Below are 51,429 nucleotides of genomic sequence, written 5' to 3'. Positions count from 1 at the left end.
GCTCCTTCGCCGAAAAAGTATAACTTTAAATTCTAAGTTTATTTTTCAAAATAATCCCTTCATATAATTTGTCTCCTAGAAAGAATAACTTAAAACAGAAGACATTTCATTCACCGTTGTTTCTTCTGAAACCCTGTCACAGATGGCCCGTTGATATGACTCAATTAGATTTTTTAATTAAAAAACCACGCCAGACTATTTCCGCTAAGGTCTTGACCGGAATGCACGCTTTATGGTTGACCAAATGATCTAACATTTGAGACCTAGCGCCCAGTACAAGTATTTAATATTTGACCCTTTACAAATCATCTTCTACGAACGCTTTTATTGCCAACTTGCCACGAAAGATCGCAAGGATGATAGAATAGGCGACCCGGGAGGCAAGATGTTTGGAACTTGGAACTCAAAGAATGCACTCATGTGTCCTTAATGTAGTCCAAAATAAATAGCATTATTTTATTCTCTAAGATTAATCCAAAATAAATGGTGAGTGTGGCAAGTGGATTTTACTCCTTTGCTGGTTGAATCCATTAGAGCGGATGCAATGGGCTTTTTTGCCGCCAAATTCGGACGGAGGTCGGAGCGCAACTTGGATAACCCTGAGGTCAGCTAGAGATGAGCTGAGTAGGTTGACGGAGGTGCGGGAGGTGGATCTCCTCCGTGTGTGGCCTGCAAAAAGTTTTTTTGTCGGAGAATTTTTGTCGGAGAACCCTTTGATGCCTAAGTCAGAATAATGAGATAAAAGTGCAGAAGAGAAAGAATTTCAACAGAGTGTGGTCTCTATGAGTAATATTATATGCGTACATGATGTTTTCCGGACTGCTCCTTTATATAGGAAAGTTCACTTTGTCGTTACCTGACCTAATGTGGTGTACAATGATGGTCAGATAACGGCCGATCATACGACCGACGTGTGGGTGCCAGTTTGTATGGGCGGCGGGCAACACCAGTGAGGCATGGGCCACAGTACTGCTATAACTGCAGGCTGTCAGGACTGTCGGTTGTTCGGACTGTCGATCGTTGTCGACACATATGAATTGTTCTTCTCGGATGATGGCTCCTCAGCTGATCGGCTCTTCGGTTGGAGCCGAAGTCGCTTACCTCGGTTGATTGGCTGCTCGACTGGAGCTAAAGTTGTTGGCCTTCGTTCACGTCCAAGGTTGAGGAGGAAGATCTAGCTTAAGGTCGGAGTGTCCAATATTTCCATAACAGACTTATCCTTCATCCATCTGTAGTGAATGTTTTTAACTCCCCGGCACCAAAAAAAAAAAGGTGAAAACTGAAGAGAAACGCTACATTTTGGAATCACCTTATCCAAAATACTGAACGACATGAGAAATCAATCATGGAAGTGTAATCTGGATCTTTTCATTTGCTAGGCAATCTGAACCTAATCCTTAAAATATAAACCACATGGAGGGGCCTCTGTGGCAGTCCCTGCAGAGCCATATATCAGTCCAAAAAAAACATGTTAGCCTGTCTATAAGAAAGTAACATGTCATTCTTGGGTGAGATCCATTGTCCTTCTTGTGTCCATAGGCTGACAGCACTGGATTTTGAATATATAACACATTAGCTTTAGGTGTTGATGCCCAAATCCAGCCCGACCATGCTTTGATGATCCAGAGGTGAGGATGGCGCAGATTAACTAGCTCGATCCACGATGGTGGAAGACAAAACACCAACTATTGTGGAGTACCGTGGGTATGTACACAAAGAGAAGAGAAAGGCCCACCGGGGTGGCTCTAGCCGGGCCTCCTCCAATGCTTAAATTAGGCAATGCTTTGGAACAACAGCATGAAATAACAAGAGAATAGAAAGCATCGGAGTAAAATGATCTCCTTGGATCATTAGGCTTTGGGTGTCTAGCCTAGAGTACTTCGCCCTGAGTGCTCAGCATTGGAGCGCGACCTGGGAGCTCATAATAGGAGCTCGGCCTGGAATGCTCGGCTTGGAGCATGGCCTGGGTGCTCGGCTTAGGAGCTCTGCATGGCTCTGGTCGGAGGTTGTGGATCCCGGCCTCCTAGAACTCGTGTCTTGATCACTAAGGATATGCGTACTAGAAGCGCAGTTTGGGAGCTTAGCTTGGGAGCTCGACATCAAAGCTGAACTTGTGAGCTCGGCATGACACTGTTTGGAGGTCACGGGTCCTGGCCACCTAAGACTTGCATCTTGATCACCAAGAATGCACGTACTGGGAGCGCAGACTGGAGCTTAGCCTGGGAGCTCGTCATGGGAGCACAACTTGTGAGCTCGACATGGGAGCATGATATAGCTTTGGTTGGAGGTTGCGGGTCCTAGCCTTATGGGAGTCACATCCTAGTCATGAAGGATGCACGTATTGGGAGCGTAGACTAGTAGCTTAGCTTGTGAGTTCAACTTGTGAGCTCGGCAAGGCTCTAGTTGGAGGTCTCAGGTCCTAGCCTCCTAGGGCTTGCATCCTGATCACTAAGGATTCAAATCCCTTTTGGAGATGAGATAGTGTGCGGGAATGGCCCTAAAAGAGGAGTCGGGTGTAGAGGTAGCTATAAGAGCTTGTTGCCATAAAAGCTTGAGAGCCTCTCATTGGAAACTTTTTGTGTTTAGAAGCCTCTAGTTGCTCCTCCTCTCTCCCATTCTTCTTCCTCCTATCTTTGTTTTTAAAGAGAAGGGAGCCTGGATCTGTTACGATTTGGGGGCAAATATCAAGAGTTTGCCGTATCTTCTTGTCTAATTTCGGACCCCGCCAAGGATTCGAAAATAATTGAAATCTAGATCTTTTCAAAATGCTCACTATGTGTCGACCTGTGATGGGAGGATCAGATTTTGGCCAAATCAGTTGCCCCCCGACTTCTGAGCATGAGCCATTCTTTCCGACTTGGGTGAAAAAAGTAGTCAAGCTAGCCAACTGTGGACAGGCAACCTCCCTTGGGTCGCCTCGACTATGCTTGGGCTGTTTTCGACCTAGAGAGGTTGGTTGGCATACCAAGCCTTCGGCGTAGGGGCCGGCCTTTTGCTTAGGCCATTTTCAAACTAGAGAGGTGTCACGACCCCCGCCCCGTTCTCGGCGGGCCGCCGCGACGGTCCTAGGATGCGGGTAGGCATAAGGCCACCAGCCACCGCGTAGAACCCTACTACCTATCAATCATCAATAGATCTTGAAAAATTTGGCATGATACATGCACAAAATGATCACTTTTCCTATAGTGACCTGTCAGGATTATCTCAATACATACAACACACTACCTGTCAGAGCAGCAATCACATAATCTGTCACATAATAAACCTGGACAATATATAGCAATACATTATCACTGGCACACAAATGATCTGCACACATATATATATACACCTGCTTCCCAATCCATCCATGGTCAAACCCATATCTACAACAGGATCTATGACTGTAACTATGCACTATATACAATAGAAGGTTTATAATACACCAAAAGGTATAAACCTCTATCTACATTATACTATACTATACTATGGAGCGGCACAGCTAGCAGGCAATCTCTAACCCTGCTCTTCTCTATACAATACCTGCCCTGCAATCAAAAACACCAAACTGGGGAGTGAGTATATAAATACTCAGTGAGTGGAGTAGAGAGTACTATGCACATGAGACAAGATATAATCATGGCTCGAGGTGAAATCTCAAGATCAATAACAAGATGAACATGAACTCAACATAAAGAATATGGAGTAAATCATCAATATCACCACAATCACAATCAACTCATCTGAAGCATATATGGAATAATCGAGTAAACATATATACTACTCATGAATATGCTCAACAGATCATAATGCTGGAACATACAAATCAGGTGTCAATATGCTGAATCATCAACAAGACAGCTATTGGGAGGTGGGTTTTACGCCCCAGGCGAACCAGCAACAACTCCCTACTCACATGCATATGCAGGATAAGACACCATACCAATAATATAAATGCTAGATAGCTATCGGGAGGTGGGTTTTACGCCCCAGGCGAACCAGCAACAACTCCCCACTATCACATGCATATGCAGAATAAGACACCATACTGATAATATAAATGCAAGCCAGTATCCAGAACAGAAATCCATCTCACATCTATATACTAAACGGCACCTCGCGGGAATTCTACATCCGCGGAAAGCCATACTGCACCTCGCGGGGTCTTACTATGCCCGGCGGCAAGCAGAATATAAGTCGTAGGACTGGCCAATCCTACGCCTAGGGCCGTGTCCCCCCTAGGAAGGGACTGGGCTCCGCCCACCCAGAAGGCTACTATGTGCACAAAGGCCGATGTTCAACCCCCATCGACTATAGGTGTTCTGCAGATACTGCCAAGCCATGCATAAATGCCATAATGCACACTCCCAATACTCTACTAAAAAGGAGCATAATCAAGACTACCACTCACTCGACTCCGACCCAATCATAAACTAACATCAGGGTTGGGAGTGAGGAGTCAAGGGTGTGCAATGCAACTCAATATACCACTGAAATGGGCTCTACAAATCTTTGAAATAGCGGAAATGAAATCAATTTACAAAAGAAGTCATTTCACAATTCAGATCCAATTTAATTACTCATAAAGGAGTATAATCAAGGCTACCACTCACAAGTCTTTGAAATAGAGGAAATGAAATCAATTTATAAAAGAAATCATTTCACAATTCAGATCCAATTTAACTACTCATAAAAGAGTATAATCAAGGCTACCACTCACAAGTCTTTGAAATAGAGGAAATGAAATCAATTTACAAAAGAAATCATTTCACAATTCAGATCCAATTTAACTACTCATAAAAGAGTATAATCAAGGCTACCACTCACAAGTCTTTGAAATAGAGGAAATGAAATCAATTTACAAAAGAAATCATTTCATAATTCAGATCCAATTTAACTACTCGTAAAAGAGTATAATCAAGACTACCACTCACAAGTCTTTGAAATAGAGGAAATGAAATCAATTTACAAAAGAAATCATTTCACAATTCAAATCCAATTTGACTACTTTTCCACCCCTTGTAATTCCTCTCAATGTTTCCTCAAATGCGTGCACAAGATAATCAAGTATGGAGAAACAAGATCATAGAGGAATCTACTACAATATCAATCAATATGCACAAGTGGAATCAATTCACACTTGGCGGTATTCATGAAAATGAATTAAGGATGCTCATGGTGCAAAGTACATGACTCCCACTCACCTGTCAATCTGGCACAGCCCTGATACGCCTCCAAAAATCTACAGCTGGCAGTGGGGAACTTCTTCCTCTTGTTTCCTAGCTTCTTGCTCAACTGATACATACATTTACAATACATTTAGGTTTGTATCAAGAGCCATAATCTACGTGCCAATTATAATATAGGGAACTTTAATTGATTCAACTCCCCCGTTCCCTAAATCTTTTCCTTTTTCCCTTTATTCATATTAATTAATCCTCAATTTACATGAATCATGATGCAAGAGTATCCCACACACACCTTGGACCAATACTTTAGGATCAAGGTGTGCGAAAGGATCGAATCCCTTCTAATCCAAAATTTTACTAAATCTTGGGTTGAACCCAACTTTGAGAGTCGACCCTCCCCCGCTTGGATCGATCCCAGCTTACCCTGAGTCGACCCCAAGCACTGAGCCGAAAATCCCCATTCTCTGGGATTTTCTGAGAGAGTCGACCCTACCAGACTTGGGTCGACCCCACTCAGCCCTGAGTCGACTCCGGCTTACTTTGAGTCGACCCAACACCACTTTTTTCATCCTTTTTATCTCGGATGAACAGTAACCTGGACCGACAGTGGGTCCCTTCATCCCGATTTTGATCCACTTTCCGAACTCCAATTTTTGTGAAATTTATACCCAATGTTCTACACTCATAGGGGTTTCCAAAACGGTAACATGCATCACTATCGGAGGCCGTTTGACCCCCTAAATAATTCGCCAATGTTGGGACTTTGACACGATTTTTCCGTAGTGCCGGAAAAATTTGTCGAAATCCGATTCTTCCCCTTTTAACACCCTTTACAACTATCATCTACCCCTTTCTATAGCATAAATTCTTTAGAATACTAGGTAGGGACGGGTATTTACCTTTTTCTTCTTGTGAAACTTGGGTCCTTGCGTAGAGAAAAAGAAAACCGACACTTCCCTTTTTTGTTTCCGCCGGCACACAACCGGGATCCCCCCTTCCCTTCTCTTCTTTGTCTTCTTTTGGACTCTCCCTCTTCTTCTCTTCTTCTCTCTTTTCTTCTCTTTTTCTTCTTCTTCTTTTTCTTCTTTTCTTCTCTTTTTTCTCTCCTTTTCCTTCTCTTCTTCTCTCCTTTTCCTTCTCTGTGTTTCTACCGCCTGAGACCCCCTCCCCTCCTTCTCGGTTTCATTCCACCGACAGCACACTCAACCCACCAATTAAGTCACATCAAACAAAACCAAATTTTCATTTTGCCCCTAACACTTCAACGCATCTACTATTATGCCATTAACTTTTGATTCCTTCCAATTTTACCCCTTATATCAATTTTAAAGGACTATTCTATCTCCTTTTTATATTAAAAAAAAAAATTGGGGTTATTACAAGAGGTCAGTTGGCACGCCAAGCCTAATATGCTTGAGAGCATTTTCGATAGTAGTCATAGTGGGATGAATTTTTCGGAGGTTGTAGAAACTTGGTTAGGAGAACTCTGACTCACTTCCTCATCATCGGAGAACCGACCTCCAATGGATGGGTCCAAAGAAAAAGGAAGAAGAAAACAGAAAGAAGGAGACGACAAGGGGAGAACAAAGCAAAATAACCCACCAGAAAACAATAGCAAGATTCTGGTCGGAACAAGGAAGGAGAACCTTGCAATAGGAGCACACAGGTTAAACCCTGCAACTTCACGCCTTCTTTCTCTCCGAGTTCTGGAGAGTAAAGAAATGAGGTAAATGGGTTACGGCAACAACCTCCCCTATTTATCGAGGGTTTGAGCAACCTTTTCCGAAGCGACACTTCACCTAGCCTCGAACGCGTGTCTCTTGGGCGTTCGCCTCGAGACAACCTATTCAGATCACCGCAAGACCTGGATGCCAATTAAACTCACGGACGCCTCGCCCATGATTATAGTGCTCTGGAAATAATAGTGGGGCCATGTCCTCCATATATGTGGGATTTAAAAAATCTCTGTTTCCCCAAAAAGAAGGCACCATAAATACAGCTTGGCGATCTTTGTTAAAGCGGCCCTTCTAAAAAATCTACTTTCGCAGCCCGAGCATGATAGCTTAGCTCGGGTTGCGAAAGTGGAGGCAAATGATATGCCTCCAAATCAGCTACAGTTCACCAAAAGGACCAACCAAACAAAACATGCCATGACACCAACACATAGCAGATTGAGAGCAGCCACCGGATAGGCTCGATGCCATATCGTTGAGCTTACCTATCGGGAGCTCTCTATAGTTGGTCGCATCCTTACTAGGGGACCCAGTATCATCACAATATCACTGATGTGACAGGTGGAATATCGTCCGTGTACAAAAAATTCATGCCCGATATCTAGGTCGTACTCAAACCATCCACTTTTGGTCGACCCATATGCCCACATCGTCTAGTGGTAGGTAAACTCTTCCTTTCAATATACACAAAGAAGGAGAGGTCAGCAAAAGAAGAACACTTTTACAACCAAAGAGATTGCCTACTTCTATTTCTTGAGAACTACACTAACTTAGGTATCGGAGGGTCTCCCGTCAAATTCATTTCGATAAGAAGACTTTCTTCCTTTGTATTGTTTCAGGTCGAGATGCTGCTATTCGACGAGATCTCAACCGCAGCGACCGAGCATCGCTCGTTTTCCCCAATTCCGATCAACACGCCAACCAAAGTGTCGTCACATCTCTTGCCGCGGTGCCTAAGGCTAGTCGGTTTTCAGTGGCAACATTAGGTATTGGACAGGGAAAATTTAATTTAAGATGTGCACATATGGAATCCCTTTGCCTCAATATTTGGCCTATCATTTTAATTACGTCCTGCACATGGCCTTCAGTTTTAACATTCTCACATCAGTAAATGTTGATCATAAGATGGACAACAAAACTCCAATGAAGTGAAATATAACATAAACGGAGACTCCATTCATAAGGTCAATCATGTCTCAGATCTCGTTTGCTAGCATGACTGCCCAATTTATTTGGCAACGTAGTGGACTGCATTGTAAGTGGTCCATATAATTCATGTTAGAGAGAGAGAGAGAGAGAGAGAGAGAGAGAGAGAGAGAGAGAGAGAGAGAGAGAGAGAGAGAGAGAGAGAGAGAGAGAGAGAGGATATGTTCGAGTTTTGGTGGAGTAACAACTAACCTGCTAGTAAGAAGTAGCAACATTAGCTTCCATGGAGTAGCTCGGAGCCAAGGATGTAGGAATTGGTTCGTGGGAGCTTGTGAAGGTTGAGAGGTTGTGCTTGTTAGGTGGGGGGCTGATTTAAGAATGGTGTATAAATTCTTTCACATGATTGACACTTGGATATATATCACGAGATCAGGGTCCCATTCTACCCGCTTCTGCACCAAGAAATTAGTAAATAAATGCCATTTGAGTTGGAAGAGGACACTTAAAAAAGGCTAGCTCACCTGACACTGGAAAAGAACGCGAGTGATCCGGTGTGCGGCTTATACACTGAAAAATTCCATTTACTACATTCTTGGGCAATCCAAGGATAGTGTCATAGGGGTGGATGGCACATCTTCCATAACAGCCAAATGACACTGGGATCTACTGCGGTCTATCGTCTTTAGTATAACCGGAATTAAATAGGACTTCGAATAGGACCACTTGAATGTAATAAAAAATTGGTGGAAGCCCGTTTTGATGATTTAATTCATAAAGTTTGGCCAAATTTATGGGCGTGGAGTCAACTTGGTGCAGGCCAAGGTTCTACTATAGGAGATTTATTGCATTTGCTTGTTCAGCAGGAATTTTATCTTAGTTGTGGGGCTGAGTGCCATGTACACAAGTTACATACCTAACATTTCTTATTACTGCTGACCTATGTATTTAATTTAGAATATATATTGATAGTTTTATCAAATGTCATGTTAATTATGGCCGTTTCATAAGTTCAAATGACTATAAATTTTAATTTAGAAGAAAAAATTATAGGGACACTCTTTAAGTTTGGGCCAGTTACACTTACACCTCAAAAATAAAAGAAGTTTTTAATTCACCAACAAAACTTCCTTTTCATTGTAATGTGGTCTAACCATCCATCTGAAGTGAAAGAAAGATAGAAGAACCCCTGATTCAAAGAGACCAGATCATGGCAGATCTTGAAATGTTTCATCCTTTATCATCCATCCAACCGCATAGATCTCAAAGCGCTCGATCCTCTGTCATCCATTCGCCTGTATAGATCTCAAAGCCCTCCATTCTTTATCAGCTATTCACCTGCATAGATCTCAAAGCACTCAATCCTTTATCATCCATTTGCCTGTATAGATCTCAAAACACTCTATCCTTCATCGTCTATTCATCTGCACAGATTTCAAAACACTCCATCATTTGTCAGCCATCCACCTGCACAGATCTTAAAGCATCCCATCCTCTATCATTTATTTGCTGGGATAGATCTCAAAACACTTCGTCCTCTATCATTCATTTGCCTGCATAGATCTCTAAGCACTTCGTTCTCTATCATCCATCCATCTACTTAGATCTCAAAGCACTGTATCTTTTATTATGCATCCATCTGCACAAATCTCAAAGCTTTATCATTTATCCGCTTGCACAGATCTCAAGGCACTCTGTTTCTCTAACTCTCCCTCTTCTTCATCTAGTGCCGAAAGAAGATCTTGCTAACTTAGTGGGAAGGATAGTTCTAAAATTTTATCAAAGTTATCAGGTGATCCTCAAGTAATAATATTTTATAACAGAAATAGACAGTTGGGCCATATTGCAGCGAATTTAAGATTTTGATGCCTAATTAATAATTTTCAAATCTTTAGGATCTAAACATAAATAGCTTAAATATGGAAGATGCCACCGTAATTTTTTCTTTGATTATACGCCTTTTCTCGCTTTCAGTAGTGGATACACCAAAGATCCCAAACCCACAGTGGGGCCTCCCTCCGTCCCAATCTGGTTTGTCCGGCTTGCACCTCAATCCTCGTTTTAACTTCCCACCCCATTGTGTTCCATCAACAAACTTCACACCCAATTGTGGGCTCAACCAAACCTTGTGATTCACTCCATTTCATCACTCCCAACACTCTTCCCTCTTCTCTCTCAGATTCCGTCTTCTCTCTCCCCCCCCCATTCTCCTTCAAACCCTTGCCCCTCCCCAATCTCCTCCCCATAGCGGTAGCAAACTAAAAGCCTCATTCACCCCCTTCTCATTCATTCCCGTTTCTTTCTCGACCCCTACAACGTACACCCTCCAATAAAATTTTAAACACATCTCACTCCCAATTACTAAATCCACTCAACATCTCCCACTTCCAACCTTCACACGAGAAGTCCTCTTCCATTCCTTTTCCCAAATGCCTCCCATCATTTCGCTTCCCCCTTAATTTAACTCCTCTCTCCCTCTCTCTCTAGAGTAGAGCCAAGAAAGATGGCCACTACCATCTCAAAACCCTCCTCAAAGCTCTCAAAATCCCCTTCCCAATCCTCCAATTCCAAGTCCTCCTCTTCCTCGCTTTCTTCTCATTTGGCTATGGTGGAGCTCAAGTCTCGGATCCTTTCCGCCCTCTCCAAGCTCTCCGACCGCGATACCCACCAGATCGCCGTCGACGACCTCGAGAAGATCATCCGTACCCTCCCCTCCGACGGAGTCCCCATGCTCCTCAACTCCCTCCTCCACGACCCTTCCCCCCCTCCCGATCCCAATTCCCGGCAGACTCCGACCGTCGCCCGCCGCGAGTCACTCCGTCTCCTCGCCCTCCTCTGCTCCTTCCACCCCGACCCCGCCGCCGCCCACCTCCCCAAGATCATTGCTCACCTCGTCCGCCGCCTCAAGGACCCCGCCTCCGATTCCTCCGTCCGAGACGCCTGCCGCGACGCCGCCGGCTCCCTTGCCTCCATCTACCTCCGCCCCTCCGCCGCCGCCGCCGCCGCCGCCGACAACCGTGAGGACACCTCCGCCGCTGCCGGCGGCGGTGGGTCCTCTTCTCCCGTCGTTTCCCTCTTTGTGAAGCCCTTGTTCGAGGCAATGGGGGAGCAGAACAAGGCGGTGCAGGCCGGGGCGGCGATGTGCCTCGCTAAGGTGGTGGAGTGCGCCGGCGGTGGCGGGGATGGGGAAGGGGGACGGCCGGCGATGGCTGGGGCGGCGTTTCAGAGGCTGTGCCCCAGGATCTGCAAACTGCTTGGCGGGCAGAGCTTTCTGGCCAAGGGAGCGCTTCTGTTGGTCGTTTCCAGCTTGGCTCAGGTTTGTCCTGTGATTAGATTTCAGTTTACCGAACATAGAAAATGAATGTAGGTGTTTTTGATGGGCACTATTTCTTTATTTTTATGTTAAAGTTGTGATTTTAGGGGATTCTTGGGCTCCTATAGGTGGATTCTTACCACGGAATTCAGGAGAACCCACATCGCCCAATTGAAGGAGATGGGATCTGTAACTCTTTTTTTCTTTAAGGAAAAAGCTATCCTTTTTCTTATTAAAGCAAATGAGCTCTGTGTTATTCGAGTTGATTGTTGCTTGATCTAACCTGCTCCAGACAGGGCGTCTAGAAGTCAGCAGGGTTTTCTTGATCTTGTTTATTGCTCTCATTGTTTTCTTTTAGGTATCCATTCTGTTTCTTATATTTCTCTTCCAATTGTTTGTCTTTGGTGTCACGAGGTTTTGATTCTGATCTTTCTGATATTTTCCTGTATCTAACGATACATGATCTCATCATAGATGAGCCACTTAAACCGTCTCCGTTGTGAATGCAACTCCATCCTAAGCGAAAAATGTTGGACAAGTTTAGATGCGTGCTGATAGATGTATTTTGACCCTTTCAAAAGTTAAGTAATGTGCATTTTGCCGTCCAATAAAGTTTCCAAGTGCTGATGGATCAAACATATTGAAAAACAGAAATCTTGCCCATATAAAATTAATACGTAAATAAATCTTTGTGTGTTTTGAGTCGGTAGCTTCTGCATTAACACCATAGTTTGTTCAGTTTTAGTGTTGAAGCTGATGGCCCATCTCGAATCAATGATGGAGAAGAAGTTTAGTTCTAAAATTCTGAAGGAAAAGTAGCTATACAAATTTAATTGATCTGTAGCAAGAGTACTTACTATATAAATCCGTTTCAGGTAGGAGCTATTAGTCCTCAGAATATGCAACAAATGCTGCAAAGTGTTCGTGAATGCCTTGAGAATAGTGACTGGGCTACCCGTAAGGCAGCAGCTGATACATTGAGTGTGTTGACATCTTCTTCAAGCCATTTGATTGCCGATGGGGCTACTCCAACAATAGCTGCTCTTGAGGCTTGCCGTTTTGATAAGGTAGCTTTCTTATTTACAAATGCATCGTTTTGAAGTCCATATATTATAGTGAAAGTATTTTGTTCAATAAGCTTGATGTTGCTATTTTTTCATGTCAGGCTGCTAAATGAATTAGTCAAATGTTGTCTGCATTTCAGGTGAAACCTGTTAGAGATAGCATGATAGAGGCATTGTTGTCATGGAAGAAGATTACAGGAAAGGGGAAGAAGATTACAGGAAAGGGAGAAGATGAAAATTCAGAAGACTTAAAAAGTCTGTATTATACAATGATTATTTGTCTTGTTCTTCTTTCTCAGTTTGTTTTTTTTATTTTTCTCCATGATACAGTACTACTTGAATTTATTTTCGATTTACACACTTTGTTGCAGATGGTAAAAATTGTGAATCACCTGATACTGAAGAAAAGTCAGAGATTAAAAGGTCAAATTCCAGTTGTAGAAGATCAGAATCCATAAAAGATTCATCTGCTGGTTCTTCACCTACTAATCCTGTGTCCAAAGGAAAAGGTACTAGCATACCAGAGAAAGCAGCAGTTTTATTAAAGAAAAGACCTCCTACTTTAACCGACAAAGAGTTGAATCCAGAATTTTTCCAAAAACTTGAAACAAGAAGTTCAGATGACTTGCCTGTAGAAGTTGTGGTACCTCGTAGCTGTCATCAGTCTTCCCACTCACAAGGTGAAGAAAAACCAGAATTGTCTGATAGTGATTCTCGGGGCATACCAAATCATGATGGCTTGACATGTCGTGAGTCGAACGACACTCATGGACGCATCAATCCTAATTATCAGAATGCAGAGAAAAGATCAGGGAAATATGATAGGCCACAACACTCTGATGATTTTGCTCGGGATAAGTGGACAGAACAAAGAGGATTTAGGGCTAATGACTCAAAAGCAAGGGCTTTTGATATTGAGGATAGGATTGAAGTCAGTCAGAAGGATCCCTCTGCCCGTGTGAATATCACCAGAGTTGATGGCCAAACTGAAGGGTCCTTCATGAACAACAAAGGGAATTGGTTGGCCATTCAAAGGCAGTTATCACAATTGGAGAGGCAACAAACCAATCTCGTGAACATGTTGCAGGTTTGTTTATAAATGAAGTTGATAGCTGCAGTTCTATTATCCAAAATAACAGTCAGTGAACTTTTTGCACATGTTCCTTTTATTTATACATGATGGAATATATATGAGGAGATTAAGAAGAGGGGGGGGGGGGGGGGGGGGGAGGGGATAGATAAACAGATATGGTGCATTACATGCTCGATGGCCTTACCAGCGATTGTCTTAGTACCATCATATCAGTTGTTTGTCTAATTGCAATTTATTTTCCTTTTGTTTTCTTGTAGGCTTTTGTTCGATAGGCCATGAAAAATGAGTGTTCTTATTTACCAAATTGATTTGGCAACATACCATTCATGTTTTCTATGCTGTAATTTATTGTGAAGCTGGATTTTAACATGAGAAAATTTTGTGTTCAATCCTGACATTTTAGGGGATCAACCTAAGAGATGCCATGCTAGAGCTAGCAAAACCAGTATGAGGTTTTTTGATTATTGCTTGCATTAAAGGAACAATGTGGTTTAGTTGATTGGAAGCTGATTCATGAAAAACTTTGGGAACAGCAAAATTCTCAGTAACCTGTGGAAAACAAGCTTCATTGTCACGTCAGATTTACTAATTCTATAAAAGGAAAAATATAGCAATTCCTTCATTGTACTAATCCCTTGCTGGCTATAAAACTTGAAGGGGTCAGCTGAAAATTAAATATGGTGAATGGCTTAACCCTAAAGCATTGAATTGGAGACAAGTCCCAAATATTTTTAATTTAAGAAGGGTAAGTGGCGCCATATTTTTTTACAAGATAGCAGATGGGTGAAGGGACAAACATTAATGGGATTGAATGAACTAACTCTGGAAATAAGGTTAGGAGGTTTGTGGAGTTTCTATTGTTGGTTTGGGGTGGAAAATAGATGAAGACTGAAAACCACTCAATTGGTAATACTTCTATGCTTAGTATATCGAAGGTGGTGTCCAAATTGATGGGGGTGATGCACTGGTGTTAGATGGATCTAAATGATCGTTTTTTGAAATTCTAAAGATACATCATCAAAAAAAAAAAAGAAAGAAAGAAAAAGAGGGTTGATGAATGAACTTGTTGAATTTCAAATTCATCAGAACTAACATTTCTTAACTTTTTGGAGTTGCTTATTGTATTTTCTGAAGCGATGTTATGATTCTTGTCATCTATGTTTGAACAATGCTACTGATATAGAGAGATCATTTTTTCTCCTTTCTTCTCGAAAATGCTACAACATATTAGGATTTACACAGCACATATTGCTTATATGCCGACCTTACATATTGCTTGCCCTTTTGAGGACCTATTTGGATGATTTAGCTGAAAATCCTATAGGACTTATGGATTAGGCCGGTACAACTAGCAAGATCATAAGATTACAGGCTGGGTTAGGCCTATATTCATAAATACCTAGGAATAACATTGGAGTGGGCTGGTCCGAATCCCATAGGGAGAAAAAAAAAGACCAGTTCAGCCCAATCATCCAAACATGCCCTAAGTTTCCAATTTAAACCATCTTTGTCTTGACACTGGAAGCTAGTGGAACATTGAAATACACCTTGTATTTTGTGGATTCTTGAAAAGTATTTCTTCTACATCAAGCTGGATAGAGGTTCACCATCTAATATGCTGACAATTGATACAGTAAACAGAAGGGCTGGGTTTTGCAATAGAATATGTTCTTTTGGTCTTCTAGACTATATGCATGGGCAAGACCTCTTGGTAATCTCAGAAGTGCCATTTGAATCTTGTTGTAGCTTTCCAACTCTTCAGCATCTCTGCAGTGTATAATGTGAATACATGCACATTGTCGACTGCCATGAAACCCGCCATTTATAGATAAAGGAAACTTGAAACTAGCATCTTATGTGTGTTTTGCACATTCTTAAGACTCACCCTGAGAAAATTCTCTACAATTTTGGATGAAACATCCCTGTTCTCCTTTTCCCAGATGACATCCGGCAACTTAAATTTGTAGCCAGAGACTTCAATAACTGTTTTATCCCAGGTTTTAATTTGTCCCTCAGGTTAGCTCTGCATGGTGTGCTTGCAGATCTATTTCCATGCATGTTCCCTCGTATGAGAATGAAATTCAGACGAAGTTTTCCCTAGACAAAGAAATTCAGCTGAAGCATTAATAAAACAACTTCTCTCCTTTGAATTCATAATGTGCCTACTTGTTTTTGTCAAGTGAGGTCTTTATTACAGGCTATGTGCTGCTGATCCTAGCTGAAAATTTTTAATTGTCATTTGGACATTGAACATGAACATCTCTTAATTAGATAAGGTTAAAAAATCAACTAATGCTCAAGAAATAAAATCTTTATTTTATAAAGCATCAAATAAGAGTATGTAGATCTGGGGATGAAGAGACTATCTTATACTGCATTGTTTAATCAGCAACTATCTTTATCTAATTCGCATCTATGCCAGCAAATTGCTATTACATGTTCTATTTGTTTTGTTTTACAAATTTCAGGATTTTATGGGAGGCTCCCATGACAGCATGGTAACACTAGAAAACAGAGTTCGGGGTCTTGAGAGGGTTGTTGAGGAGATGGCACGAGATTTGGCAATATCATCAGGAAGGAGAGGCGTTAACATGATGCTGGGTTTTGAGGCATCTCCTGGTAGGTCCTCAACCAAATATAATGGCCTTCATGACTATTCAAGCTCAAAGTTTGGCAGGGGCGGTGATGGATGGATTCCTTTTGCAGAAAGGTATCTCTCATCAGATAGTATAATTTCTGGATATAGGGGAAGAGATCCCCCTTGGAGATCAGATGCTGAAGCACGGGATCCTTATGCATATACTGCTCCAAGAAATGGAGTCATGAACTCGAGGAGAGGTCCTGGTGCTGCTTCTGTTGATGGTAGGGTACCTAGAACTGAACAGGATGGTGATCAAGTTGGCGCCAGGCGAGCTTGGGATAAGGGGCAAGGACCATTTAGGCTTGGTGAGGGTCCTTCTGCAAGAAGTGTTTGGCAAGCGTCAAAGGATGAGGCTACGTTGGAAGCTATCCGAGTGGCTGGCGAAGATAATGGGACCTCTCGAATCACAACACGAATAGCTATGCCGGAGCTGGATGCTGAAGCTTTGACAGATGATAACCCAGGGCAGGAAAGGGGTCCACTTTGGGCTTCCTGGACCCGTGCTATGGATTCGCTTCATGTTGGTGACATGGATTCAGCATATGCTGAGGTTCTGTCTACAAGTGATGATATATTACTCATAAAGTTGATGGATAAATCTGGTCCAGTTGTCGATCAACTTTCCAATGAAATAGCAAGTGAAGTCTTGCATGTGGTTGGACAGTTTCTTATGGAACAAAGCTTGTTTGATATAGCTCTGACCTGGCTTCAACAGGTATGTCTCTAAATTTGTTGTTCTGTCTGGAAACTATTGGTTAATATGATTATAGTTTATGATAGTATGTCTAAGATATGTTACATGAGATATCTCAATGCATGTATGCATGGCTGCTTGTTGCATGATGCTTCTGGGAAGTTTGCTTCCACAGCTGTTTTATCTAAATTCTGTTTATCTAGACTGGAACAAAAAATATGTGAAATTTGTGAAGCTGCTTTTTAACGGAGTAGCTACGTAAAGGAACCAATTGTACATGCATGGGAACTTTCCTGTTTACAATTTATGTGCACATTTGCACGGTTTTGCATGGCTATATATATGTAAGCATGCAGGGAAGGAGGACAATGCATTGGAATATTATTTTAGTAGCAATCTCACTTTTTTTTTCCTACTCTACGTTTGAATCTGAGAAATAGAACTAATTCTTGCAAAGCAAATTGTACCATTAATTCATAGAGGTCCATGATACAGTGGAGGAGAGAGGAGGAAGCCTAGGTTTGTAAATGGGTTGGACGCATGCTAGAATGCGCCACACTTTCCAGGATTTTTACTGGTATTTAACCTTTACACTTGTTCAAGGTTCAAATCTGCAGATTTGGCAGAAAATCAGTTCTCAGAGTCATGATTTAATTTCAAAAGTTAAGATTTTTTTAGGAGGTATTTGGTTATTGAAAATGGAATCTTTATAAGGGGACAAATTGTAACATGGCAGCGGCACGGAGAGACATGAATTTTGAAAATTCTACTAAAAACATTCCCTCAGAAAATTCTACTTGAGTCTTATGATTTGAGGACATTAATGTAATTTTGTTGCACAATCAAGCACTAGATATTAGAAACTCGCAAACTTCAAATTTCAAAATATATGTAAAATCATAAAGAACCATGATCTTGAAATACATCCAAATGCTCACCGGTCTCAGGAGCTTCTGCTTCACTCCATTAGTTTATCAGAACATTATCAATCAGTCTCATCTGTCTAGAATCTTCTGCCCAGTCCATCCATGTCATCTTCATGTACAGGCCACTCTTGAATGCATAATATACAGTCTGCTGCACACCATTTCATCTTGCACATCATTTGCAGCACAAATTTGTATTGACCAGAGGTCTCTGTGTTCATGCCTTTTAATATAATAGTAGCATGTCTGTAACCGTGTATACTGAATGTTGTTTGCAGTTGACTGATCTGGTCATAGAAAATGGAGCAGACGTCCTCAGCATCCCTGTTGAAGGGAAGAGAGAGATCTTGTTGAGCCTTCGTGAAGCTTCTGCAGTGGAACCACCGGAGGATTGGGAAGGGGCTACCCCTGTCCAGATAATGATGCAGTTAGCTTCATGTTGGGGAATCAGTTTACAACAGCTTGTCAAGTAGTGTCTTGGATAATCTCTCATGGTTGTGTACTTTGTTTTCTTATAATTATTTGTTTGTCTTGGTTCTTTTGAAGCATTTAACATTATATGTAATGAAATATAGGAAGATGGAAGAGCATGCATTTAAGCCACAAAAATCACTTTGGTTTTTTTTTTTTTTTATTATTAAACGGTTTCTTTTTCTTACTATCAAAACAGTCATTGCATGTATGTATCGATTTGATGAATGTTTCATCCAGGTGAATACATTGAGGCTTGCCCAGTGTAGTTGATTGTGAGGGTTGCCCAGGCAAGCTATCGAGCAGGGCTGTGGGCTGTGGCCTCTCCTGTTCTTGTTTGATCTCCATTGTTTGTATAATTATTGAAGACCTCATGCAAAATTTTCTGAAGAAATAGAGCTCTAGTGGATGTACAAGCTTGCCAGCTAAATCAATAAGCCAAAAAGTTACCGTCCAATTATTTTGGTCTTCTGCATTGATTATGACTCCCACGGTTGCACGTTTACGGCACACATTTAAATCTGTTCTTCCTACAACTTTAGTGGATTTTGCAAAAACAAAAAGAAGTCCGCTAGTTAATAGATTTTGCAGCAAAAGCCTAATAGTTTTGCCCCATGTATATCTGTATCCTTCAGACTGGTGGGAATACCAGCCCTTATGTCGGAGGCATGGTTTCTACCGTATGATAATAATTACCAGAACTGTCAGAAGTGAAGGTGATGCAGGACGGAAGTACGGATTGAAATACAGAGAGAAAGAGGAGAGGAAGAGGGGAAGAAGAAGGGAAGGAGGAGAAGAGGAGGAGGAAGAAGAAGACCAATTTTCATTCATTAATTCATTCATTAAACCCTAAACATGAGAATGGACCCATATATATAGGGTCACAAAATAACAAATAACCCCTACAAATAAAATAATTCCAAAAAGCTCCTAAAATGACAATATGCAAATAAACCCAAATGACAATATGCAAATAAACCCAATCAACATAAAATAAATCAATCTAAAATAAAATCAGGCTGGCTGAATCGGCTGGAACCCGCTGAGCTGGCTGGATCCTGTGGCGACCGGCTGACCTGGCACTGGTGTCCGCACCAACTCTCCTCGGGTGGAAAGAAGTCGACCTCGACGAAAGCGGCTCGGTAAAGCCCCGGTAGTACTCCAACAAGTCCGGGTCAATCGGCGGTATCTCCTCGCGCTGGATCCAAGTGTAGCCGGACCTTGGTCGTCCTCGCCAACGAACCAGGAAATGTTGGATGCCTCCATCACTGGTAAAAACTATTTGCTCGGCTAAAATAGAATCAATATACTCTTTTTGTGCTCGATGGAGGGTAAAAAGAAACGAAGATGGCATGGAATCAATAATAGGATAAACATCAGGCGCAGGAGAGTGTGTAGCAAAAGAGTCATCAGGGATTGTAACCAAATCTTTAATATTAATAGTAAGGCTATGACCGAAATCAAATGGAAAGTCAATGGCATAGGCGTCAGTGCCATCCTTGTGCAACACCCTGAATGGTCCAATACTAAGAGACTGCAATTCCTTAAGATGGATCATTACGTAACCCCAAGTTTGAAATTCTTTAGTACGGAAATCAGCTTGCATCGTATACTGAGCAGTACATGCATGAATGCCCTTATGGATTTCCTGATACAACTTATGAGTGTGTTGTGTAAATGCATATGCAGGCTCAGAAATCCTAACATCAGTTTCGATGGGTTGTGCGGGGGCATAACCAACTACACTCATGGTAGACTGGTCAAACTCGTTATCTGACTGTGCAAGCGAGCTAGGTGGAGTGTGGGTGCATCCTAGGGTTTCAGGTTTGTCATCACACTCTTCCTCAATGTCCTGAATGTCATCGAGGTTTGGTTCATAGATTTGCTCCTCTAAGTCATCTATGTCACCTCCCTGCTCTTGCTGAGCAATAACGAAAAATTTGTTCGCACATTGGGAGGTAACGTGACCAAAACCTTGGCATTTGTAACATCGAATTTTGGAATGTGGTTTGGGAGGCTCACCAAGCATTCCCTTGCCATTAGTGTCTCGGCCTGTGACATGGGCAATAGGAGGGGGCCTATGAGTAGTGGACCCTACAGAAGGTTTGGACCCTAAGGAATTAAGGCCGGTGGGAGTGCTCCGTGTGTCAGGGCGCCTTACAAATGTGGACTTAGTGTTCCATCGGTTTAGGAGATCGTCTTGGTAGTTAAGGGGCAGGTATTTTTCTTTAAGTCTCTCTTTCATCTCTACCCAATCAGTTACTTCATGTTGATGTCTCCTAGCTAACAGATGTTCGGTACTTTGCCAGAAAAGTTTAGCTCGACCAATGAGCTTCATTCTGGCGAATCGAACTTTTTTGTTCTCAGACAGATTGTACCACTCAAAGAAGTGGTCCATTTCGTGTAACCAATCGGAGAAGACTTTCGGGTCAAGACGACCGTCAAAAGTGGGGGCTTCCACCCTAATGCCTCTCATTACGTCTTCATCAGGGTCACGAAGAGCTCTGGGTTCTACGTTATGTCGGTAACCTCTATTCATATTAGGAAAGGGACCTGGTCCTCTAGGGCGAGGGTAGGCATAATGGTGACCTGGAACATGCCTATTATCAAAGTTGTTTGCTTGGACTTGGGCATTGGTATTTTGGACTTGAGCATTAGTTTTTTGGACTTGGGCATTAGTGTTTTGGACTTGAGCATTAGTGTCTTGGATAGCTTTTAATAGGGCTTCGATTTTGGAATCCATGCCTAATTGGGACTCAGGATGAGATGCGTCACGACCACTACGTAGATGCATAAAATGAATGTCAAAATGTATGATCCGACCAACTATAAATGTTCCTAAGTAGACCTAATGCATGAAATGAATTCAAAATTGCAAAGTAGATACTCAATATAATCGGAAGCTAACTCAAGCAATTGAAATTGGCTTTGAATTACGTAACAAATTCAGATAAGTAGTTGCAGTCAAATAGTACTAGTTTTCAGTGTGTTGCAGGGTTGCACAGAGCCTCAAAGAACTCCCAAAGATTAGGTAGCCCTACAATTAATAACAAAGATAGGCTACTACTAGGATTTTGGTGTTGTTTGGAGTGGAAGTGTTGAATTTTCAGAAAGCAATATCAATAGAGCACTTAAGAGTTAATTAATTCTAAATTTAGACAAACAAATAAAATTTGCAGTAAGGAAGAAACCTGACCTGTCGTGAAGTAGTCGACCAGAATCGTGTGCTCGTGGACTGGGGCGACGATCGGTGTGCGGCGAGTCGGCTCGTCAGATGGCACGAATCTAGTCGAATCACAGCAACTTGGTGGACCTGATATCAGCAACTTGGGGGCCTAATCAAAGAACTTCGATGGGTCTGATGATGGGCCTCAGGGGCATGGCTTGGGCCTGATGAGTTAGCTGGGCCGCAGGTGGGTTGAGGTTTGATGGGGCTCGGGTGAGTGCAAATACGGGAGTGGGCGGGTGAAATGGGTTGGGGTCCTGGGCGTGTCGTGTGACAGAGGGGAGGGTTTTCGATGGTAGTGGCCTGTGGAGTGAAGGAAGGGTGTCTCGGGTGAGTTACGGCTGAGAGGAGGGGGAAAAATAATGGGGAGATTGGAACCGGCGGCCGACGGAGAAAGAGGAGGCGGTGCGGTAGAGCAGCAGCAGCGGCGGTGATGGAGGCCGCGAGAGCGGCGGCGATGGCTCGAACTCCGGCAGGGAGGTGCGGCAGCTTCGACGATGAGGAGACTGAGCGGCACGGAGGTGGCGACGGCGAAGTGGCGGCGGCGTAGGCGGTGGCGGAGAAGCGACGGTGGAGAAGAGGGGCGGATCGTGGCGGCGGAAAGGGAGAAGATGAACAGGTGCTTCTCTCTCTCTTCTTCTTCTTCTTTTTTTTTTTTTTTTTCTCTTTTTTTTTTCTCTCTGTTTTTTTTTTAACTCGGATCCGTTAGGATCCGGATTATCGGGTTTGACCCGACCCTATACCCGTTACGGGTTTGTCACGTGAAATCACGTGCATTTTTTTTTTTTTTTTTTTTCGGGCTACCGGATTCGGCTTAACGGGTTTAGGCCTTACCCGTTAAACCTTTCTTCAACCTCCCGATGGGTTCGGGAGGATACGCCGATCTCGGCGGCGGCGATCGCGAGGCGGGGCGGCAATCACGGGCGGCGGCCGGTCACGAGCTCCGGCTGGTGGCGGCTGCGGACTTTTGGCGACAGACGGCGGCCACGGGCGGCGTCAACAGGCACGGGAACCCGGGCGGCGACGTTTCCGTGGGGATATGGCTCCTCCGACGGCGGGCTCGGACCTTCACTGGGCAGCGGCGGCGGCGAGAACGTCCGAAGGTGGCTCGGCTCTGCTGGCGGCGACTGGTGGCGGCGGTGGGCGCGGGTGAGGTGGTGGAGGCGGTGGCGACGACTGCTGGCGGGAGGATCCGGCGCAGGGCTTCTGTGTGGGAACCGTGAAAGAAGAAAGGGAAAAACAGAAGGTTTTTTTTTTTTTTTTTTTTTTTGAATCTGACAGAGGGAAAGGAGAAAGATCAGCCGGGTGAACCAGGGGTTGTTCCCTTCTGTTCCTTTTTGTAAGAACTGAGAGATCGAAAGATCCCTTTTTTTTTTTTTTTTAGCAGACTGACAGAGGGAAAGGTCCTGTTCTCCTTGAAGCACCGTGAGAACCAATGGGAAAGGAAGGCTGTTGTTGGATCGGGGCTTTGGCAGCAGGGGCAAAACCAACCTGCTCTGATACCAAAGCTGAAGCAGGACGGAAGTACGGATTGAAATACAGAGAGAAAGAGGAGAGGAAGAGGGGAAGAAGAAGGGAAGGAGGAGAAGAGGAGGAGGAAGAAGAAGACCAATTTTCATTCATTAATTCATTCATTAAACCCTAAACATGAGAATGGACCCATATATATAGGGTCACAAAATAACAAATAACCCCTACAAATAAAATAATTCCAAAAAGCTCCTAAAATGACAATATGCAAATAAACCCAAATGACAATATGCAAATAAACCCAATCAACATAAAATAAATCAATCTAAAATAAAATCAGGCTGGCTGAATCGGCTGGAACCCGCTGAGCTGGCTGGATCCTGTGGCGACCGGCTGACCTGGCACTGGTGTCCGCACCAGAAGGTCATATTTGAACTTTTATCACCAAATGGGTAGTTATAATATTATTTATTTATGAGTATTAACAAATGAATTATAACATGGATGAAAAAATCTTTTGATATATTAATGAATTTAGTTTATTTTTAATTATTTTATTTTATCTTACTTTTTATTGTTTATAGTTTACTAAGTATGACTTTAGTTACCTTTAGGGTTCGTAATAATTTGATCATAGCCTTGGGCTACATCCTATCCCTTTATTTTCTTTTCCAATGATATAATAATAACGAAAGTTCTTAAAGGTTTTTAGATTCATGCTACTATTATTATCCTCTTTACACTATTCTCTTTTTCCGACTAATCCAATAGCATGCCAGTAGATTTAACATAGCCTTGTTGCTAGCTTGTGATCCCAATCTAGAAAAAACAAATGGATAATGTTTAATTGGATGGAATTGGCATGTATTTGACATCTTTAATGGCTGAATAAGCTCAGTCTAGGATTTTCCTTTGAGGACTAAGTGCAAGAGTGGAGTATAGATGGGGAACAATGGAGGTAAAATATATCTACTTGAAGATATAGGGCTTTTGAGGAATACATATATTCCTCCAAATCAAGATTATTGGTAGGAGAAAACTTTGGTGAGAAATGTAGCTATAGGAACGTAGAGGCCCATAAGGAGAGAGAGTGAGCGGTGACTGAGAAAAGGGGGGAGGGAGGGAGGGGGGGGGGGGGGGGGGGGGGGGGGGGGGGAGAGAGAGAGAGAGAGAGAGAGAGAGAGAGAGAGAGAGAGAGAGAGAAATTCAGATAGAGATTGAAGCTGATATTAAAACCACCAAATGTGTGATGGTTTCATCTCTTTATTTCTTGGGTTGCATGTGCCAAATCCTAATCTAGACTGCAGTTAATTTGCAGTCTTTATATGGGATATGTTAATATGTAATGTGTCAAATTTCACAGGGCCTTAAATTGACTTAAAAATTTCTACTGGACCTTTTTTTTTTTTTTGTGATATATGAAGTTGGCAGGTGGTGCCGATAAGCAGAATTATTTCATGAGTCTCGATAATCTTTAGCAACTTTCTCTCTAACACCGACTAGCATGGTTGTTACAATCTGATCCTGTCCAAGGTAATGAAGTTGCCCAAAAAAAAATTTAGCATGGATAATGTGAAGGTGGCACTAAACACAATTTGCGTAAAGAAATCAGCCAAATTCCACAATACTTGGCAAAACTTTGCGAAAGGGAAATGTTCTAGAATTCAAATTAGTGACCATGTATTCAACAATATCTCCATTCCCTCTTAATTAAAACATCATTTGTTTGACGTCATGATAGTGAAGAAGTTATGCTAGCAGTGCCCTTTTAAAAAATGTCTCCCTAATCTTTAAACCTTGCACTTTGTTTCTTATTGAGGGATTCACCACCTTGCTTGTCAAGCAAAGCAACTGCGTATGTCGGACTGGGTTGGGCGATCCACTAGCTTGAAGGAATTTGCTGGTTATCCAACAAGAGTAGCAACTTCCATTAGCAACAATTCTGAACTTTATTTGGTTGCATGCTTTTGCTTTCCTTCTCTTTGAGAAGACTTTTGCTGCCATTTCTCATTATAAAATTCCCGGTTGATTAGTGGTTTCCATCCCTCTCCTGCTGGAGTGAGGTCCTGGGTTTGAACCCTATCGAGCTGTTCCCTATGGGTGGCAATTGGGTGGGTCAGGTGGATCAATACTGATGGGGTCAAAAATTTGTAAATCCGAATTAGGCATATCTATCAAATAGGTCAAAAATTCAGGTCCAAACCTGATCATTTTATTAAACAGTTAACCTGAAATAACCCACATAACCCATTTACTGCACATGTCAAATTAGATTAAATGGTTTAAATGTGTTAGGTGGCATTTTAATGAGTTAAATGGGTTTAAATAGATGAAACAGGTTAAGCACATTGCGATGGACGGGTCTAAAAGGGTCAAACGTGCCTTATATGGGTTAAACAAATCTTAAATGGCCGGGTTATGATCCGACCCAAATTATTAAACTAATCAAACTGGGTTAAATAGACCAAAGGTCCAAATCTGAACCCGGCCCATTTAATAAATAGGTTTAGGCAGGTTGACCCATTTATAGCCTTAAACGTTTTTACGCTGTATCCAAACCTACTTAAAGTATATCAATTGTGGGTTGGATGGATTCTTTAGGTCATAAATTGCATCCCTTAGTGTTCCTATCTTATTTCTTACCCCAAAAAGTTTTTTAAAACAAAAAGAAAAAAACTTGAGGATTAGCTGGTAATCCTCAACATTTATTTTTAACATTAGGTTTTTCAACAAATTAGCCAGTGTTTTTGTCACAGTAGCTGGCAGTTGTTGCTGTTATTGATAAGGCTACATGCTATGCCACAGTTATATAATTAAGCCATGATATTGGCATTGTGCAGTTTGATCCACTTTTATATTTTTTTCTTCTGTTCCTTAATACTCTAATTGGGAGAATAAATTTGCCAGACGGAATGATTCTCCCATGGGGGGGGTGGTGCACCACTCAACCTGTTTCAGGACCATTATATTATTAGTAAGCATAAGTACTTACATTATAGATCCTGTTTTTCCCTTCTATCAAGCTTCAACCCTTCACCGCAAAAGTTGTTTCTCATGAAAGAAAGTATAAGTCCCTGATTTGTTTATGATAAACAAATTATTTTTGAATAAGCTTTATAAATGCATCTTTATGGAGAGTAAAACGAAATTTGTCATGCAAATTCTTAATGTTAGAACTTGCATCATTGACTTCATTGAATTTTTAACAAGAACTAAAGCTCTTTTCTTTTTTTGAAAAACTAAACTTGAATTAGTAGATTCCACAAGCCTAGCCAACAAAGTTTAATTGAAAAACAATGTATCTAAAGCACTTCATGTATACCTTGGATGTGTTAAATTTTGCATTATAAGATCAAAAAAGCAACTAGTTTGAAAGTTGCTTTTGAAGCTCCTAGATCCATACTCTAGTTTCAAGCATTGTAGCTCTAATGTGATGAAGTTATAAGACCATGTATTTTGAGCTCCTACACTCTGCTTGGAGAACAGCTTTTCTCATCCTTTTTAGATTTTCTTTGTTATATAAGTACATTGTCATTCCCAGCAATATTTCTTTCTATCCCTGAATCAGGAGGAGGTGATTTCTTAGGGATCGACTCTTCACAGTCTTCTGCAGTATTTGGATTAATCAGAAACTGGAGAGCAGTTACAACATCACCAATTAGTGGACGAGAACTTGCTTCCTTATGAAGACACAGAGCAGCAACTGCAAGAGCTTGGTATAGACCCTTTATGGGAAATTTCCCCTGAAGCAATGGGTCAGCCATTTGTACAAACTTCCTCTTATCTCTCAAGAGTGGCTCTGCCTGCACAATTGCACCAAAAGATGATATCATGCTTAGACTCGCGGTAGAGAAGTTAAACTGTTTAATTTAAGCCATTAGAAGAAATACAATCATTAACATACACACAAAAACATTCATGTATACATGCATACGTATATACTTGCACTTATACATACATACATACTTTTATGCTTACATATAAATATATATGTGGAGTGATTGATTAAAACCCCATTTGATTTTGATGAGCTCAAAGCATTTGAGTATATCTTGTGATTACTAATGAATTCAATTGAGTGTTTCAGTGAAAATCCTGTCCAAGTGTTTCTAGACTTGGTTCATAGTATTTTGGATAAGTTAAGAAATCTGCATGAACCAATGTCTGAGACTCGAGTCGACTCCCGAGTATCACGAGTCGACTCCAAGCGTATCAAGTTCACTGGCACGAGCTCGAGTCGACTCCAGATTAGTACGAGTCGACTCCGACTGAGAACAGAAAGAAGAACAGAAAGCTTCATCTCAGAACCTGTCAACGAGTCGACTCCTGAAGTGCGCGAGTCGACTCCAATGTTCACCGAGTCGACTCCAGGAAAGTAAGAGTCGACTCCAAGCAGTCAGGCAGAAAAGTCAGAGAGCAGTTTTTGGCTCTGAGATTCGAGTCGACTCCAGTGGAGCGCGAGTCGACTCCGATGGTTGGCAGGTCGACTCCAAAGAAGGTGAAAGTCGACTCTCAGCGGTACACAAAGAAAAAGTCAGAGAGCATTTTATGGACTCTGAGATTCGAGTCGACTCCCGCAATACGCGAGTCGACTCCGAGACTGAGCGACCATCGACAGACAGAAAACCATGTTACTGCCTCTGAGATTCGAGTCGACTCACAGACAGCTCGAGTCGACTCCAAGACAAGCTTCACGCCAAAAGGCAGAAGACCAACTTTCGGAAACTGAGAGCCGAGTCGACTCCAAGGAAGTTCGAGTCGACTCCAAGACTGGATGAGCCAAAAGACAGAGAATCGAGAGTTCGGGCTCTGAGATTCGAGTCGACTCCCAGGACAGTCGAGTCGACTCGAGTGGACAAAATTCAAATTTGGATCCACGGACTTCAGTGGATGAGCCGACTCCAAAATTGCCAGGTCAGCTCCAGAAGTTGGCGAGTCGACTCCAGGTCAAGACGAGTCGACTCCTAGTCGTGACGGCAACTTTAATTCAAAATTGGAACAGTTGCCGAGTCGACTCGGGAAAAGCATGAGTCGACTCCCGCTACAGCCGAGTCGACTCCTGATCGTGCGAGTCGACTCCAACCCACCAACGGTCATATTGTCAGGCTGCGCAGAGTGTGCAGAACGGCCAGAAAAAGCAGAGTAACGGCTAGTTTCCGTGGGGGTTGGCTTAAATAGCCACAGAAGACTGTAGCAAGGTAGAGAACAGATATTCCACTCCAAGCATTCAAGTTTTCAAGCTCTCCAAGTGCTCTTAAACGAAAAAGGGGAGATCTGCATTTACTGCTCCAACAACTTCTTCCCAACAATCAAAGCTTCCTCCTCCTGCATTCGAGTCGACCACTCTTTCAAGAGGAGACCGGAGTTCCAGAAGCCATACCTCTTCACCAGCTTAAAAGCGTTTGAGGGCTTCTAACTCCTTTACGATTATATTGTTTTAAATCTGCTTTTTGAGAAGCTATTTTCTGTTTTCTTCTATCTCTTGTATTTACTTGATTCAATCGGGGGATTGAATCAAGGGGTTTAAGGTTGGTTGGTGAGCCAAGTTAAAACCAACGTGTGTAAGGGTTTGATTGTGAGCCCGGGAAAACAATCGGGGTTGGTTCTAGTCGGTGAGCCTGGAAAAACCGACCGAGTTCGTTGTGAGCTCGTAAAACAACAAGTTTGGTTGTGAGCTTGCAAAACAACCGGCTGTAATCCAAGAGGGTTATAGTGAAATTCCCAAGTGAGACTTGGGGAGTGGACGTAGGAGCAAGGGTTAGCTCCGAACCACTATAAAACTTTGTGTTTGTAGTGCATTGTCTCTCATCTTCTTCCCCGCACATTACTCACAGCACTAGGCTTTAATTAAATAACTTGCTATAGTTTTTAATTAATCATCCACAAAGTTTTAAATATTCAAATTATTTTAAAAACCCAATTCACCCCCCCCTCTTGGGTTGTCTATCTGGGCAACAAGTGGTATCAGAGCCAAAAACTCTTCCACTCAAGAGTTAAAAGATCAAAATGACAACCCCATTTGGATCTTCTCACATTGAGGGTCAGTCCACCCAAAGACCCCCTTTCTTCAATGGATCTGACTACTCATACTGGAAGGCTAGGATGAGAATATTCATCCAAGCCCAAGACTATGAGATGTGGTCCATTGTAGTAAATGGGCCATACATCCCATCCATATACGTAGATGGTGTTAAGGTACCTAAACTAGAAATGGACTGGGATGAACATGACATGAGGAAGGCACAACTAAACTCTAAAGCTATGAATGTGTTTTACTGTGCCTTAGACCGTAATGAATTCAATAGGATTTCAACTTGTAATTCTGCAAAAGAAATTTGGGACAGACTTGAAGTGACCCATGAGGGCACGAATCAAGTCAAGGAATCCAAAATAAACATCTTGGTTCATAAATATGAACTATTTAAAATGGATTCAAATGAAACAATCACATGCTTGTTCACTAGGTTTACTGATATTGTCAATGGCCTAAAAAGCCTTGGCAAGAACTATACTAACAGTGAACTTGTCAGGAAAATCCTTCGGTGTCTACCAAGGTCGTGGGAAGCTAAAGTGACGGCAATTCAAGAAGCCAAGGACTTGAACAAGTTACCACTTGAGGAGCTCCTTGGATCCCTTATGACGCACGAGCTCACCATGAAACAACACAACGAGGAAGAGTCCTCCCATAAGAAAAAGGTAATAGCTTTAAAATCTACTTCATCTAACAAAGATTTATCTTGTAGTAGCAGCAGTGAAGAAGAAGAAGATGAGGAAGATGGTGGTGAGGCACTTCTTGTGCGAAAGTTCAAGAAATTCATCAACCACAAGAAGTCCTATCATCAAAGGAGAGGCACCTCAAATTCCTACCGCAAGGACAAAGGTAAGGAAAGAGAAAGTGAGGGGATCGGGTGCTATGAGTGCAAAAAGCCGGAACACATCCGAGCTGAGTGTCCCTTGCTAAAGAAGGGCAGCAAGTACAAGAAGAAGAAGAAAGCCCTTGTCACCACCCTATCGGACTCCGACGCATCATCTTCATCATCGGATGAAGAACAAGAAGAGAAGGCCAATTTCTGCTTCATGGCCAACGAAAACGAGGTAACTTCCGATACGCATTTTGATTTTACATTTGATGAACTTTATGATGCGTTTAATGAATTAATGATTGAGTATAAGAATATAAATGTTAAAAACAGAGAACTAAAAGTAACTAACCAAACTTATATTCATAAGCATGATTCATTAATTAAGGAAAAAGATAATCTCACCAAAGAAAATCTAGAACTTAAGACAAGCAACCAACTCTTAATTAAAAAGACTAACACCTTAACGAAAGATAATGAAAAACTAACTAAGGAACTTTCAGAACTTAGAAATCATAAACAAACCTTAAACAAGGATCTCACAAAAGAACTAAATGATTTAAAAGCAGAAAATCAAACATTAACTAAAGAACTTGGAAAATACAAACCTTTAGTTGAAAAGTTTACATATAGTTCTGAAAAGTTAAACATGATACTTAATAATCAACGAGCCGTATTTAATAAAGCGGGTTTAGGATATAAACCAAGAAATAAACAAAAACTTCTTAGTAATTTCTTTGTTAAAGCTGGAGAAACTAAAGTTAAGAAAATAACTTGCTTTTGTTGTGGAATAGTAGGACATAAAGCAAATGCATGTGACTATAGGAAAAGAAAAACTAAAAGAAAAATTAAAAGGGTATGGGTTCCAAAAGGAACCAACTTGACTAACCATGAAGGACCCAAGAAAACTTGGGTACCTAAGATGACATAATTTGCTTGTGTAGGAGTGTCTTGCAGCCAAGGTCAACAAGAACTGCTGGTATTTGGATAGTGGCTGCTCAAGGCACATGACGGGTGATAAAGACCAATTTTTCACCCTTGAAGCTAAGAAGGGAGGTGCTGTGACGTTTGGGGACAACAACCAAGGTCACATCATTGGTATTGGTAAAGTTCAAATCACCCCTTCTACTTTTATAGATAATGTTAGATATGTCGATGGTCTTAAGCATAACTTGTTAAGCATTAGTCAATTATGTGATAAAGGATATGATGTTATGTTTAAACCATCACTATGTATTATAACAAATCCTAATGATAATAGTTTAGTATTTAAAGGGATTAGACGTGGAAATGTATATGTGGTAGACCTAGAAGATCTTGCAAAACATAACCAATGTTTAGTTGTTAATGAAACTAAAGATAATGATGCTAGTTGGTTATGGCACCGCAAGTTAGGTCATGCAAGCATGGACACAATAACTAAACTTGTTAAAAGAGATTCCGTGATAGGTTTGCCAAAATTAAAATTTGAAAAGAACAAAATTTGTGAAGCATGTCAATTTGGCAAACAATCTAGGAACTCATTTAAATCTATAAAATGTGTCTCTACCTCTAGGCCACTAGAACTATTACATATGGACTTATTTGGTCCAACTAGAACAACAAGCCTAGGTAGAAATAAATATGGTCTAGTTATAGTAGATGATTACTCTAGGTACACATGGGTCATGTTCCTAGCGCATAAGGACCAAGCATTTTCTATGTTTAAAAAGTTCCATAAGGAAGTAACAAATGCTAGAGAGTCTTCAGTCATAGCCATTAGAAGTGACCATGGTACCGAATTCGAAAATCAATTATTTGACGAATTTTGTAGTAAAAAGGGGATAACTCATAATTTTTCTGCACCTAGGACACCACAACAAAATGGAGTTGTGGAAAGGAAGAATAGAACACTAGAAGAAATGGCTAGGACTATGTTATGTGAAAGTAACCTCCCTAAGTACTTTTGGGGAGAAGCCATTAATACTTCTTGCCATATATTAAATAGAGTTCTATTAAGACCCATCATAAAGAAAACACCTTATGAACTGTGGAAAAACAGAAAATCAAAGGTTAACTATTTTCATGTTTTTGGATGTAGGTGTTTTGTACATAATAATGGGAAAGATAATCTAGGGAAATTTGACCCTAAATCTGATGAAGGAATATTCTTAGGTTATTCTACAACTAGTAAAGCCTATAGAGTCTTTAATAAAAGAACCCTAGTTATAGAAGAATCTATACATGTTGTATTTGATGACTCTAGTGACATCTCCTCTAGTAAGAAAGCTAATCTTGATGATGATATTGAAATACTTGAAGAAAAGATAGATGAGATGGGATTACAAGATGGTAATCAAAAGTTGATTGAAGGAGAATCATCAAACCAAGAGCCTATAGTGGATCATGGGCTAACTAAAGCTTGGAGGTATGCTCACGGGCATCCTAAGGAACTAATTCTAGATGATCCATCACAACCGGTTAGGACTAGAGCATCTCTTAGAAATTTGAATAACCATCTAGCTTTTGTTTCACACTTTGAGCCCAAACATATAGAAGAAGCCGAAAATGATGTAAATTGGATAAATGCAATGCAAGAAGAACTAAACCAATTTACTAGAAACAAAGTGTGGGATCTAGTAGAGAGACCTTCTGAATATCCAATTATAGGTACTAAATGGATATATAAAAATAAGCTAGATGAAAATGGAATTGTTATAAGGAATAAGGCAAGACTAGTAGCAAAGGGTTATAATCAAGAAGAAGGCATAGATTTTGATGAAACCTTTGCTTCCGTAGCTAGACTTGAGGCGATTAGACTTCTATTAGCTTATGCATGCTCTAAGGACTTCAAGCTATATCAAATGGATATAAAAAGTGCTTTTCTAAATGGGTTTATTAATGAGGAGGTGTATGTAGAACAACCTCCTGGTTTTGAAAATCATCAATACCCTAATCATGTGTATAAACTGAACAAAGCACTTTATGGACTAAAACAAGCACCTAGAGCATGGTATGAGAGACTTAGTAAATTCCTATTAGAACATGAATTCTCTAGGAGAAATGTAGATACAACTTTATTTCTGAAAAAGAAAAATAAGGATATGTTATTAGTACAGATTTATGTTGATGATATCATTTTCGGTGCTACTAACAATCGCCTCTGCGAAGAGTTTGCCGATTTGATGCAGAGTGAGTTTGAGATGAGCATGATGGGAGAGCTGAACTATTTCCTCGGGCTTCAAATCAAACAATCTGAAGGAGGCATCTTCATCAATCAAGCCAAATATATCAAGGAGATGCTCAAGAAGTTTGATATGGAGGGAAACAAATCAATCAGCACCCCCATGAGCTCATCGTGCAAGTTAGACCAAGATGAATCAGGTAAATCTGTAGATCAAAAACTTTATAGAGGTATGATAGGTTCTTTACTGTATCTTACTGCAAGTAGACCTGATATTATGTTTAGTGTGTGCATGTGTGCTAGATATCAGGCTAATCCTAAAGAATCACACCTAGCTGCAGTTAAAAGAATCTTTAAATACTTAATAGGAACTAAGAACATAGGACTGTGGTACTCTAAAGAATCTAGCCTAAACTTAATAGGGTACACAGATTCAGACTTCGCTGGATGTAAACTTGATAGAAAAAGTACCAGCGGGTCTTGTCAATTTCTAGGAGAAAACCTAATCTCATGGTTTAGCAAGAAACAAAACTCGGTTGCATTATCCACTGCAGAAGCTGAATATGTTGCAGCCGGGAGTTGTTGTGCTCAAATCTTATGGATTAAACAACAATTAGAAGATTATGGCATTAAACAAGATAAAATCCCCATTAATTGTGATAACACAAGTGCCATACATCTCACTAAAAATCCAATTCAACACTCAAGAACTAAACACATTGAGATAAGACATCACTTCATAAGAGATCATGTATTGAATGGTGATGTGTCACTCCAATTTGTGTGTACTGATAATCAATTAGCAGACATTTTTACAAAACCCCTAAGTGAAGAGAGGTTTAGTGAGCTTAGAAGGGGATTAGGAGTAATTGATCCATCCTAGTGGGAGTTTTCACTAGATTAATTGATTTTGATGATTAGAATGAGGTTAAAATAGAGTTTCTATGCAGTGATCATCAAATCAGTCCTTAATTAGGTGATTTTCCCTCATTTGGCACGATTATGGCATGGTTTTTAGGTGCGTGCCAAGGTTAGAGACGACTCAAGTAAGTTTCAGAGCCGGCTCCTAAGGGGGAGTCGACTCGCGCATTTGCGGGAGTCGACTCGCAAAGTTGGCAGCTGAGGGGGAGTCGACTCGCACACTGTCGGGAGTCGACTCGAAGTCTACATGCGCTAACAGAGAGTCGACTCGCACATATTCTGGAGTCGACTCGAGGTCGAGTCGACTCGCGACTCAGGGGAGTCGACTCGCAGTCGGGATCCGACTTTTTAACCCTAGGTTTGTCGTTTCGCAAACACTTTTCCTCAAGCCGCCACTGTTCACAAAGCCCTAGAGCCGACTCCTAGGTCATCCCCGATCGTCTCCAAGCCCTTTTCCCGTCGATTCTTCGCCGGACATTGAGTTTCCGTCCGTTCCTAGGTCATTTCCGGTCCGTCCCGAGCTTCCTCTGTCGGTCCTTCACCGTCCTCAAGGTATTTTTCTTCCCGTTTAGGTCAAGATGCCTTGTAAGACCGTCGTTAGGAAGAGGTCCCGTCCCGAGGCCGGTCCCGAGCGGCGCTCCAAGGCGCGGCACGATCCCGCGAGGCAACCACCTCCGGATCGTTCCCCGCCTAGGGTGGTTCTCGTTAGGCCGTTGGCCGGGAAGGCCGTCACCTCCGGGAGGTTTGTCGATTTCGACTATCTCTCCCGGGAAGGGTTCACCATAGGCGATAGGCTTAGAGCCCAGGGCCTAGAGTACTTCCTCACCTTGGACCTTCCCACCTATCCTGGCCTAGTTCAAGAGTTTTACAGTACCGTCCATCGGGGAGATGGAGGTATCGAGGGCACGGTAGTAGGTGTCCCGTTGCGTGTCACAGAGGACCTCATTGCCCATATCCTCCACCTTCCATTAGTAGGGGTGGCTCCTGCACATCCTGAGGATAGGGTTGACGCCCTTACAGTCGTCCTAGGGCATCCACCTCAGTCCCCCCTAGATGAGGTATCGGCTAGCTCACTTCCTATTGAAGTGAGAATCCTTTTGAGCATTCTGTCCAGGTCCATCTTCCCTAAGACAGGGAGATTTGATTTTGTGAATGAGAGGGACTTAGCTATTATGTCTTATATCCTTCAGGACACCCCGATCAACTTTCCAAAGCTCATTTATAGGTATATGTGTGAGCCCCTAGATAGACCTAGGCTCTCACTCCCATACGGGATGTTATTCACTCTTCTTTTTAGGCAGTACGAGATTCCCATTCCTGAGAGGGAACCCTCTCGTGCCTTGCGATGGACTGATCGCTTATGTACGGGGACTATGCACAGGATGGGGTTTCGGAAGAGAGAAGGGATCTGGGTTAGGAAGTCCACTCTCACTGCTCAGACCACCAGACCATCACCCAGTCCTGAGCCAGATTCAGACTACCCAGACCTTCCAGACCATCCAGACCTCCCATCCACTCCTCCTGCTCCTACCACCTCTGCCGGACCTTCCTCCTCAGTTCCACCATCTATGGAGGTCCGTATTGATCCAGAGCAGCTCCGGGAGCTGCGGCAGGAGATCGTCCGAGATCTGAAGGACGAGCTGCTTCGGGAGATCCGAGGCTCGGTGCCTGCTCCCTCTTCTGCGCCCACTTCCTCTGCCCTGGTCCCTTCCTTGACAGCCGTGACAGACATGACGGCTGAGGTGCGGCAGGAGATCTACAACATCAGGACCTTGGTGCAGGCCCAGTTCCACAGCATGAGTGAGGTCACGAGCTCCACTCGACAGATGCGAGAGGAGATAGGTCGTGACATGCACACCACCACCGAGGGGGCCGAGCGCTTGTCGAATGTACTCATCGACAAGCTGGACGCACTACAGACTTCGGTGACTGGGCTTCAGGGGTCGGTGACAGAGCTCTCCACTACACATAGCAGAGCCACCACGTCTATTATCACGCAGCTCGGACATGTGACAGATGCAGTCACCCTCCTCATGGAGCAGAGCCGATTGAGAGGAGGAGCACCATCCTCGAGAGGAGGTGCCACATCCTCGAGAGGAGGAGCCACATCCTCCAGAGGAGGAGATGCATCCTCGAGAGGGGGAGCCTCATCCTCGAGGAGGCCATAGATGTTTTTTGTGTGATGTATTGTTTTACCTTACTTATTGTATGCTCAAATGTGTTCACATTCATATCAATACAATGAGTAGACATTTTATCTTCAATTATGTGCCATTTGATGTGCCATTTGTTGGTTGTGCCATTGATTGTGTGTGATTACCTCCTATTTGGTATGATGACAAAAAGGGGGAGAAATATGTATAAAATATGTAAAAGGGGAGAAATATGGATAAAATATGTAAAAAAAATCAATAAAAAGATAAACTCTTAAAAACACACACAAATTTGTTCTAAGTGGATTCGGTACCTCGAGGCTCATTATCTCTCTTTTGGGGCTCCTAATGGAGTAATCTCCAGAATCTATTCAAGGGATATTCGGAGATTAGCTGAATCCTACTCGAGAACAAATTGACAGATTTTCTCTCTAAAAACCAAAATTTCAGCTCAAATACTTCAAAACATGAAAAGGAAATTCAGAAAAATCAAAACATAGTTGAATGCATATGTTGAGGGGGAGAATCTGAATTTTATTCAAACTAAATCATTAATGACATATAAGCCAAACAATTGATTGCATAGTATGAAGGCTTATATAATTCCAAATGAAAGGGGGAGCTTTAACTCCGAAATTTAATGTTTCACTCCTTTCAAACTTGGATAAATTAAATTATCAGACATTTGAATTCATTTATGAATTTTATTTCATTATTTATTGAGCAAGTCATTTTACATATACTCAAAGTTTTGTCATCATCAAAAAGGGGGAGATTGTGGAGTGATTGATTAAAATCCCATTTGATTTTGATGAGCTCAAAGCATTTGAGTATATCTTGTGATTACTAATGAATTCAATTGAGTGTTTCAGTGAAAATCCTGTCCAAGTGTTTCTAGACTTGGTTCATAGTATTTTGGATAAGTTAAGAAATCTGCATGAACCAATGTCTGAGACTCGAGTCGACTCCCGAGTATCACGAGTCGACTCCAAGCGTATCAAGTTCACTGGCACGAGCTCGAGTCGACTCCAGATTAGTACGAGTCGACTCCGACTGAGAACAGAAAGAAGAACAGAAAGCTTCATCTCAGAACCTGTCAACGAGTCGACTCCTGAAGTGCGCGAGTCGACTCCAATGTTCACCGAGTCGACTCCAGGAAAGTAAGAGTCGACTCCAAGCAGTCAGGCAGAAAAGTCAGAGAGCAGTTTTCGGCTCTGAGATTCGAGTCGACTCCAGTGGAGCGCGAGTCGACTCCGATGGTTGGCAGGTCGACTCCAAAGAAGGTGAGAGTCGACTCTCAGCGGTACACAAAGAAAAAGTCAGAGAGAATTTTATGGACTCTGAGATTCGAGTCGACTCCCGCAATACGCGAGTCGACTCCGAGACTGAGCGACCATCGACAGACAGAAAACCATGTTACTGCCTCTGAGATTCGAGTCGACTCACAGACAGCTCGAGTCGACTCCAAGACAAGCTTCACACCAAAAGGCAGAAGACCAACTTTCGGAAACTGAGAGCCGAGTCGACTCCAAGGAAGTTCGAGTCGACTCCAAGACTGGATGAGCCAAAAGACAGAGAATCGAGAGTTCGGGCTCTGAGATTCGAGTCGACTCCCAGGACAGTCGAGTCGACTCGAGTGGACAAAATTCAAATTTGGATCCACGGACTTCAGTGGATGAGCCGACTCCAAAATTGCCAGGTCAGCTCCAGAAGTTGGCGAGTCGACTCCAGGTCAAGACGAGTCGACTCCTAATCGTGACGGCAACTTTAATTCAAAATTGGAACAGTTGCCGAGTCGACTCGGGAAAAGCATGAGTCGACTCCCGCTACAGCCGAGTCGACTCCTGATCGTGCGAGTCGACTCCAACCCACCAACGGTCATATTGTCAGGCTGCGCAGAGTGTGCAGAACGGCCAGAAAAAGCAGAGTAACGGCTAGTTTCCGTGGGGGTTGGCTTAAATAGCCACAGAAGACTGTAGCAAGGTAGAGAACAGATATTCCACTCCAAGCATTCAAGTTTTCAAGCTCTCCAAGTGCTCTTAAACGAAAAAGGGGAGATCTGCATTTACTGCTCCAACAACTTCTTCCCAACAATCAAAGCTTCCTCCTCCTGCATTCGAGTCGACCACTCTTTCAAGAGGAGACCGGAGTTCCAGAAGCCATACCTCTTCACCAGCTTAAAAGCGTTTGAGGGCTTCTAACTCCTTTACGATTATATTGTTTTAAATCTGCTTTTTGAGAAGCTATTTTCTGTTTTCTTCTATCTCTTGTATTTACTTGATTCAATCGGGGGATTGAATCAAGGGGTTTAAGGTTGGTTGGTGAGCCAAGTTAAAACCAACGTGCGTAAGGGTTTGATTGTGAGCCCGGGAAAACAATCGGGGTTGGTTCTAGTCGGTGAGCCTGGAAAAACCGACCGAGTTCGTTGTGAGCTCGTAAAACAACAAGTTTGGTTGTGAGCTTGCAAAACAACCGGCTGTAATCCAAGAGGGTTATAGTGAAATTCCCAAGTGAGACTTGGGGAGTGGACGTAGGAGCAAGGGTTAGCTCCGAACCACTATAAAACTTTGTGTTTGTAGTGCATTGTCTCTCATCTTCTTCCCCGCACATTACTCACAGCACTAGGCTTTAATTAAATAACTTGCTATAGTTTTTAATTAATCATCCACAAAGTTTTAAATATTCAAATTATTTTAAAAACCCAATTCACCCCCCCCCTCTTGGGTTGTCTATCTGGGCAACAATATAGGATGTGTTCGAGCTACACTTGGTGTAAATCTTATAGAGTTATACCTTTTTTGAATTGGACGGTGAGGATCCCACATTGATGATCAATTTATTGGATATATTCTATTATTTCTAAACTACTTACATATAAAAAGTCATGTGATTTGGAGGCTTTTAGCTTATGATCAAAAAGTCAATAAATTGTCTAAATTTTAACCACTTGATGCATAGGTTGGAGATTTTTAAATCAGATGATTGTAAATAGTTTAGAGATAGTACATCATTTCCAATAACTCAAATTATCGATATGGGACTCCATCATCCAACACACAGGATGTACATCTCTGTAAGAGTTACACAAAGTGTAACTTGAATCGGACCCTATCATATATACATACAAACATATACAAGCTTATGTACATATACAGATACATGCACACATACATATATATACATGCACATTCACATTGTGATGTTGCAAACAACATGGAAGCATGCATCAAATTATAAAGAAAATCTCCGAATGGTTTCATGCATAATTCACTCTAGTTTTTAAGACATAATATTATCCAGCTTTCTTTTCTTCGTAGATTAAACTTACGGTTGTATAATACAGTAGTGGTGGAAAGGAGAGTGGATCTTTGAAGATGTAACATTACAAAGCTCTTTGAGAATCTAGTGCCTCAGTGAGCATCAAACTCAAAGTTGAGCTAGGTTAGCAAATTAATCAGTGCTCAGTTTAGCCTTGATACAAACAGGCTTCACATCTCTTCATCTTGGTCATAAAATATCTTGTGAGCAGTTATCATAGAAAGGTCACACCTTATCTCTCATGGTTGTAAGTGCTTAAGCCACACAAGCTTTAATTGGGCAATCAATTGAACTGAAACAAAGTACATTTTAACTTCTTATGCCACCAAACTGTATGTAATGTATATTTTGTAAGCCCCATAAGGTAAAGTCAGATTAGTAGACATACCCAATGAACAAGGTGTTGCTCATGTGTTGGTTTTGTAAAGTCTATGGCTCTCCTTCCAGTAATTAGCTCCAAAAACACAATTCCGAAACTATATACATCCGACATTTTTGTTAGCTGGCCTGTTAATGCATACTCTGGAGCACAGTAGCCATAAGTCCCCATCACTCTTGTAGAAACATGGCTCTTATCTCCTACTGGACCAAGCTTGGCTAGGCCAAAATCAGATAACTTTGGGTTGTAATCTTCATCAAGAAGTATATTCGATGCTTTTAAATCACGGTAAATCACAGGCGGGTTGGCTATATCATGCAAGTACTCAAGGCCTTTGGCTGCACCAACTGCGATTTTGATTCTTGTATATCAATCCAGTGGCTTCTTATTTGGTGATAGATCTGTAGGTAATTAAGTAAAACCAAAGGTTAATTGGAGAAACCTTGGCTCATTGTATAAAGAAAGGAATCAACAGTCTCATGAATTATACCTAAGAGATGATCCTCCAATGAACCCTGTGGCATGTATTCATATACTAGAATCTTTTGGTCACCACCAGAACAATATCCAAGCAAGCTGACAAGATTCTGGTGGTGTAGGAGACTGAGCATTAGTACTTCAACAAGGAACTCTCTGTTTCCCTGAAATCCATTCCTATCGAGTTTTTTAACTGCTACAACCTGAGGAAGTTAAACTGAGAATTAGATCAGGCTCCTTTTATAGTCTATAGCAGAAGAAAGATTGCTAGAAATGGCGTTACTTCATTCGTGCCTTCAAGGCGTCCTTTATACACTCTTCCAAATCCACCTTCACCAAGTAGGTTCGAGGTGCTGAAGTTCTTGGTAGCTGCTGCCAATTCATGAAATTTGAATACCCGAGATGCAATATTTTCATTGCCAATCCGCAAAATTTCCTCAGCTGCAGACCTATGCTTGTCACTATCTGCAAACATAAAATTTTGGTTTCCTCAGAAATGGAAAAGTGGATCTGAACTAGAAGTAAAATTGGTTTGGTTCGACAAAATGAACTATAGAAATTGGTCCTAAAGCTGCAACAGAGTTTTCATTCAACCATTTATTTGAAACAAGGAATGAAGGAAATAATTATTTTTTTATGAAGGGAAAAGAAAGGAAAATAAATAAATAACCAATAGATAAAGCCACTTTGAAACACTATAAGTGGGATGAAGCAATATTAGAATGGAAATATGGTGCTCTCTTGATTTTGTTCATCTTCCTTGAAGAATTATTAAACAAGGGCTTTCTAATGTTTAGTTCAGGGTCAAGCTAGTGTCCTGCTAAACTTTTTTATTTAATATGCTGGCCTATTTGTTACTTGTTAGTTTGCCATGCCCTATATAGCTGTAGCTCATATATAATGGAAAAAAAATTCTTTAGTAGTTGACTCACCTATTGGTGAATACCCTCTTAGGTAGAATGGTTGTATAAGAAGGTATTGCCTTTAAAGGCCTAAATATAGCACTCATTCATCTATAAAATATTTAGTTAAAAGCTATTGAATAAGATTAAGTTATCGGGAAATTTTAAAACTTTTGCCTTCATTGACAGGAGAATTTTGTAATGATATGATTTTTTCTTTATTTTTGTCTGTGAGGGAAAAAATATGGCATATTTCGGTATGATATTCAATCATCAATACAAAGCAATTATAAACTCATACTTGATGAACCATTTTTATCGACACATCTGAATTAGTCCAAGCTAACTCTATCCTAATGTATCACCAAAATATGACATTGAATGTGGAAGAAAAATTGAGATGGCAGCACATAACTTCTTAAAAATTCTATTAAGAACTGCAACATGAAATAAACCTAATAAATGATGCAAATTTAAAAAATTATCCTTCAAACTATCAAAAAAAACTCAATTTCAATATCAATGTCAACAAATTTTTAGCTTATATATTGAAACAGAAAAAATGAATTATCATTTCGACCATGATAATTATTGTCTTGATAAGATAAGAGCAGGGAAGAAAGTGCATACTGGATCTGAAGGACATGTTGCTAACAAGGGACTTAAGTCCATTCCCTTTCTTCTTCCTTTCCTTCCTCATCCTCCATGGCCACTTTGTCTTCCTCTTCTTTGTTTGCTTTTTGTTCTCCTCCGGCGACTCGTTACAACAGACACAACTCATCATCTTCTTTCCTCTCCTCTTTGTGCAGCTTATTATCCCCATGATGGATATTGTGCTTCTGTGTATCAACCCAAGAGTGAATCAATCCACTCTCAAGCTGAAACCATAAGAATAAAGATTGAGGATTATGATTTTTTTAAAAAAAACAATTACAGAAGAAATCTGGGATTTTTGAAGAAAAAAGTGCTTTATGGTTATTTAGTTTTTGATTTTTGCCTGTTTCCAATGGACAGAAATGGCCGGGTTTGTTTGGCCTGATGGTTGGACAGAGAGCGTGGGCTAAATTTGGATTCTTTTTTTCTTAGTTTTAACTTTGAGTTCATTTGTTTCTTATTTATTTAATCAGTTATTTAATTTTGCTTGAGACTTGGGCTGGCCTGGGATTTCGGTTGGGAAGAAACTGATAAGAATGCAGGTGGAGGGATGAAAGACTTATTAACGGTCTTTTGTGCTTCCGAGTATGGTCAGGAGTAGGCCCTCACTTATTGAGCCCAAAAATCCTAACCTTCTGGTGCAGTCCATGGAAAGAGACCGGGCTTGATGGACAACCATAAGTCATTGGAGGTGGGCAACGAAGATAAGGCCAATCATATTATTTCCTATGAAGAGAACCATGACGAATTAGAGATCTCAAGATTCAACTGTATAATATATTGAAATGGAAGAACGATTTGGTGCACTTTAGTGCACATCAAAAGTTCTATGGGCCCGGCTATTAGAAGTTCTCTGGGCCCTGAATTGTGGTACTACCCAAAACTGTAGGATTTGGGGCATACTAAACCGAACCGATGGGGAAATAAAATGATTCACCCTGTAAGCTTGATACTTGGTGAATGGGCCAAACTATTAAATAACCTATCATGCCCCAAATTCGGAATATAACATGGCTATGCTACTATAAGGTACCGCCCACGATAATATGAAGCCAACGATCATAATCTGCATACAAATCCATCATAAATAAATTATAATAAAAAGGTCCAATTCCATCATTCTTTAAGTAATTAAATAAATACCAGTTCAGAGCATCTAAATTCAAATTTAAATACCATAAGTCACCAACTACAAGTTCATAAGCAATTAATAAATTAAAATCCTACTACTAAAACCTCCGAACTTGCTAGCATGAACCTTCCAAGTCTATATCAACTCTTATTCCTAGTAACGTCACTCATTTGAAAAAGTTGGAAAGAAGAAATATGAGCTACAGTGCTTAATAAGTAAAACTTGCATTTCCTTACCGGAGTATAAGCTTTTATTTAAACAATACATCATTAAAGAAAGTAATAATTACTTCAAAATAAAGTATTTTATAGTACATGATAAAGCAAGTTATAAAACAAATTATGCAAAAGTACAAATTATTCATATTTCATAAACATAGTTTCAAGTTTATATTACAAACAAAATCATAAACCATTCTTTTCCATTTAGTCGTATCACAGTTTAAAGCATTGTTCATAGATATTTGTGCTAAGATCACTTTATACTCGTGATAGGGCCATATTTCGTAATTGACAAAGTATCGTATTTCATATGCCAACTTTATACGTGTTAGCAGAGTTGTATTTCATATGGTGCTAGCTCTAGGGTATCAATTGACCCCTAATTCTATAGGGTGTTATAGCTATTTGAGAATTGAGGGCTCTTAAAAGCATTTATACCTTTTTCTTAACCCATACACATAACTAAGTAGAAAACACTAAATGGTATGACAAAATTCGTGTTTCACAAAACAAACTATATTCACTAAAAATAAACCATTTTTCATAACAAAGTATCATTTTTGTAATATATATGTCGATATTTTCTCTTAAAAAAATGATATCATCAATGACAAACCATATGCATAGAAAATATATAATAATTTGAAAACTAATAAGGAGTCTAAGATATACTTACCTTTTCCACTTTGAACCTTCAAAATTCATTAGGCAAATCAGCTAGATCTTTTTAAAGATATTAAACATACAATTAATTCCTATTTTGATAACTTTAATAGTATTAACATGACAAGAAAAAGGGTGAAGGTTGGTCAGGTGATGTTTGGCAGCTCTAGGTGGGTCTAAGCGATTCAATCGATGAATCATAAAGAACGAGCTTAATCCAAGCCAAAATTATTTGATAGGGTTCATCAATAGTGGATTTCTATAATACTCAACAAGAGCCAAGATGATCAGTCCGACAAATTGCCTAGGCACCAGGACAGTTTAGGGCCTCTTTGTGGGGGTCAACTCGAGTCCATAGCAAGAAGAGGCAAAACTCTGTACTAGAATCTTTGGGTTTGCTTAGAGAGAAACAGGAAAAACAGAAAGAAAGTAGAGAGAGAAAGAGAAGGCTTCGTCTCTCCTAGAAAAAAGAAAGGGGCGGTGACGATCGTTGGAGACCATGCCAGGGGGCATGGTTGACGACTAGAGGTATTGGATAGCTGGCAGTAGAGACCGATTGGCAACAAATCAAAAGAAAAAAGGGCTGGAAAAATAGGTGACAAGGAGATTTTCTTTTTTTTTATGGTTGTTGGCCATCCATTGGTGGTCATGGCTTCGTCTTGGGGAGTCATAAAGAGGTTAAGGAACTCAATTAAGGGGCCACGACACTGGTGGATGGGGGATCCTTTACTATGATTCAACTAATGTTGCAAGGACACTGGTGGGGCCCATGGGTCAAGAATAGGAGAGAGAAAGAGGGTGATTACATAGGGAACTTTTGTTCTTCTTTCTTTTTTTTTTCCTTTACAGGGGAAGAATGGTGGAGGAGAAGGGCTGGTGATTGGGCAGTGGCGCTGATGGACCTTGGCCAAAGGTATGGCAGAAGCAGCAATGCATGGCTGGCGATAGTGACCGATGGAAAAGAGGTGTGGAAATCAACCAAAAATAGGACTAAGCAAGAGGCCCTTTGTTCGGTCATTTTTAGGTCCAAGCTGGCTTGGTCTCCAATGATAGCCACAAGCCAACGTGGAGGACCAATCGAGGGCTTCGGCAACGAGCGTCGCTGGCAGACATTGCCGAAAAGAGGAAGAGAAGATGGCCAAAAAGAGGGGATGGAATAATGGCTTTCTTCTTGGTTGTTTTTTGGCAAAAAATCGAAGTTGGCAGTGGTGATTTAAGGTCCAAGGAAGAATGACATAGTAAAGAGAAGAGAGGTGGGGGCCTATCTTGGCTCCAACAAGAGCCTTAATTTCTAGCAAGCACAATAATAGGGGACAATAGTAAGAGAGGGACGAAGGTGGCATTCGGTGATGAGGGTAGATCATAGGCGTTGGAGCTAAGCTGTGGTGTGGAGGCTCTTAAATATAGGTGGAGGCTACGATTTTCTAATTTCCAGTCCCTTTAAAGAACTCCAACTCCCACTAGGAGTCATCGAGGAAGAAGACTCCCATCAGGGGTCCTCTTCCAGCTAGACACGTGCAAGGCACGTACCCCAAAAAATTTCTTTTGTTTGTTTTTTTTTTCATGTGTGTGTGTGGGCTTGGGGCTGTTTTAGAGATGGGCTGGTCAAGCAGACCAGACAATCTCACTGCCCCTCCCGATTCACCCTTCGCTCGCCCCCACCCTCCTCACTATCGCTCCACCCCCCTCCAAGCCCCCCACATGTCTTTCGAAGCCCTCGAAAGTCCACCACTACTGTCAAATTGGGCATGTTTGTTAGCCTTAGCCCTTCCTACAAGCCTGTATTTAGTGTCCAAGCCTACCCGATTTCAAGGGTGGGCTGTGAGGCCCAACATGTAGATTTGGTTGCAGCTCAGCTATTATTACTGAAAAATCATGACGGAGTAGGCAAAATTTCTAGGCCGGTGTACAATATGTTCCCAATATATATACAATGCTAGTTCTTAGCAATATGTGAAAAACAACCATGAACTCCGCTGAGCGTGAAGGGCACCATATATAAGATTAAAGGAAATCAAAATCATATATCCAAATTCGAGGAAAACAGAAGGGAGCTATATTCAAAATCTGGAACTTCCACTTGGCTTGTCCCTCCTGATCTTTGTCATTTGTGTACTTGGAACTTCAGGTGTCACACTAATATCTTATGTTCAAATCCCCTTGGATAATTTGGAATGCTCCAAACTCTTAAAACTGCTTGAAAATTCCTTCTTCATCTTCGTCTCAATTGTCCATTTAGTCATTTACTTGTCTTGTTTCTTCAAGTTCCTTTCTATCTTGTAGATATTGTTGATGCTACTTCCCTGCTCAGAAGATTATCCAAATGGTTGACATCATGTTGACAACTGCTTGCAGAAAGAGATCTGACAAGAAATATGTCCTGTTATAATATTAGCTATGATTCTAAGATCTTGCCCTTGCTAGTTGTGAACTACAAAGTAGAAACACCCTAGATGTCATTTTTTGTTGGTTGTCATGGTTGTCATTCGGTACATTATTATATTGTGCTGCTATTTCCATTTGAAGTTTGGAGGTTTGCTCTTCTTTTTCTTCTGTCTCTCTCTCTCTTGTCTTTTTTTTTGCATGTACATGTATATGCTGGTTGGGAAGGGGAAGAGAGAGACTGAGTGCATGCAGTGACAAATGACAACTAGTGAATCCAACACAGACATGCATTATGCGACACTCATATATAAATGCTTATGCTGAGCTTTTCAAATTTCATGATACTTATTCAATGGTTTTAAACGGTCAAACAGCTACAACAAAGTAGTCATTTTTAAGAAGAGAAAAAAAAAATATATGACATGGAAGATACAGAAGGATTTTTTTCAGAATCATCATTTCTATCATGAACTTGTTATACATCGTGGGACACTAATGTCATGCTCAAATCCCCATGGAGATGGGGTTCAAAACCCCTGCACACTTTTGATGTCCACTTGGATTTCTAATGACCTATTCATGCTGTGTAGGATGATAATGAATGAGTCGTATCTTCCTGCTTTCGTTGGGTTGGTCATCTCAAGATCAAGTGATTGGGTCAGACTACCTCACTCTGCAAATCAATGCCAGCAGAATTATCATAATATCATCCCCGTTTCTGACAGAGTTTTCGTCTTCTTGTTGTTATAGTTGGATGGGTTACCGCAAGAAAGATTCAGTGATTGGATCATTTCTTCATCCCCTTGCTCACAAGGTCAAATTGTCTTGCATTGAACTAGTGATTTATTTAATTTCATCTTCAATTGTTAGTATTTCATCATAAATCATGTAATCAATGTGAAAATGTTCAAACATTTCGTATCTTTTCAATACAGGTTTTAATTGGATGTGTCTCGCCAGCTATGATGGATAAGAAACCTCCTACATTGTAAGTGCTTTGAACAACCTTGTCGCCGAGACACGAGTAGTACCATTTTAAGGAATACCTATCACAGTTGAGCATACATCTTGATCTTTTCTTGTCATGTGGCATTTATTTCAATATTCATATGCCCTTTCGGATGGGCTAGAGCAACTATTTAAACTGATCTAACATGATTTACTGAAATTTGATGCTAGAAATGTTTGTGTTTTTGAATATCATACATAGGTGAAAGGCAAAAAGCACCCCCAGGTCATATGCTTGTATATATTTTTTTTCTCTTTTCCTTCAATCACTAAAGGTTGTGACCCTGGTGTTTAGTTCACTTGCACACTTGAGTGGTTTGTTTTAAATGAAATGTTCCCCTAAAGTAGCACATGCAAATTTTTCCTCTTGGCTGGCAGTGTTTTTTCCATAGCCATCTTGGTGACTCTCTCTTAAAATTATTCTCTTTATGTGAGGACCCGTACAAGCGTATGTTTAGTCCCATATTGATTATTCGCTGAGTAAATTTTGGATACTTATATAGGATCAAGGAACCCAAATAATACATTCCGGCTAGCCATTTTTAGGTAAGGTCCTAAATTGTTACAAATGGTATCAGAGTGGATCTGTCCTATAACTTATGTGGACTAAGGGACACTGCAGCACAGATCCATTAGGGCTGACTATGGGCCGATCATGATGCTTATGATTAAATTTGAAAGGATTTGAACCCTTAGTCTGATGAGGACGTCAGGGCTTAAATATGGGGAGCATATGAGGATCCGCGCAGATGTGTGTTTAGTCACACATCAATTATTCACTTGATAGATCTTGGGTACTTATATAAGATCCAGAAAAATTAATATTGGGGACTTGGTGCCTAGCAACGATCCGATAAAGTAATAAAATGTTTATTCAGAAAGGGCTTTAAACCATAAGAATGACTTTGAACAATAATATGGGAGCTGTTCTCTATAGTCAACCAATATTGGACTGGAAAAATCAGGTGAATATATGCTGATATGGATATGTATGGATCAAAGTATTTGTGCACTGTAACTCTAGCTGACACCTGCTAGTGTATTACTTTAGTATAATACTTAGCATATTGCTAAATTTATTTAACAGGGAAATTATGTAGATGGCTACAAAGCAAGTTCTGTAACAAATTATTTGTCTGCCACCAAACAACAGCAGCTCCTTCAGTAGCGAATGGAGCAAAACACACCAGTAAGGGATCAGCTTCTAACATGGAGAAATGGTGTATATGCTCAAGCAACAGGCCTTCATGATTCCACAAGTCATTTTCTTGTCGGTGTAATGAGGCTGATGGAAGCGCTGATCATGTTTATCGTTCCAAGCCAATTGCATCTAAAGGTTTTGATGTTTGGAATAGTTGATAAATAAGTTCATCACCTTTTTGTAGGAAATAGAATAGTTAATATTTTTTGCTTAAGGCTTCTTTGGCTACTTGTGTCCAGAATTTAAGTTAAATAGAGACTATCTTCGATGTAGCACAGGGTGCAACTAAAATAGGTACTAGATCTACTGAACTATGCCAAACTTTGTAGGAGCCATCAGATTCGTGGGCAAAGACTTCAACATATAAGTATTTGATTTTATTTTCCTCACTCATAGGATTTAGAGGTTTTCACTGGTTCCTACAAATTTTCATTGGAGATAGTACTTGTTGGGGGAATATGGTTTTCCCCCAGCGACATAATTACCCCTAAGGAGTCGCACAACCGCCGACCTTGGACAGCCGAAGTCGGCGTCCGACCTTGGAACGTCCGACCTCAGAACCTCTGATGCAGAAATAAAATTGTTCTCCCAAGTGCAGGAGAATCGCACAAGTAGTAAAATCTCGGGAGTCCGAGGTCGAATCCTCAGGGAACGAAATTTATAGATTATTAGCGTAATTTTCAGATTAATTAATTAAATAAATTTGTGGATTAAAATGATGTTTTGATTTTCAGAAACTAAATGCAGAGAATAATAAACACAATTCAATGAAATAAAAAAATGGTAGGGATCTGGAATCCCCCTTGATGATATTGCATCTAAGGAATAAACTCTATGGTTCTTGATTAAAGATGAAATGTAGGATAGATCGAATCATGGTATATGTTTCATGAACATATGAACTCAATTTCTAAGCATTCATCGTGCTTTCTACGTCTACGATGAATCAAATACTAAAGCAATTCATATATCAATAATCATAATCCATTAAAGATCTATCTACGAAATAACTACGCATGGATCAAGAACATGTCAATAAATATAAATCATTGAAAGCAAAAGTTTAGAGTTTACTTCAAAGAGCAATACATCAAAGGTTCCTCCATCACCCTCCCTAGGACTTTAGCCTTCCATTTCACACGTTAATCCCCCTTTCATTTTCTTTCTTTTTTTTTTTCTCTTTTCTTTTTGGAAATAGGGCCTCCCCTGTTTCCTCTCTCTGTTTTTTTTCTTTGAATGGGGACTCCTCTGTTTTCACCGAATGAGGGATATTCGGCTCTCCCCCAGCCGAGCGGAAGATATCAAGCTGGCCTTTGATCCCCTTCTCGTACGCGGTGGAGACCGACGGATAGGATTCTGATGCCCCCCGGATGAAGACGCTTGGATGGCTGAGATGAAGCTGAGACGCGAACGGAAATGGATTGCGGATGCTGGGATCGCGGAAGAAGTTTGAGGTGCGGAAACGGACGACTGCAGGGAATTGGACGCGGGAGAATCGCCACGGACGGCTGGATCGCGAGCTCGGGACGCTGGGATTCGGTTGATGCGCTGGTTTGGCTGAAGAACGAGATGCTAGGACGATCGCGAGTCCGGAATCCGCTGCTGTTCCATCGCGGAAGAAGGAGATGCTAATCTCGGCTGGGAGGAAGGCTGATCGTGGGGTGATTGAACGGCTGGCGCCTGGAAGATGCAGAAGAGGCGGACGGCTCGATGAGGCTGTGGCTCGTAAGGCGAACGGGATGAGCGGACGAGGAGTGCGTTCGTGAGGAGCATCCTAACCAGCTGCGAGATACCCGGACGCGGATGCTGAGGATTGTGAGACGCGCTGGATGGGGAAGGAAATCGTGAGAGCTGGACGTGGAAGCTTGGATGCGGACGGATGAGCCTTGGGAGGAGCGGACGGACGCGTGGGATAGCACGAGATTGTCGACGAAGAAGCCTGCCGCGGGATCTTTGGCATGCATTGCGAGAGGGTCGTGGACGGCTGGGAAAGGGAATGCTCAATCTGAGAAGTCCTTGATTTGGAATCAGGAAGCTGACTGCAGATGGCTGGATTGGGGGCTTGGACAGCTGAAGATGAAGCGTGGGATAGCCAGCCAATACTCGGAATAATTCCCCAATTACACGTGATCTTTCTTTATTTTGATCCCCAATGTGCTCAAAAAGCTGTGGCATGTAGGCTTGTGTAGCTCCGGTGCAAGTATGCTTGACCAGGTTCAATTACGCTCCTAACATCATCAGGCTTGGAGCCATGCCTTATCCCAAACTATACAAAATGCGTATTCAAACTCTAATTTACAATAACCTGTGCCAACAAAAATATAATATTAAATCAGCCATATTATCATTGTCTTGTTAGCAATAATACTAATTTAAGTGGTATGTAGATCGCACTTTTGTGCTCTCATCATACCCCCCAACTAGCTTATTGCTAGTCTCTAGCAATTCAGAGTAAACAATAACATGAGAGTACGAAAAGTGTTGGTTGATCCTTTGATGTTTTATTAGAACTAATTGCATAAAATTAAGATAAGTACTCACTTTCGTAGGAATCACGATTGCACTTAGCACGTGCAACAAGCCGTTAAACCCCTAGGTTACCCTAGTGGACGAGTGTTGTCTCGTGAGGGTTTTCAGGGATGTTATCCACAAACATCATGAATTATATGGCATGAGATGAGATCCTAATAAAAAAATGTGAAATAAATTCTAAGCTAATACACATGTAATTAATCGATATATATTTTCAAGCATTGCAACTGTCAAAGCAAGGAATATAAAAGTGTAGTGTGCATCAAATCATATGACTTTCTCAGAGTACTAATACCTCCACCACAACAGAGCACCGCCTGAGTTTTAGGTGCACTACTCAAGTCCACAAATGTTTTCTACACTTTATTAGAACCTGATCCATCAAATTTTCAGAATATCACATGTTGTCTAAATTTGTCAAGAATGGTTCGCATGTAAAGAAAGAGCTATCAATCTCAACTAAACAACCCGGGTACACAGAGGTCCAATACAATGGAGTCAAACCAGCCATTACCACA

The 51,429-nt window shown here is 41.3% G+C and overlaps 1 protein-coding gene, 1 long non-coding RNA gene and 1 pseudogene across 3 annotated transcripts; 2 read left to right on the top strand and 1 right to left on the bottom strand.

The window, feature by feature from the left end:
* The first annotated feature begins 3,343 nt into the window (after positions 1-3,343).
* LOC149752867 (uncharacterized) lies at positions 3,344-4,259 on the top strand. The gene is made up of 2 exons (XR_016396456.1): positions 3,344-3,850; positions 3,955-4,259. It is a non-coding gene; the product is annotated as an uncharacterized LOC149752867 (long non-coding RNA).
* Positions 4,260-10,133: 5,874 nt separating this feature from the next.
* Positions 10,134-18,384, top strand: LOC103695861 (microtubule-associated protein TORTIFOLIA1). Of its 2 annotated transcripts, XM_008777291.6 has the most exons (7): positions 10,166-11,360; positions 12,233-12,424; positions 12,562-12,676; positions 12,793-13,508; positions 15,983-16,133; positions 16,221-16,870; positions 18,054-18,384. In XM_008777291.6, exons 1-7 carry the CDS (start codon positions 10,548-10,550, stop codon positions 18,246-18,248), a joined length of 2,832 nt encoding a protein of 943 aa, XP_008775513.4. In that variant the 5' UTR covers positions 10,166-10,547; the 3' UTR covers positions 18,249-18,384. The 2 variants fall into 2 exon arrangements, with proteins under 2 accessions (XP_088560515.2, XP_008775513.4); XM_088704389.2 differs by having other exon boundaries at positions 10,134-11,360; positions 15,983-16,870.
* An 8,037-nt stretch (positions 18,385-26,421) lies between these two features.
* Positions 26,422-40,688, bottom strand: LOC103695863 (putative serine/threonine-protein kinase PBL23 pseudogene; annotated as a pseudogene).
* Between the last annotated feature and the right edge of the window lie 10,741 nt (positions 40,689-51,429).

Source organism: Phoenix dactylifera, chromosome 9 (genome assembly GCF_051530095.1).
Source record: "Phoenix dactylifera cultivar Ajwa chromosome 9, Ajwa_hap1_PhDact_Kaust_v1.1, whole genome shotgun sequence".
NCBI lineage: Eukaryota > Viridiplantae > Streptophyta > Magnoliopsida > Arecales > Arecaceae > Phoenix > Phoenix dactylifera.
Note: the sequence above shows the minus strand (reverse complement) of the source record. Positions and strands in the feature narration are given on the sequence as shown.

Bases quoted from the DNA above. Each gene is read 5' to 3' on its own strand.
- LOC103695861 (XM_088704389.2), top strand. From the start codon at position 10,548: ATGGCCACTACCATCTCAAAACCCTCCTCAAAGCTCTCAAAATCCCCT. The intron at 11,361-12,232 runs GTTTGTCCTGTG...AATCCGTTTCAG, and splicing joins TCGTTTCCAGCTTGGCTCAG to GTAGGAGCTATTAGTCCTCA. The intron at 13,509-15,982 runs GTTTGTTTATAA...TACAAATTTCAG, and splicing joins ATCTCGTGAACATGTTGCAG to GATTTTATGGGAGGCTCCCA.